At 38.1% G+C, this 72,089-nt stretch overlaps 2 protein-coding genes across 2 annotated transcripts; one reads left to right on the top strand and one right to left on the bottom strand.

Annotated features, from left to right (window-relative positions):
- The first annotated feature begins 31,773 nt into the window (after nt 1-31,773).
- On the top strand, nt 31,774-41,206 carry LOC139709503 (uncharacterized). The gene is made up of 6 exons (XM_071621465.1): nt 31,774-32,507; nt 35,141-35,210; nt 36,145-36,210; nt 36,702-36,782; nt 37,904-38,132; nt 39,291-41,206. The coding sequence occupies exons 1-6, from the start codon at nt 32,157-32,159 to the stop codon at nt 39,499-39,501; spliced, it is 1,008 nt and encodes a 335-aa protein (XP_071477566.1). The 5' UTR covers nt 31,774-32,156; the 3' UTR covers nt 39,502-41,206.
- Nucleotides 41,207-44,656: 3,450 nt separating this feature from the next.
- LOC139709509 (sodium/potassium/calcium exchanger 1-like) lies at nt 44,657-59,365 on the bottom strand. The gene is made up of 11 exons (XM_071621469.1): nt 59,131-59,365; nt 53,427-53,564; nt 52,098-52,339; nt 51,155-51,351; nt 50,292-50,469; nt 49,721-49,831; nt 48,348-48,902; nt 47,484-47,707; nt 46,058-46,211; nt 45,192-45,359; nt 44,657-44,866 (listed from the first exon to the last, which is right to left on the bottom strand). The coding sequence occupies exons 1-11, from the start codon at nt 59,363-59,365 to the stop codon at nt 44,657-44,659; spliced, it is 2,412 nt and encodes an 803-aa protein (XP_071477570.1).
- Between the last annotated feature and the right edge of the window lie 12,724 nt (nt 59,366-72,089).

The raw sequence follows: 72,089 nt of genomic DNA, 5'->3' as shown, positions 1-72,089 counted from the left end.
CATGCTATAATTGTCTGATCGTCTAATCGACTAACACTCATGATAACTTTTGGTTCTCCTTTTAACAACTTTTTTTTTCTAAACAATCACGGTACATATTTATTATTATTCTGTATGCATGTACTTATTCCTGTACATAAATCTTTGTTTATTTTTTTCATGATATGAATACAGTAAACAAGGATTTATACATATTTGCATAAGCACACGAGTATGATAATATTACTATCATACTCATGTGCTTATGCAAATATGCACCTTATGTATTCATATTCTAATGTAAATATGTTTTGTTGTTAATACATTCAAACTCAAACTCACCATACGTATATATTTGAATAAAGCTGATTTTTAAACAAGTTTACATTTTTTATATTGTTTATGGCGGTCCGGTAGAAAATTCGAGACGTCTGGCCCAGGCGGGTAGGAATCAATGTTGGAGATAGGAACAAAAATAAAAGATCATTTTACATTAAGGCAGTTGATTGACCGTGAAACTATGCATAAACATTGTCTTTTTAAAGGGGCCCTAAAATCCAAATGCATGTTGATTTGTGTTGATTTATGATACCCTGAACATCACTTTTGCGGTGAAACGAATATCTAGAAACATTCCATATATTTTTAATGATTTTTTCTTCTATTTTTCTTCAGATTACTTGGGAACGCCCACACAAAATCCTTCCAAACCAATCAATATTCATATTCTTGAGATGACATCATCTGTCAATCATTGCTAAAGTGCTGAAATGTTTAACAAAAGACATTGGAATGCACCTTCCTTTCGACTCGGCATAACTGTGACTAACAAAAGACATGGCGAGGGAACATGCAAGTTATGCAAAATAAGTTACAGTCTGATAAAAAAAGAGTAAAATCTTACGAGTTCAACGGTAAAAATTTGACTGAAATCGGATGAAAAGTCAGGAAGTTACGACATTTTGAAGTTTTGCTAATTTCTGCAAAACAATTCTTGTACAGTGGACATGAATGTGCAAATGAGTGAACTAATAATGTCATAACCTCACAATTTTCCATTGATCGTGTAAAAGAAAATACGAAAATTCATGTTTCTGTCACTGAAGTCTTAAACATGATGTTTGAGAGTCTTAAACATCCAGTTTTAGAGTTTTAAACATCCAGAAGTCTTAAACATCCAGTTTGAGAATAGTGATAGCGATCAGTTAGATATACTAGGATTTGAGCCTCGGGCATAATTGCGTTTGAATGGAAAACTGGAAATGTCAAAATCTTATGTACAAACTACTAGTATATGGCAAGTTGTGAAGGGATGATAATTAACATGCTCAATTTTCCATTTGAATATTCACATTGACTGTTCAAGAAATGTTTCCTGAAAAATTCTTCCTCCTTTTTCACCCAATTTCGATCAAAATTTTAACGTTGAACTCGTAATATTTTACTCTTTCTTATCGGACTAACTTATAGTTGGACTGGATTCCCCCTTTCATAATAAGCAAGTTTGTTATGTCTATCGTTTTAACTCCGTCACTATCCGTTTGAACTCCTTCAGGGATCCAGTATAGCCGTACATACATAATGTAAACGCAGATCTCCATAATGTAAACCTGGGGGCACTCTACATGTATAAAATACTGAATAAGACATTAAACTTTGAAACGGAGGTCCCAAGTTCAGTCCTGCCGAGTACTTATTGTCCTTGGAAGAGATTTTCTTTTTCTTTTTCAACCCGCGATGTCCCTCTCTAACCTGGGGCCCGTTGCGTAAAAGTTGCAATTATGGTAACTTTGCCATCCAATGGTAACTACCATGGTAACAATACTCGACAGCCAATCAAAATCAAGAATTCCATGGAAGTTACCATTGGATGGCAAAGTTACCATAATTGTCACTTTTATGCAACGGGCCCCTGGTGTATAAATGGGATCATCCCACGAGCCCGACATCCACAAATCATACGGCTAGATATTGAAAACTGATCCACGAGTCGTAGAGCCCACGAGTCATAGAGCCCATGAGCTCGACAGTAGGCAAAAAAGGCCAATGAATCCGACACTATGACAGATAGGCAAGCAAGGCCCACGAGTCCGACACTAGGCAAAAAGGCCCACAAGACCAACACTGAGTAGGCCTACATTAAGCCCCATGATGTACTTGTTTACCTAGTGTCGGACTCATGGACGTTTTTGGTCTAGTGTCGGACTCGGGGGCCTTAAATTGTTTCCCTAGTATCGGACTCATGGGCCTTATTTGCCTATAGTGTCTAGCTCTTGGGTTGGATGTCTCGTAGGCATGGTAGGTGTCGAACTCGTGACGTGCACCCATATGAGAGGATAGCTGGCAACGCCTAGGGTAGTAATAATGACAGGGCCCTCTAGTAGAGCGGTAGGGCTATAGTGAAGAGGTTTCCCGGAATATAATAAAAATGGAGACCATAATCAATGTTGTAACCTAAGTTTATGGTCAAGTATTCATAAATGGCCTCCCAAACCATACCTAGGTTTTGATGATGTGAGTGTAAAACACTCAAGGGGATACTTTGGGTAAATACAATCACAATATATATATATATATATATATATATATATATATATATATATATATTCATATTCATATATTGTAAATATGTTTGTACTCTCATACCCCGAGAGGGGGTCGATAGAGTCAATAAAATCTTACAAATCTTACATATACATACATATCATCATCGTCACAATCAATATTATATATTACACCTGAGTTTTCAAAATGTGACCGTGCACCTCAAAACGAACATAAAGTCGCACACACTGATTTTGCGTGAGGACTGAAAATAAGTGAAATGGGTCAACCTACTCTCTAAAAAAATCGAGTGAAAATATTCACTCTTAAAGGAGTGAATACAAAAAAAGAGTGAATTTAGAGTGAAATTGGAGTGAATTTTGAGTGAAAATGTTCATTTTCACTCGTTTTAGAGTGACGTCAAGGATCACTCCAAAATTTTGGAGTGATCCTTGAGGTCACTCCAAAATGAGTGAAAATGAACATTTTCACTCAAAATTCACTCCAATTTCACTCTAAATTCACTCTTTTTTGTATTCACTCCTTTAAGAGTGAATATTTTCATTCGATTTTTTTTAGAGAGTAGCCGAACTTGACTTTTTCATATTTTCTGAAAGAGCGGGTCTTCTTTTACATTATGCTAAAATTTGGTATCATTAAACGGGCAGAAAAGTGTGTTTTTTTAGCAGTTTATCTCGAACATTTTTGGTAGAATAGTGTGATTACGTGTGTCTTTAGAATCCCTTTTTCATTTCTGAAAAACCTTGTCCACACTCTTCATTTTCAACTCTAATAACTTTTGGAAGGATAGTGCTACTGCTTTGAAAGTTGGCATTAATTATGGACAGAATGTGTTAATGAGGCATGCTTAATTTCAGTTTAATCTGATAATCCCTTCATTGTTGTTACTCTGGTGGTTAACTTCCTGTTTTTTGTCCCATTCATCGCACAGCCGGCACGGTTTGGTAAAGATTAAGCGCTTGAATAGACACTGTACATGTACTTCAGAGCCTCTTTTCTCAGTTCACACTTTCCTGATGTGCTTTCTTTCCAATATTTAGATAGATTAGGAGAGTCCATTTGATTTGAGTTATACATCATTTTAAAGCTTAAAGTCTGCTCTTTCAGAATATGGTCTACACTAAAAATTCATGTCTGGCGACTTTTTGTTTGTTTTGAGGTGCAAGGTCACAAATATCTATTTTGATATGTACAGTGAACACTGCCACACAAAAACTATTGGCAATATCATGTAACAATCATCGCGATCACAACCTTTTCCATTGTTTACGATTAAGTGACGATTCCAAAATTGAAATATCACTGTTTTGTTTTGCTGTAGCTGTTTCTATTTACATTGATCAGTCTCGTGCACTAACAATGTTTGTTCGGAAGTTTATCAGCCGCTTTGAGAACTAACGCAGCATGTCGCGAATAGCAGCAGATTTTTTGGTGATTTACTCTCCACTGCTGAATATCGTCCTTCAAGGTCCGACAACTTTACTAAACGTTACACATGGCTGGACTCATCCTCAACAAAGTACATGTCGAATCTGTAGTCTTGCTTCAAAACACTGCCTCTCTATCAAGTGATGGGGTCCCAATCCCCATTACTAGTCCAGTCAAAATACGACAAAAAGTGGGTTAACCCACAACTAATTGCAACAGAAACGATTCCACTTGCATTTGACCCGGAAGAGCTATTAAAATAACGTATTAAAAGTTCCCTAAAATTCGAGTGGTGGATCAGTGTCTAATTTGCATAAGTTCAAAATGGCCGCCATACAACCTGTTTATGCCTATATCTCGGGATACGTAACCAATGGAAAGTAAATTCCGGTTTCTAAACCTATGTTTTTTAGGTCAAGGAATACAATTATGTTATCTGTAGCAACTTTCAAGCATCCCTTTATATAGTTTTTGCATATATTTGCATATAATTATATGCAAAATGGCCGCCATATTGCCTGTGCAAGCCCGTATCTTCGTATACCATTAATGAAGTACACTCAGGATTAAGTCGCTATATATCTGGACATAAAACCCACAAAAATATATATATATATATTCTGGTATCTAAACTTATGTTTTTTTTAGGTCAGGGAATACAATTATGATATTAGCAGTAACTTTCAAGCTTCCCCTTATACATTTTTTGCATATATTTGCATTTAATAAATGCAAAATTGCCGCCATAATTCCTCTACAGGCTTATATCTCTATCTGTAAAAGGTACCCAGTGGTGGTGTCTATAGTCTTAATTTTACTGCTGAAAGTCACTGTTGTAGAAAACGTTCCAATCAGGAATAATTACCTATATTTCACTAAAATTTTGCATATATTTTTACATAAATCTATTCAAATTAGGAGTAGCTTATATCCATAAGCTACTCTACAAAAGTTTCATGAGTTTGGACATTTGTTTAGAGAATGTTCTTGTCATATCAGGGTACCATGTCACTCACTCACTTTCTGAATAAAAGACCCAGGGGTCCAGCCCTCACTGAGTATCTCAAGTTCACCTTCCATCCATTCTTACAGACTATTACTTGGGAGAGAGGAAATTGGAAGACTTGGGGAACCTCTAGGGCCATATCTACAAGCCTTTAGGGACCTCCATGGTCCAGGGAGGCATGATGTTCATATATTCATGACACCAGCAATAAATGCACCTGTTGAAAATTTGACCATGTTTTCAAAAAGAGGATCAAAAATCAAAAGTGGCCCCCAATAATTTGGTCCCAGCCCCAAGGCGTCCGCACCTATAGGTAATATTTAAGGTGCCTTTGGGCATCCTGTGGCCTGGGATGGAGGGGGGGGGGGGGTGGGGTATATATATATATATATATATATATATATATATATATATATAATAGATGACGAAGTATGGTGGTAATGCATTTCAGTTCAACAGTGCTATTTATTCAGACCAAATTTTCGACGGATACATTCGTCTTCCTCAGGATCGACAATGACAATTGTGAAGAAAGACGAATGTTTTCGTCGAAAATTTGGTCTGACTAAATAGCACTGCTGGATTGAAATGCATTACCACCCTAATTCGTCATCTTTTCTGTACTGGTACCAACACATGGATTACAAGTATCATATATATACATACATATATATATATATATATATATATATATATATATATACAATGTGTAATATTTCGAAAACAAGTTAAACTGCGAAAGTAAACTTAAATCTATTTGCAATCTCCAAGATACTCAACTTTGTACATTATACCTAGCTCTGTTACACTTGGTTCTACTTTTGTGTGTGTGTGTGTGTGTGTGTGTGAGGGTGTATGTGTGTGAGGGGAGTTTTTTTTTTATAATAGATTCCTAATTTCGGGGTTCTGGGACCTTTTGGACATGGTGTCTATTTGAACACCTTGAAAGTCTATCATCCTTGGGATGCTACTTGCCTAGTTTGTTGAAAATCTGTCATTACATGGGTTTTTTGAAGAGAACCTGGAAATGGTTTTTGAAAATGTATGCATGACCGACGACCGGACAGTAGAATATAAATGATGGATATTTGCAATATTAGCTTGAACCTTTTTTGCTGTCTTGAACCTTTGGCTAAGATGAGTTTAAAATCTAATGGATCAAAGTCACTTGATTTCAAGAAAACTTTCTTTCGTTTCCTGTACATTATTTTCATTTTCTAGCTTGTGATAATACAGATACTAAGGTATGTAATGTGATCTCTCAAAATAGAGATCAATGATAAAAGTGAAAAACGAGTATAGCTTACACTCACAGTGTTTTATGTGTTTACCACAAATTCTGGACTAGGATGGTGTGAAATTGCAGTTGATTAATTTAAAGCAAACAGGATCTCGGCTCCATTTCATACTGAAGCGTGGTAAGTCTCACGTTTGTTGCAAACTGTGTCGATGTCTTTCGAGAATGCTTCTTATTCCTAGTCACCAATAGAACAGCATAATCTCACTCATCACATATTTTAGAAATACAACATTACAAGTGTCTGATATATAATGGCCCGCATCTGACACTGGTATGGGTTGTGTGCAGTCAAATCTGCTTGCCCTGCAACTATACACTCCAGTTGCTAACATCCTGTCTTGCAGTTGCATCAGACTTTCTTCAGGAGTTCCTTAATAGCTGCAGCTTTGTCTGTAGTGAGCATATTTGATTTTTTGATTAAACATCTTCCTCAAATCGTCCCAATTCCAATGATTGTATGTCATTTCCCTTCCACTGTTTAACTTGAAGAAAAGCTGCTACCGAGGTGGAGGGAAGGGACCTTTTGGAAGGGTTAGGAACAGAAAATGATGTTATGTATTTTCTTTTTTATCTGACTTAAGACTGCTTTTTCGCCAGCAAAATTGAATTCAGCCTTCATGCTGCTCGCATTTCTAAAAAACAACAACTGTGTGTTGGTGAAAATGTTATTAGTGCGAAGCCTCAATGCAATAGGAAACATTTCTTTTAATGAAGCTGCAGATACAACACGAAAAATGGTAAAAGTAAGACTTATAAGAATTTATATGTGTTGTATGAGCTTGAAGCCAATGAGAAGGATGCTGTTTGTATTGATCGACTGATGAATCCAGAGTACTAGTAATAGAAATGTTAAAGGGACATTCCAGATGATTTTCATAATTTCACATCATGTAGTACATAAATCGACAACTCCATGTATAGATTTGTGGAATTTATTGTGGTTCTTGATCAGAGAAACAATACTTTGAAAGACCTTAAATAAATTACACTGAACAAGGATGATGACATTGGAGGTTCACATATTTCAGAAATGTAGCAGTGTAATTCCATTACAATACCACTTGCTTGCGAGTTCACCTGTGTATAATCTATGCATGCCTTCTTCTTTTGTTCTGCTTCCTTGAGCCCCAATTAAAGCATTCTTATGGTTACTCTTCCATGTCATCATCCTTGTTCATTTCAATTTGTTCTAAATTTTGAAAATATTCTTATTCTTCAACCCAGTTATCATAAATTCTGAAACTCTGTCCTCTGTATAACTAATTTATAGTTGTTCAAATGTAAAAATCTGAAAGTCATCCGGAGGTCTCCTTTAAGGCATTTCCTTTTTTTTTTCTTTTTCTTTGTATCTTGCTGTAAATCACAATGTTTTACATTTTCAGTGAGTCACTGGGTGAAACCGTGCAAGAATATGACAAAATCCACTTCCATACAAATTATCACAGTCATGTGTTGCTCATTGATAAACATGCCTTTACCAAAAGTTTTGCAACAAAGGACACAAGTATCAACTAAACATGGATGTAAATCATCGCAGGTAAGAAAAAAGATGTTTGAAAAAAAAAAAAACCCTGCTAAATGATTTAAGACCAATCTTTGTGTACCGTAAGCACACTTTGAAAGCTATATGAGATATGTCCAAACTCATGAAACTTTTGTAGAGTAGCTTATGGATAATCATGAACTTGATGATATGCCCCCCCCCCCTTTGGCAAAAAATAAGAGAGAAGAAATAAAGAATTGCAACATAGACACAAGTAATAAGCAGTAAACATGAGGGCAAATTACAAAACATAATACATTAAATATCATGCAATCATGAAATATTTTAACGATTCCTACTACATAATTTCAGACTTTAATATTTGTGTACCTATTGAGCACACTTTGGAAGATAAGTTGAATTTACAGTTAAATAAAGATATGTTCTATTCGATGCTACTTACAGTTGTTTTCTGTTTTGAGGCTGTATCTCAAGAAAATGTGAGTACAATGTAATACAATACTTTTGATAAATGCAAGAATATACACACTAGGAGTAGGATAATCATCAAGGTTTTAAATGGTATTATAACAATTTTCCCTTGATATCTTGGATGAGACATTACAGTACAATTAACGTTCTGCAGCTTGTATTCGTATATCTGAAATCATATTCACGGTAGTGATTTGAATAGATTTATGTATAAATATATGCAAATTTTTAGTGAGATATAGGTAATTATTCCTGAGTGGAACGTATTCTACATCAGTGATTCTCAGCAGTAAAATTAAGACCACAGACACCATCACTAGGTACCTTTTACAGATAGAAATATAAGCCTGTAGTGGCACTACGGCGGTCATTTTGCATTTAATTGAATGCAAATATATGAGTATATGAATATAAGAACGACCCAAGTCCATGGAAGATCATTTCGAGTAAACTAAAAAAAACTTCATATCTTTTTTATTTGTCCAATAATATTCTATTTAACTGTGATGGGAAGGCAACATTGTAGATACAAATTAGAACATACATTATTATGACAATTAACATTTACATTAATTGTGTAGAGGCCATTTTGTGTGGTGGACTTTGGTCGTTCTTTGATTCATATGGACTTGGGTCGTTCTTTGATTCATATACATGATATTCTGCTATAGAGATGGGAGAAGGATGAGAGAGGGCGCTATTATATGAATGTAAGAATGACCCAAGTCCTTCATTCTTACATTAATATAAGATTTAACTCATTCATTTCAGGCACTTCCGGGGGTAATTAGGATTTATCATTTACACACAAGATGAGTGCATGCATAAGCTACAATTTCCCATGTCAAACTGAATTTGGCCAAAAATTGGGCTTGGGTCGTTCTTATATTCATATACTCATATGCAAAAACTGTATAAAGGGAAGTTTGAAAGTTACTGCTTATATCATAATTGTATTCCCTGACCTAAAAACAGCTATAGGTTTAGACACCAGAATCTATTTTCTGCGGGTTTTATGTCCAGATATATAGCGACTTATTCCTGAGTGTACTACATTAATGATATACGAAGATACGGGCTTGCGCAGGCAATATGGCGGCCATTTTGCATGTAATTATATGCAAATATATGCTAAAAATATATAAAAGGATGTTTGAAAGTTGCTATACATAACATAATTGTATTCCTTGACCTAAAAAACATAGGATTAGACACCGGAATTTACTTTTTGTGGGTTATATATCCCCAGATATAGGCATAAATAGGTTGTATGGCGGCCATTTTGAATTTATGCAAATTAGACACTGATCCACCACTCGAATTTTAGGGAACTTTTAATATGTTATTTTGATAGCTCTTCCGGGTAAAATGCAAGTGGAATCGTTTCTGTTGCAATTAGTTGTGGGTCATTTCATATTTTGACTGGACTATACCTACAAAGAGCTACTGAAGCATGCTGCACAATCAATTTTCATTGGCCGTCTCGAAAAAGTTGGGGCACCTCAAGCAAAATACCCGAGTACAGGCTACTATACACTTGTGCGATGTTGCCGCGTAAACTGTGTTCGAGTGATCCATGAGTCCCCAGGATTACTGAGTATGTATAATCTCTCATGTTGGCGGTGTGCGATACATGCGTGATCGAGTTGTACTGCGAAGTCTAGGCCCAACTGCACGTAGTAAACACAATGGTCATATTCCCTGGTAGAGCCAGGGTCGGCGCTGGTAGTACGCATGCGCAAAGTGGGGATTCCCAGCAACTGAAAATAGCTCGTCGGTGTTAGATGTCAGTCATTGCACTGGCGTTGATTTCTAGTGCAATAGATATGACGGTATTAGCAATGGTCAGGAATGTTTTTTTTTCTTTCTATTCAATGTATAATGTATGTGTGTCAAGGTGTAAACAATAATGAGAGTATTATCTCTTCGGGTATATCTTCTTCCGCAAAAGGATTCGCGCAATGTTTCAGGGACGTCCTATCCTGTCAACATGGAGTGTCTGCAAATAGGCCTATATCAAATTTTGTTGGACCGTGCAAACTTACGAGGAACATTATTTTGGTTGTGGCAATCACAAACAAAAGAGCGTTACAGTTAGCACGGACCGACAATTTATGAAGATGATATTCCCCAATCTACGGTAAGGGTGGTACATTAAGACAATTATTATTGACAACTCGATATTTCGTCCACAGTGATACCAGTAAATGATGGTGTAACAAATATTATTGACTACCCTGTTTTGTTGTTGTTGTTATCATACCCTATAGTAATGATTATCAGAACTATTGAATGTACTCTAATGTGCTGAGACTACTGAACCATAATATTATGTTTATGCAACTGAGAAAAGGAAAGACAGAGGGCTTGCATAAGCACACCATCACCTTTTACGTTTTACAAGTTCAGTGTGTAACATTATTTTGTAGGGGTTTTTTCGCTCACGTATCTACGCTTGGCGTGATCGGGTTCATACTTACAACGTTGTCATGGTATCACGCTTGCTTTAAGCAACGGGGCATTGGAATAGGGAAGGTCACTCGTGACTTGCAGCCGTTTTTTTTTTTTTTTGGGGGGGGGGGGGGAGAGGCCTTCGTGGAGCATGTGGTTTTCCCCAACAATGAGAAGAGAAAGAGAGTGGAAAAAAGACGTATGTTTACCGCTACAGCTTGGTATATCGCATGTCACAGGTAGTAAGTCTATAACAGGACGACATCCTCCCCCCCCCGCCCCCCCCCCCCCCCCCCCAACACACACACACGTACAAACACGCACGCGCGCACACAAACCCTCTCGGCCACAAAAGCTCTGAGAGTCTTTAGTATTGATAGGGATACCTCATTCGTGTTCATGGTGACATATGGTATGGACCTACATGAAATCAGTTGGCCTAAAATCAAACAAACGGCACACAGCGAGCTTCTATTGTCACTACTGGGTCACATCGGTTACAAAGACGTGTGCAAACTTGGAGTCTTTGCTTTTACAACTTTCCGATTGGGATGTGCTCTCAATGCTGTAAGAAGTATCCCTACAACCTACATGTATTTTCCATCAAGGGGAATTCCAGAAGATGTCACACTTTCACTTCATGTAGTACATAAATCGATAGTGCCATGTGTAGATTTGTGGAACCTATTGTGGTCCTTGAGCAGATAAGCCAATACTCTGAAAAACCCACAATAAATTTCACTGAGCAAAGATGATGACATAGGAGGCTCACATATCTCAGTGATGTTATGAAGTAATGTAATTCCATTACCATACCATGGACTTGCTTAACAACTTCACTTGTGTTAATGTAAGCTTTCTTCATCAAATTGGTCTGCTTCCTTTAGCATCCAATCGTGCATGTGAAACTGCTACGTAATCATCCTCGTCCATTGTGATTTTTTTTTTTAATTTTGAAAATATTAATTCTCATCGCAATCACTATAGATTCTGAAACTCTGTACCCAGTACAACCAATTTATGGATGTTCATATGCTTAAGTCTGAAATTCACCTGGACGTCTTCTCTCAAAGTCTTCATTATTTTGTTATCACAACTCATGTTCTACCCAATAATTTCAACGCCAAGGATAGGTGTCATTCAAAAGAATTCAAAAGTTATACACAAGTCAAAAGGGAAACGCTACAATGAGATGTAATCATTACCTACCCTAATTCAAAGGTATCATTATTTTCATTTCATTTCATTTCAATTATTTATTTTCCATATTATGGATATTATGGATAAAAAAACAAAATACAATACAATTACATTTACAACATATAAATGGCATATCAGTTATATATACGAGAGGCATCATTTTGCCAACATTGTAAAACATGATGGAACAAATATCATGTAACATATCTTACAAATCAACATCAATGTTCAACCATTCAACACATTAATGTATCTTTATATAATTAATATATACTGTGAATACAACAAAACTGATATGGGAGGTTTATTTCCGTCTCTTGAGGGTACAACATACGGAATCCTCGCAAATCATTCATTTTGTAATCACCGGATGAAATAGAATAAACCTATATATATTAAGTGTTCTTACTCTGATGAGATTCAATGTCTTCCACCTTCTTAACATATTACATTAATCATAAAATAAATATAAATATCATCACCTACAATAACCCAAACCTAGCTTCTCTATAGCCTCATCTTTACAACCTTCAAAACCTTCCTCAACCATATAATTTTCTTCTTATATCTCTTGGACTTTAAACGAAACTGTCTATGTTCTAGAAAATATTGGTGACTTATACGTCATCTATTACGTTTAAACTTTCAAAGATAATGCACAAAGATATATGTTACTTGTTCCTCATGAATGGCTATGCTTTGGCAAAGTTGTATTTAAAAGTGGCATATAATAGAAATATAATATCAGCGGCGAGAAAAACAAACGAAAGAAAAAGGGGAAAATGAGACTTTTTTCTTTCGATATTAGGGCTTCCGGTTGTAGGTTTTAGAGACACCTCATCCACCCCAACTTTGCTATGCAGTGGGCTCTTGTTGTTTCTTCTAAACTGTTATACCAGTTAAGAAACGAAAGAACTAATTGTGTAACAATCATGGAAAAAAAGATACCAATGCCTAATACAGGACAGTTTTTAGAACTGTGACCTTTATTCAAAAGACAGCCAGTGACAAGGGTCATCTCTGAAAAAAAAAAAACATTTCTGTAAGCGCATCTGTCATAATAATGTGCTCGCGTTTACAACATACCGCTCGTCACCAATGAACGAATTACACTTGAAAAAAAAGAGGACGCCATCTCTGACTGAATACAGAATTGATGACGTCATCCTATATGCACTAAACTACTGTCATCTATTATATATATATATCTTATATATATATATATATATATATATATATATATATATATATATGATTATATATCACTGTGAAAATTCATTAGCACTTTCATCCCTGACGAAGGGGGAGGCCCCCGAAAATTCAGATTTTGAATTAAAATCAAGGCAATTGGCATTTAGTGCATTCCTCTATATTGTGACATTATAATTTATATATATATATATATATATATATATATATATATATATATATATATATTTATATTCCGGTTAGACTTTCAGATGAATGCCACGTATTTGGTTTCCATGTACTGGCTGCTGCGAGAGTTTCATCTCGTTACAATTCCAAGACACATATTTCCTTTGAGGAAGTTTCTACGATTGATTTTCATTTTCTTCCCGTGACCCAGCAATCAACTTTTTTCCATCATAGTGCATTTCCTCTCAATGTTCAAATGACATTAGTGCTTAGAATGAAATTCTTAAAACAGACTGGTAAAGTTTCATGAAAATCAGACTTTAAAAGTAATGAGGATTTCAGAGTAACAGCTGCAACGATAGTGCAAACTAAAGGATGTTACGATATCAACGCCTATTTTGTCAAGTCTTCACTCAATTTCCTTTTCACAAAAATAAAACAAGCAAGGAGGTCTTAAGAATCTATCAAATCATTTTTGTCTTGTTGTCAACCGCGCCATAGCAGGTGTAAAGAACGTCTGGCAAAACAATTTAAAGTTATAATTGTTGAATGAATTATCAACCAAACACGTACCTTTTATTCCCTTTTGGCGGACAAATCATTGAGAGAACATTAATTGAGGTGATGACATCACCACATAGGCCTACCCCACATTAGTCTCCGTGGTTGCGACCATTGTCATCATTCCAGGAAAAAAATACAAATTTCCAATAAATATCCATATTATGAATACATGTATGTTCGATAAAGTTAACGTGAACATGGCATGACATATCAATCACAAGCACCGGCCAGAATTCCAGGAAAGGGGTGGGGCAATTACAAAAACATCAGGAAACTTTTCTTTTTCCGGTAACCCTAAACAATTGCTAAAGGGCAGTGAACCATTTTCATTATCGATATAATGGGTTATGGGAACTACAGAGACAAAGTCGTTCACCGGAAATTAGCACACCCCATGTCTAGCATATTCATGTTAAACTGATGATCGTAACCCTCCCCATAGCCTTCATGAAGACCTAGTTATCTGATTACAATATATATATATATATATATATATATATATATATATATATATATATATATATATGTATATATATATATATATATATATATATATATATATATATATATATATATATATCATATGTGCCTGCGTATGAAAACCTTGGAAAACCTTGGAAATTCACTTATCGCATTTCATTCTCCAAGCCACACAAAATGTTTCCGGAGAAATGTTTCAAAATGTTCACGTGCAACCATGATGGAGTTAGATTGTGCGTGAATTTTTTTTTCTTTCTGTGAAGCTACGAAGGTTTTCATCTCCTGTAAGAAAAAAAAAAGACTCCATTCTATACATTTCAGTCTGATATTTTTGGGAAAAGATTCTTAAAAATTCACTGAGCTGGCCGTTTAGAGCACCATGCGAACTGATTTTAGAAAACTTTGAATACTTATCTGTCTTGCAAGCAAGTGAGGGATAGAGGCAACTATTGGGTGAAATTCTTGTCCTTGTTTGCTATTTGCTGGTAGAATTTCACAAATCATGATATTTAGGCGTCTGTGTGCAAAGAAACATTTGTCGGCAGGTGCAGATGAGGATAGTGTGACAAAAAATAGAAATATTCCACAAATAATTAGAGGGACAGAGAGAGAAGGGGGGGGGGGGGGGTGGAGAGAATATACGACGACGACGGACTGACACCCATTCCAGAAACATCGCATTTTTAGTGTTACGCGGGTCTTAATTTGAGTCTTGATAATAGTCGCGACTATTATGTCCACAAAAAAAAAAAAAAAAAAAAAAACGGTTTCAAACCGTGACCTAAAAAAGCCCGAATACATGTATTGGTTGCTGTGTGGATCTACACAGGTGAGGAAAAAAAAAACTAAACTAACGTTCTAAGTCTGGTGCAGTTTGATGCCCTCCGTCCTCTATCGTAATTGTAAATTCACGTCAAGAAATTCAGTTTAGAATGACAAACTCAAATAATTTTTTTTTTCATTAACGGCAGCGCAAAGATCAATACATGAGCAACGATCATGTTGTGCAATTAGGTCAGATAGGTTTCTCTTTTCTTTTCTTTTTTTTAGATCTTGGAGAGGGGTGGGGAGATGGAGGTTTGATTTGATTTGATTTTGATTTTATTTCTGATTTTTTTTTCATACATAAATGAATTACTAAGAGCACAGAATAATTTGAATCTGACAGTTAATACAAATAAATGATCAATTCAAATATCCAACATTTTTTTTTCTGACAAAATGCAAAATGAAAATAAACAAATTATTTTATGCATACATTTATGCAAATAAGTTTGCATAAATGGTTAAAAGGGATTGTGTGGGGTGGTGACTTGTGGAAATTAAAGACGTGGAAGTCTTGACGGGCCTGGACGCACCATGCAGTCACAACTGTACGTTCCAGTCCCACTGGCAGTGGATGGCGTGAGAAAGGCCATAGGAATGTGGTGTAAAGTCATTAGAATCATGTCACGAATATTTGTACGAACAAAGTACGACGGTTTTCCCTTCAAGCTGAGTGCTTCTTTACACGGGGAGGGGGTGGAGACTGTCGTATAGTGGATAAGTCTCGCAAATGATTTGCAATCAAAATTTGAAAATAACGATGTTTTCATTTTCTGAGCGTCTTATTCTGTATCCTAGGTAATTCTTTTCCCCCATAGGCTTGTATACAGGACACACTATGATCTTTTGCAATTATCGAGGAGTCTACCTATGCATGCCAACATATTCTAAATGGACTGGATTTTCTTAACACCAACTATGTTTGTTTTTCACATTTGTTGCATCAGAGAAGATGGCTGGATAGCTCATGAGTCATATTCAGTTGCACTAATTGTCTTCCATGGGGCCCAGTTGGATGTGAGGAAGCACCGCTTCTTTATGCACCCTCCTCTTTGCGATGAATAAAACAATTAAGCGGGGTCTTTTACGTTCATGACACACGGGACCTCCCATTATGTCCTATCTGATGGACATTGCAGAGTGTTTTGCTTCTTACGAGGGGACGGTATGAGTACACACAACATTGCTCACTATTACTTGAGAATCAAACCCGGGTCCTTTGGGTCTCGAAACAGACGCGCTACCGACTGAGCCAAATTACTGCCCTATCAAAATGCTTTGATTCTTGAATATTGGGGAAGGTTGATGTGAGTAAGAGGGGAAAATACATTTTCATTCAGAAGAGAACAGGTAAGTCGTCAGTGATGCATACCTGTCCTCTCTTATTCTTCTTCAAAACTCGATTACAACCTGTTGGAAGAAATTTTTCGCGATGCCATTATGTCGCCCTCTCTGTTTGTTAAAAAAAAAAAGAAAAATAAGAGAGATAAAGTGTCGTACCCTCGTCGGCTACTGCTGGTAGTTCCTACCACGCCTTAATGATACAAATCACGAAATGACTCATAAACAAAGATAACACTTTTTATTTTCCAGGGCAGTGATTAAGGTTGGTTTTTTTCCTTCGTACGGGACACTGCACGGAAGAAGTTATCCGGGTTGAAATACAGACATTTCTTTTGCCCGAGTGTTGTGGTCGCTTTTGTTTCCGCTCTAATTAGCACAATCGGCATCTTCAATATCCCAAGCATCATTATCATCATCAATTGACATATAAATGCGAGAAGATCCTTGTGACATTGAAGGACGATGACATAAAAAAAAGAATGACAACAGAACATGAGCCTGAGCTGTGAATTGAAAATGAAAATGGGGTGCCAAAAGTGGTATAGCCCTTACCTCAAACTCACTGCCTTCATTGTTTTATAACTGGGTAAGTGCTAATATAGATAAACGAGTCCTGCTCTCCCCCTACCTTTGTCTATATACTTTACAGTTGATTAAAAATAAAAGAGGATAAAGTAAGGGAAAACCCCCTTCAGTTCCCTAACATCCATTATAGTTTTTGTCTTTTTATTGTTTTCATTTTTGTTTTTGCTTTTTGTTTCATGTGCGTCACAGTGATTACTTGTAACTTTTTCTTCTTTAAAATTTCGGGGCGAATGCCTTAATACCGGTATGAATAGCAGCAACCACGACCATCAGTATGTAATGAAATATAATGTTTCAGGGAAATTGGCCCTGAAAGCATACAAGTGAAACTTGACTTAGACGGATATCAGAAACTACCAATCGCAACCAGTGTTCTGACCAACAAGAGTTTCTAAAGTTACAAAGAGAGAAGCTGACAAAATTAATGAAGACATTGCAGAAAGAGAGAGAAAGTGTGCGTGTGAGTTATGTAATTATATCTCAAGTCATGGACACTGACTTCGACTTTTTCTTTCCGCGGATTAAGGAAAAAGAAAAGTTCTTTCAACAGAAACAGCCAGAACACTGTAAAAGATGTTAAAGCTAAAGATGAAAATAATGTCACGAACATTCCTACAGAACGTCATCCGGTCATGCAGCATCCTGTGGGTATTTCAGCGCGATGTTCTCTCGATGTCCCTCTGTGATTGTTCGCCACTTCCGGAAAACTCCTTTCCCCCTCTGAAACATATAAAGTATCGCAATATTCTGACGGGATTACTGCGCGTGTGTTGTGTGCGTGTATCAGTTTTTCTCACTAGTTGAATAGATGAAATGTCCCCTACTGGAAAGAACGCAGTGTCCCACAGTGTGTTCACAGTGTGGTCACATACTAGTATTAACAGTGTTGAGATGATTTCACAATGTGGTTTGGTTTTCACAGAGTGTTCACATGCTAATGATTTGTATCACACTATGAATTGATGTTTCGCAATGTGTTCACACTGTTAAAACACTCGAAATTAACATTGTGAAGAGATTTCACACTGTGCTCACACTTTCACACTGTGTTTCTCACACTGTGGGACACTGTGTTCTTTCCAGCAGGAACGCAAGCGTTTCAATCATTAACTTTTAGTTTTCACTTATACAGTAAAAAAAAATGATACACAGAAAAGGAAAAATAGTTTTATTTATTGTGATCAAAGTATTAGCATGCAATTTTGTGAATATCAGATTGAATTACTTGATTACACTCTTGAATATTATTTGAACAGAATCATGTTCGTATATATTCGGGGGGAAAGTACGGGTGTATGTGCGTGTGAGCGCACGAGCGCCTGTATGATTATAGAGCGAGGGAGAAGAGTGCGACTTTATCAAGGTGACGAATCGATGATGGTAATCAACGTCTAGTTTGATGTCCCTCTCAGTCGTGGTGTTGCTGGTTGGGTCAGGCTGACCGCGCCCTTCCGCACTCTCTCGCCACGGGCAAGTGACGGGCGCTCTCCGCTGTTGAACATCCTCCTTAAAGGGGATATCCGGGACAAATAAAAGTTACTCTACAGAGAAAAAAAAAAAGAAGTAAAATCTAAAAACAAAGTTTGATCAAAAGCAGATGAAAATTAAGGAAATTATGAAATTGCAAAGTTTCGCTAATCTTTAAAACAGTTCTGGAACAGTCAATATGAATATGCAAATAGTGACTTGGTGATGTTATCCCCTTACAATTTGCTGACAGTATGTGCATAAAATCATGAAATATCTAGTTTTTAATCAGTCAGTTACAATAGTTTTTACTCTCCAGTCTCAAATCCTGATATATTATATCTGGCTGATCAAATTCTAAAATTATTCAATCAAGAATGACATTATGGTTTATACGTTTTGACCAGAAAATGGATTGTGCACCATTTTTGGTATACGATCAATGGAAAATTGTGAAGTAATGACATTACCAGCTCACTAATTTACACATTCATATCAAGAGTTCAAGAACTAGTGACTAAAAATTAGCGAATCTTTGAAATTTCATAACTTCCTTACTTTTGATGTAACGATGACGATTTTGATCTCATTTTCATTTTAATGCTTGTCATATTTCACTCTCTCTTTCCAAACTAATATTAACTGGTGTGGAATTCCCCTTTGGAAGGAGAAACCCTGTTTCAATGCAGTCCAGTTTCAATATGTCTTATTTTTCCACTTATACAAATGAAATCATTATGATGAATTAACATCGTTCACAGCGAAATATAAAATTAATACCAACATAAAGAAAGAGTACTTGATTGATTGGATTGATTGATAATGTATATTTTAGGAAGGATTTGAAGGTTGTAAAGATTAGATTGTAGAGAAGGTCTGGATTATTGTAGTCGATGACATTTATTCATTTTATGATTAATGTAATAATATTGAAAAGTTGGAGGAGATTGAATCTCATCAGAATAAGTTATTTCATCTGGTGATTATAAATGAATGATTAATGTAGGATTTGGTATATTGTGCCCTCAAGACACGGAAATAAGCAACCCATCGACATTGTTGTTGTATTTACAGTTTATACTAATTATATATAGATACACCAATATATATGTTGAATGTTAGAAGACTGATGTTGATATAAGATATGTTATATGATCTTGTTTTGAACGTTTTATAATAGTGGCAAAATAATGCCTATCTTATGTCTTACATGACATTTAAATGTTGTTTGTGTAATTGAATTATGTTTTTCTTTATAAAAAAAAAGCATGTGAACAAAACAAATATCCATGATAATAGACAGACAATAATTATTATCATTATTATTATTATTATTATTATTATTATTATTATTATTACTATTACTATTACTATTACTAATACTATTACTACTACTACTACTACTACAACTAAAAGATATAAATGTAGTAACGTGGTACACGAATATACATTTTTATCGGAAGGTATACTAGTGGAGGAAACCGTTATTGATGAGCAGTTTCCTTGACTGGGATAACGGCCTCTTGGCGAGATAGTAATTCTCTCTTATTCTTAACTGAAGAACCAGAACTCAAAATAAACAACTTGAATGGCGAGTATTTTCAGTAAAGCATTTTGCCGAGGAGGACAACGCAATGGGAATGTAAGACAGAGACGGATATAAGGTATATATAAGGGGATATCTGTACGGGCTGCGAGTACTCTGTACAGTCAGTTTACAGTCACCCTGTTGCGTAAATTTGTCCCAATAAACGCCATTCAGTGAATTGATGTGCCAACACATTACGCATATAATTCAAAAGATTCTCAAAGCACAGCCGTAAGACAATAGGGGTCGGAACAAAGGTTTTCAAAAGAGAGAGTAGTCCGCGTTGCAATAGACCCTCAGTGTGGATTTTTTTTCTGTTCCTATACATGTTTCATTCGTTCTTTACTTCAGAAGAAATCCCATCGGCATTCGATTGTGATTGAACTTCAGGGGAAAGCGGAAGTGAATGCCTGCGTTTAACTGCCTTCTTATAAATGTACTCTGAATGGCCCTCGAAACTGCGAGACAAATCTCTTATCATGCTTATGATTAATATAGTATTCATTTGCAGGTTATTTATATTTAATCATTATATACGCTAACGTGAAACGTGATCGCCAAAGGGAAACTGAATGCATGCGGATCACTTTAAACCGATGATGTAACATTGGGGCTGTTATACCGACAACAGAACATCAGTTCTAATATATCATATATCACTTTCTATTCCTGGATCTCCACAGTATCTTCTGCTGTGTGCAATAAGCATCGAAGTGAAATAGTATTCAGTTGTCTCGTTGTTGCAATACTTGACATTTCTTTCCCTCCGGTTTGCCTGTAAATTCTCCAGTTCATTCACGTGCATGGGCAATTGACCATAAGAAATCTAAACTTAGCGCTGTTTATTATCCTCATCTGCATGCTCCTTTATTACCGTGAATCTCTCGAACAATACACAAGGATGTAATATTGGGTATATGTATTTAATTAGATTATGTAAAAGAGTAGAAAATATAACAAGTCACAGTCCTGCTCACATCTCGAATTCAGGGAACGTGCTACTTGAAAATCATATGAAATTCTTAATTTATATATATATATATATATATATATATATGTGAGTGTGTGTTTGTGTGTGTGTGTGTGTGTGTGTGTGTGTGTGTGTGTGTGTGAGAGAGTTATACAATGGTTTATTACAGGAAGTTGACCATACATAGGGAACATATATCGATTGTGACAGCTATAGAAAATGTAGATGGCCGCCATATCAAGCAAAGCTTGAATGAATGGCCGGCCTCATTTATGTTGCTTTCTAAATTTGACAGATGTTTTTTGTTAACATCTTCTTTTTGGGTGTGTACGGTTTGGAGAGTTGAGGACTTATGAGCACTTGACGGGATTCGAACTTGGGACCTCAGATTGAAAGGCAAGGGACTGATCCACTATGCCACAGTGTGTCATTCGCGTATTCCCAAGATATTCCATTGAAGCGCATGACATATTTCAGCATAAAAATATTGACGTTTTCACCATTTTTTGCGGGTTCTCCGCAATGATGCGTCGCTCAAGAATTGCGGAATTCAGTGTCTTCGAACGTATAAATAGACAGACAAATCGACCGATCAGACATCGCCAACAGAACAATGGTCAATGTATGAACAATTTGCCCAGACATTCGATAACTTATAAGTCTATGAATATCACAATACCCTAATCAAATGTTGTAGCACATTGCCAACATAATTATGTTTCTAAGCTCCCGGAAATAGGGCTGAAACACGGAGCGTTCTGAAGACAAACTACCTGAGACTTATTGACAGCATGGGGATTAACAAATGTTTAATGTTGAAACATGGAGGTTGAAACATTGTCAATTGCCATCATTAACGCGGGGTATAGTCCATGCCTTTCGCAATAACAAGCGACGTCACAAATATCTAAGATCCCGTTTACAGTACGAGGCTCGGCCACGGCTCGGCCGCGGCTCGGCCCAGCCCCGCACTGTAAACGGGGTCTAATAGACCAATCGAATGTTACGTGTCTGCCAGCAAAGCTATTTAATGTACAACATTGATCCTAGGCATTTATCTTATTGTCGCGTTGTTGTTGTTGTTGTTTTTCTCAGAACTTAAAGCAAACAGATGGAAAGCCTTGGTGCACATATAGGTATGTTTTATACACTGAGATAGTCTATAAAATCTGTAAGTAAAACTGGGTGAAATAATTATAAGTAACATGTTATACAGTCACACAAAAAGTGTTCTCTGTACTTCACGTTTCCCATTTATGCTGATTCAGTAATTGGATTTGTTCTCATGAAGGAACGACCTTCTTGTCAAATTTGACAAATCTTCGAAATATGTGATATTTGAGGGTAAAATGTTTGGTACATATGACAGAAAGAAATAGAAATAGGCCTATAATAGATTTTGCGAGGGAAATTCATGAATAAAATCTTGTTCATACACTTGCTTCAGGCTATACGCTTTGTTGACAGTTGTAAAATTGATTTGCATGCAACATTTACATAGAAATTAAATTTGCATTTACACTTACTATAAATTAAAATAGAATGTAGTCAGTTTTCTTTTTGGCTTTGACAAAACCAGATTTAATGCGTAGCTGGGCTTCATAACGGTTAATCCAAGACGAGTATGAACGACAATAAAGTCATAATGACCTATTTTTGTGATGACCACGAATTCCATAAAAAGAGTGCAGAAATGATGTGATGGAGTTACCTATCCGGTTTCTTTTCCTTCTTCTTCTGCTTCCTATTTTTTCTATGCAAGATTTAGGAGATCTAGGTTTTTTATCGGTAAGTTGAAATTATTATTCTGCGGAAGCATCATATATATATATATATATATATATATATATATAATATACAGATATTATATAATACATAATACAATATATAATATATAATTCATTATATGACTGTTCAGTCCAACACCAACAAAAAGTCGTAAATTCTCTGTAATGGAACAAAATGTGTTATTTTGGTTGACCGATTTATGTTTATCTTAATGTACTTACGAGAGTACCCTTTTCTTAATCTACAAGAAGATGTTAAAATTTAGATACACTTTGTATTAACAATTTTGCTGGATCATTGATGAATATATATATATATATATATATATATATATATATATATAATTATATATATATATATATTGTATAGAGTTATTTATTTATTTATTTATTCATGGGTTATTTATTTATTTATTTATCTATTTATTTGTTTATTTATTAATCTATTTATATAAGATATTTGAAAAGCACTGATTTCAGCGTGAAGTATAACATGCTTTTATTGATACTTCGGCACAGCACGCCTGAGTAAAATCGTATAACCTTTACCCTTTTCTCTCTTTTCTATGAAACTTCTCCTGACTCTCTCTTAATTCACTCACTTTTTTGAATGGGATGGTCCAATTTCAACAAGTTATAATTAAATTATTTAAAGGCTTAGCGCTTAATTGCTCTGTATGTAAAATTCGAGTTGTCCTACTTTTTGTGGTTTTGAGCTGCAAGGGCGGTCACATAAAAAGTTATGCACGAGAAAGAAAGCTATGTCTGGAAATCTGGAAGGATGACGTAGTCTAACACGGATTGGCGCTTCAGTATCGATGGACTGGCGTGCATTCATATAGGCGAGACTTACCACCACAATAGTCCATTATCTCTTGCAAAAGCAATAGAAATGAGAGTTTTAATGGCATGAGATAGGATAGTTAGGGCTTGGGCCTTTTGCGGTGAACCAAAGTCATTAAAAACACCCCTACTTTTGCTCTGCATAATGGTACCGCATGTTTAATGAGGTAAATTTAAATATTATAATATTTCACCAATCGTACGCTTATAAGGCGTATAGGTATGATGCTCTAGGGAGGTAAGGAATAGTGCAGTCTTTACTAAAATAAGACGTATTAATGCATATCACTGATCAAATTTTCCTCTATCTACAAGATAATCCCTCGGAGTAAGCCCTTATTTGCGGGTTTAAAAAAAAAGAAAAGAAAAGGGAATAAAATGAACCGGGGTTGTATCTTAACCAATAGAAAACACGTAGTGAATGCATCATCATTTTGATTTTGGTTTTTGCTTTTCGCTTTCTTTGTTTCTTTGTTTCTTTGTTTCTTTCTTTCTTTGTTGAGTTTATCATGCCAGGAGAAATTGTTGGGGAGTGGATGCGCGAGGCGTGGTTCCCCGGTTGTGGAGATTGGGGATTCCCCGCGCCTCGGGGTCTTCGCGCTCTTGGCTGGCGATCTATCGCGTCGTGCGCCTACCCAGGGAATCCCGATATACCAACACACTGCCCGTTCACCCGGCGTGTGCGAAGCGTGTGACGCAATTCTCGGGACGAACTGCTCCAACCTACAGCCGGTTTGTAAACTACGTTCTTGGGCTCTCCATACTCGGCAAGCACTTCACCTGTCACTCTCGAGCAGTGAAACCAATTTTAGAACGTGCACTTGATATTCCATTCAGACAGCTTTCAATTCGGGAGATTCTCGCTTCCTACGCTGTGGTAACGGTTCTATTTCTGGTAACATTAGTCATTCGCAATTCAGCGTAACGACATGGCGTATGAGCTCAGTTTTGAAAGAGATGTACTCATCGCAAACGAAAGATACAACGATGATCCCCGCTGCTACGCATATATAAACCCAAGGGTGTTCCTCTCAAACACTCTCCAACACAACCGAACTGAGAACTACTCGCACTTTGAAGGAACTCAGTCGTTTTATTTCAATTGAATCATCTTCCATACAACACGGTCTTCGTCAACTGGTCTTTAAAAAGGTAGGCGATGTTATACTCTGATATGCCCCTTCTGTATTCGAATAAGTTTGGGTAACTTTCTGCGAATGATAAAGTCAGCGTATTTTTTTTCTTCATTAAATGTGATCGTAAAAGTTTGATTTTCCCTCCTCTTTTTCTCTGTTACAATAAAACTTTTTTTTTTGCTACATTGAATTTATACGTGCTTTGGAAGTGATTTCTGCGTGATTATTCCAAATCTTTTGGGAGTTTTTTTTTCTTGTATTAGTTACTAAAAAACACCGACTAAATGTGGCTCAGACTGGAGGTACCGTAGTTTTGACCTTACAGTACTTCCTGACATGCAGGTCTTCATTAACTAAACATAATTTACTTTTCTCCCACTGTGTGTTAACGTATCATTTACGAAAATAGGTCCCTATTCCAGCGTGTGTATTATAGGTTTTCCCGGCCAATTTCGCACTTTTGTCAGTCCAATTCCTAATTGCTGCATTCAATTTAGCACAATAATTAGCCTAGATGGCATGTTCGGTATTTCAATTTTATAATCTTTTCATTCAAATTCATTTTGGAGCATTCAAATTATCTTTAACATCATTCGAATCAGCACTTTTTCAGTTCAAATTCGTAATACAAGCACCATTTCGCAAATCGTTCATTCAATTTAGCATGATATAGTCACGTGATCACGTATACGCTGCGCTCGTTCATTCGAATTCATTCTTGGGCATCCAATTTCGCATTTACCGCAGTCAATTTAGCAGACACGTTTATGCTGCTCTTATTCCTTTATTTATTTTCATTCATCATAGGTATTGTTTGCAAGAATCATAACTGTTCTTATTTTCGTATTCATTCTTTATTCTGATATCATCTTTGCAACAGTACTTTCAAAATAAGTGTAAGTGTTTATAATGTTCGATAGCATTATTTCATTCACAGACATATTAATCTTAAGTTTGTTTTGACATTAATAGGGAGAAGGAGGTTTCAATTTACATCTTGATTCCTTTCATGTGCATGTTTTATTATTTTCATTTGGTGGGTGCTATATTGCGTTAATCATCATTAGGAATAATGTTCTTGGATCAGCTCCTAGCAATCAATTTGTCAAGGTTATCACCCTCAAATGCTTCTATATGATTCCCTGTCTTCTTGAGAGATACACCTGAATCTAACTTGTGCTGCCATGACTGGACATGAGAAAGTGAACTGAATCTATGGTACTAGTGCATGTATAGTTCTGATATCATGTATGAAAGAAGAGGGGTGTTACAGAACAACAAACTTGAGTTATTTAGGATCAAAGATACCTTTACTATATACTTAACAGTGTATGGATGAAACAAAAAATTCAAATTTAAATACGTATGAATTACGGTTCTCATCTTTTCAAAATAGAAACAACATTACGCCAATTTGAGTGAACATGTTTGGAATTTGACTGCCCATACGCGAAAATGAATGACTGAAATACCATTTTCCGCCAGTGCTGGCGAATTTAAATAACTGAAGAGCACGTGCCAATTTGAATGCCCGTTTCACGAATTCGGCGAAAGACACATGTGCGAATTCAATTGATCGAAATGCTAAATTGAACGAACAAGTTGCAATTTTGAATGAACAAGTGGGATAATAACTTTACATGTACACGGTCTTTTTGCTTCTCTCTCGCCCGGCCTACCCCCCCCCCCCCCCCGGCCACTCTATTGTCTGTTTGTCTGTCTGTCTGTCTGTCGGTCGGTCGGTCGGTCTCTTTCTCTCACCCGTTCTATCTATACCTCTCCTATTTTCTACTCATTTGCTGCGTGGTTTATCCGCCACCTGACATAGCTTTAAAAGGGTGACTGCCCATCATGATAGCCGCATATTTTTATTCCACTCTTAATGATTATGATTTACTTTTGCGCAGGCACGCGAAGTCACTTCGACTTTTACAGCACTGAACGAGACAGCGGGGTGGGGTAGAGATAGAGAAGAGAGAGAGAGAGGGGGGGGGGGTGGGGGGAGAAACACATTAATCACCTTGGCTTGTTGTTCTGAGAGAACGTACAGTACATGCCAGGTACATTGTTGTCAGTCTGTCGTAATACGTCACAGTATTTAAAATACCCGCGTCGTTCCTCGTATCATGTTTACATTCATGTGGGCGTAACTGCAAAAACAATGCATATTCATGTTTCTCATGAATATTCATAGTCGAAAGGAAGGGACTCAAACGGGGCTGTCCCCGATTTTACATGCTTTTGTCAATAGAAAACACCATTGAGCTTACACGATCGGTACCTGGAACGGCTGGCTACCGCAATGGCTGCTTAGTAAATGTTAAAAATCATGCTCTTTGACCTTTAGGACGAAGCATCGAACCAAAGAGTTCTCCTTAATCAAACCATCTCCCTGACCGAACTATACTGGCAATAGCTAAACATATGTCCTTTGAAATGGACCAACGTGTTGTGTCAACTCGTTCGGGAACGTTTGTTCAGGTTATCATTGTCTTTGGGTTCAATAACATGTGCACATAATACAGAGTGTCGTGGCAGTAGATGGTAGAGGTTGCATCGTGCATAGTCAGCCAAGATCTACAGTGGCCACCGTTTAATTGAGACTCCAGCAATCGAGAACGCACTGCTTGAAAGGGACGATTATTCTATCCCGAAACAATGCTCCAAGGCACACTATTTTCCCCCACCTGATATACATTGTACGTCGATACGTCTACAAGAAGCTTTCCTTACAGGTCAATTACATGTAAAGGGCAAAAATGTCACGGGCATCGAAGAAGCAAGACAAAACATGAAGAAAGAAAAAAAAAAACACGATGTCCCTCTCAATCGAGGTGTAAAGACGGTTTTCCAGGCGATAAGAGCAGAGCATTTTGAGCAGTGCTTCAATTGAAGACTGTATCCTAAATGAATCTACATTATTATTGTTGTTATTATTATCATTATCATTATTAGTAGTAGTAGTAGCAGCGGTAGTATCATTCATCATCATCATCATCATCATTACTACTACTGCTACTACTATGGTACTACTACTACTTCTACTTCTTCTTACTATTGCTATTATCGTTATCAATCATAATCATGACTATCTTTAGTATCATTCCATCTAGCATATTAGCAAATAACCCATCAAGCAGTAAACCAGCACGCCAAGCCACGTTACGGTGTTTATATGCCAAAGCCAGTATAGCCTATAAGTGGATGTATTGTGGAACAATTTAGATCTTTAGATAGTGTATATAACAAGAGCACGTAATTGCAATAAAAGGGGTGTTTAGGTATACGCCCAATTTTATAAGGTTAAACTTCGAATCATTGACTCATCACGATATTTTAGAAATACGCAAATCGTTATCACAGTACTTTTTAGGATACATAAAATACAAGGATTTATGGTAAATCTCGTTGTATGTTTAGCGGGGTGGGTGGGGACAATAAGATGGCTTCTGGATAAAGTCAGTGTACATTTTTTTTTTCTTTTAAGAGCGAGGGGAAGTAGGCCTATTGTTAACACCCTCAGAAGAAATTGAGGCATTTCTCAGAACTTGGCCAATGAGACCTTGTTTAGCCGCTCCATTGCGTGATGGGGACCATGATTCTTATCCGATTAGTCATTTCTTTGTTGACTTAAAGAATGTATGATATTGTAGAAGCACGCACGCAAGACAGCTCTGGTTGCATACACCCACGACCGAAAAAAAAGATACTTCATCTGTGATCATTTTTACTAGGCAATCTACTCTACTTAGTCGGAGTATATTCACTGAACCCACATTCAGTGACTGCAAAAATATATACAGAACTTCGGACAATCCGTTCTAATGAAGAAGAAGATGCTTACAGAAGGCTTCAAGAGTTTATGACGTAAGGGTAGAGTGACATCACGATCTAATAGAGATGAACCTTAAAGTGAATTGCACATATTACATTTTGTATTTTCTGGCGCAGTGAAAGAGCACTTTGTTAATGAAGCAGAGGGATAGTATTAACATGCATCTGAATGAAGTTAATGGACTGCGCTCTTTTGATCGTCATTTTTATCTTATTTTCGACACGGGGATCAAGAACACAAGTGCTGCTCACAGAGGACTCGAACCAGGAGACCTCACAATTGAGAATCATCGGTCGTATCCTCTTAACCACAGCCGGCGATGAACCATAACATCAAACTCATTAAGTTATATGACTGATAAAAAGGGGACGACAGAAGAAAGTTGCAACATCCTCAGCGGGACTCTACCGTAACTAATTTCATTCAGTTGTATTTCATTCTTTATCCAGCGGAACAAGTACGATTGGCAATAACACTCTACAGCCAAGAAAATAGATAAAATCTCATACTCTCCTTGGGAGTGAATGCAAATTCAACTAATCATGTCGTTTGAAAAAAAAAAGAATCGAGCCCCCCCCCCCCCCCCCACATCTCCTTTCCACCACCTCCAAAAATGAATGCATAAAAACAAACAAACAAACAAACAAACAAACAAGCAAACAAACCATTATCGTCTATACACAAAGCTACATGAAAGTAAAAAATAGGCAGACATCGTATCAAGTCTAATCGATCAGGTTTTTAGATTTCACTGCTTGATAAGCCCCTCCAGACGGGGAGGTTTAAGGCGTCAATGCGTGGATTCACATGTAAAATAAGAGTTCAGTGGGGAGAAAACCAATATCACGTGATAATTTTGCGGTGAGTTCAGGAGCGTGTTGACACAACGCGTTCAGCTCCGGGGGTTAAATCATGGAGCTAATAGTTCAATGATTTTAAAATCATAATGCATTCATCATTGTCTTCTATTTTTTTCACGGGGGTGTGCATATCATAACTGTTCACCTCTGCGGGGAGAAGAGAACTGCATTGACATTCTGTTCATCTATCTTTGTTTAAAGGTATACATTACGCTACTTATAAACCTAATTCTTAAGTATTCTTCTTTATTCAAAGCAGACTACATTCTATCATGCAGGAGGATTTACAGGAAAAAAAGTAAGAAAAAACATTCTTGATCACAGACGGACATTGGGACCGACGAGACAAAATTAATTGAAGATGTAAATCATTTTAATGGCTTCAGGTTTTTCAACACCTACATGGCCACCTTTAATTCGTGACACTTTGTGTATTCACTCATTTACATAACTGCATACTACAGATTACTTGAAGGCAATATTTTCATGCTCATTAGTATGATCTTACGTAGCCGAGGTACTGTGACGTAAGAGGTAATAGAAGTAATTTCGTGAGAGGAAATGTGACGTAATGGAGGTTGCCATTTGAATTATGATTTTGGAAAAGAAGTGTTTTATTCTGTGATTGTAGTTCAATCACTTCACTCTTTCGGTTGAGGTTAAGTTCTGATCTGAAGGCAAGTGGGTGCGGCGAAATGCATGAACAAAACAAATGCTGCGTAAAGAATTATATACGCACAAACGGCGATAGCCGAGACGCTTCTTCGGGGTTTTTTTAATGCAAAAAGAGAGGCCTACGTCCAATCTTTCTGCTACCACCCACCCTCCCCCCATCTCTCTGTCTGTTAATCGCAGCATATAACGAAGACGAGCAAATGACACGTTGATCTTCCGCCAGTTTGCATCTGTTTGCTGCATGGCATGGGGATTTATGACCATGGGGAGTCTACGGGCTAAATCATTACTGACAGTATATAAACCAACACTACCTTGGCATAACATCGACATATCAGGGAAGCGTAACCATGGCAACGTCTACCAGTCACGCGTGGAACCGGCACCTCTTCGAGTGCATTGCGTACTCTAGTCCTAATTCCAGGAAACAAAGTAGATACATGTATTTCACTCATTGTGTTTCAAACCGGAAGGGCATCTGGTTGTTGTTGTTGGTTTTTTTTTTTTTTCATTTGCTCTCACCAAGCATGAATGATGTATCCGGAATATCCTGATGCATTATGAATTCTTCAAACCACTTTGATAAGTTCCGTTCTATAATCCTGCTTTTTTTTTTTGGACACTTTTTGTGCATTTTTTTTTCTGAATCTGAAGGGTTTTCTTTAAACATTTTGTGTGATATTCTGCATTGATTTCCGACGGAGCAACATAATCATATTCATTACAAAAATAATTGATATTAGAACTGAAACTACCAGAGATACTCCAAGAAACTGAAAATATAGAACAGTCTGTTAAACGCGGTGGATTATCAATGTTCCGGTTGATTTCATACGTCACCTAATTCTCTTCATGGAACTCTACAACACTTGTAATGTCACAGGGCAATTTCCCTTTAACCATTTCATCAAGGTTTGAGCTGTCCTAATGGACACACACATATATAGAAGGCAATGGTTTTTGGAATATTTTGTGTGAAAGAGACCACTGATGTAGAAACTTTGAGAGACCTCCCGCTTAGCTTGTTCACTATTTCTTTTTGCAAATATCGCGAAACAAGATAAGAGCTTCTGAGTTTTATTTCTCCGGAAGTTGTTTCTATTTGATTGATAATATATTGGCAGAGCAGATAATGGTGTAGCAGGCAGGCAAGATGAAATGGGTTGTGTATCATTTTGTGTCATCAACTTCGTGGTATCATGCACCATTTAACGAGCGGCAAATTCGCTCGTTGCACGCATAGACTTCTACCAGTTCAGTAACAATCTTTTCGTTCTGTTGACTGATGCGTGTGATTGCTCACTGCATTGGTGCAGAGTGTTCCAAACATGAGCGTGAAATCGTGTCAAAGTTCGCACGCTCAACGAGAGCGGAGACTGTGCGCGTTCAGGGGCCCTGGCTTAAAAAACAAAAAGAAACAAAACACGCCTACGATGATAGACATTAGACAGACGTAGTAAAGTTCTATTTGATTGCAGCTATGATCAAACATAGCTAAATTCTGCTCCTACGCTGGGACCATACAGGCTCTCACCATCAACCACGGCGGATCGCTGGCCAGAGATAGGCGTAAAACAGCGGCGCCGTCTTGTTTAGGATGCAGGAGTGGCTGTTGTTACAACTTAATCGGGATAGATGTGATTTTTTAAGGACACTGTCACTCACCTGTTTGCATGTTTGTTGAAATATTCGCCAGGTCTTTCTGATTTCCAGCCATTGTGTTGAGAAGCAGAACATCGAGGCTGAATTATTCCAAATTGTGCACTCAGAGTGAAGCAAGTTTTCAGCAGACGACACACTTTCCTCTCGTTACGAATATTACGTATAAAACAACAACAACAAAATCCTTTCTTTCCCGCGTCAATTTTCAGCTTATCCTGATCGTGAGAATAGACACTGAAGACGATAAATCCACTATGGAATCCAAGCAGGACACAGCGTCACTGATCCCGCCACAATGTTCAGCGATCGTGGATATTCCTTGCCACAAGTCCATCCAATTCCAGACGACTGCCTCAAACGGGCGACTGCCGCACTTCGTCGGAAGAAATCGTGGGAGCGGAGCGAGCGGGGCAGGACGTACTCTGGCCTACTTCATACTAGCGATAGCCGTCTGCGGGGGCTTCGCTCTCCTGTACGCCAAAATGGCCTGTATGCAGAATCAAATATACGACCTGCAATCGGAGCTGAGTGTGGTCGTTGCGGACGCCGGCCCAATGGACCCTTGGGACTCCAGTGAGGTAGCGTCGTACAGACCCGGAAACCAGGTGAGCCAATTGTCAAATGTTTTAACCAGGTAGCAACACAGATTACAATGTGCAACGATTCAGTTTAGGGGGGGAGGGGTTCGAAAAACGAAGCCATGTCCGGGTTAGGCCGAGGGGTGTGAGGGAGGAGGAGGAGGAGGAGGAGGACGGGGGGGGGGGGGGGGGGGGGGGTAATGGGATAAGGGAACTATTGCCTTTCCCTCTGTGAGTTTCAAGGTGGCAATGCAAATAGTACACTATTGTCACGTTCAAAGCGGAGGACAAAGGTACGGCAACTTGAGATCGTTGTATACGTGACATGGAGGCACATACCATGTTTGAACCCGTGTCTAGATGCGTGGGTATAGGTATGGGACTTGCCGCTCCAGAATTGGTCCAAGAAGTTAACACTGGCTCAAAATGTGAAACATTGACGTGAACATTATACACATGGCTGTAAGCAGCAAAGGAACAATTTCCAAGCCACCATAAGCCGTATAGTAATAGTTTGACTCGATTTAATTATTATACATTGAATCAGCGGTTCTCTGCAGCTTATTCTCACCCCGTCATGATTCTTTTATCTGCATACTTTTGGCTTGGGAAAACAATTTGGAGTTGAATATCAACTCGACGACGATAATTATGTGACGTGAAAGCAGAGGTACGAAAAGTTTTTTGTTGTTGTTTTTAAGGATGACGTACAAGGATTAAAGGGATTTATGAATTAATAAACATAAGGCTCTAAGCTGTGCACACAAAAGTTGATAAATCTCAGGCAGAAAAGAAAACGTCAGAACACGTTTTAATTGATTAGTTCAACTGCATACTGCAGTCCATAATGTCATTGCACCGTACTGTAACAAAATTTAAAGTGTTGCGTAGATATCGGCAAAATATTCATTCCGTGCAATACGTGCTTTAGAAAATATGTAGGAGCCTACATTATACTGATGTTGATGATGGCGGTTGGTGGCGGTTGTGGCATCTTGTTTAGGTATCCGCCTTTGAAGGGCGCTCGTGGTGCTTGATCTAGAATGTCTCACCGTCAAGTGTTCAGTCAATATTGATTATGATGTTTGACATCAATGTTTGATGTTCTATTGGATTTTGAGCTATGAAGATTTTGGATTTTTCAAGATGGTTATTCGGCATGGTGGGTGTTGACTAAACCGAGGAGTTTAAAGTGAAAAAAAAAAGTGCTCAAAAAATTTTGCAGATTGAATATGCTCTAATTTATGCACAAAGGACGGCATTTTGAAGAATATTGAAATAACTAGATAGTAAAGTACAGAGTAGGCCTTTAACACAGTTCATGTGTAGATAATTTCTTACAGTCTAACTTTGATAAGAAACTTCAATAATTTTATTTCTTCTGATTCAGTCTTCAGAATCTCGTGAAAGGTAGTTCGAACGTAGAGTGGGCATTCCATTTCCATGTAAAGGTTTTATCAAGTGTTACAAGCAATCTCATAAATTCACAAAAAGCATAATTTCAATCCCAGATCTCTCCAACTCGTACATGCATTTATTTTAGTATTTTGTTTCGCCGTGAAAACCAAGAACTGATACCGAGTAGCTGTCTTGAAAAGTGTCGGGTGTTGATTCACAAAAGTCCGTGGGCGCAATGTAGATCCACTCTCGACATTGCCATGTGAGGGCGCTATTGTGGATAACTTCTCACTAGATTCAGACTGGTGACTCCGTTCCTCGAGTAGGAAGGCTGAGTGTCTTAGAATTATGTATATTCCATTTCTGTATGAGGTGTTTATTGTACATTCATGAATCATGTCAAATGTGTACAATTTATGTATGTTTCATCTATACTACATTGCACACAACCTTTTGTTTTCCGTTAAACATTGTATTATAGTTATATTTTGTGTCATTACAATGTAACAATTTCATTTGATTTGTCTGAATAAAGGCTATAAAAAGCGCCCCCCCCCCCCTACAAAAAAAAAAAAAGATACGAGGCCTGATCATCCTTCAGTTCGCCAGATTGTTACAGGGAGTCAAATTTTCACCAATTTCCAATAAAAATTGTTTGTAGTGATAAGCTAACACAAAGTTGTTGTAAGTTGCCCCGGTGGCCCCGATGGAGACTCAGGGGTAGGCCCAAGGGCTAATAATAAAGATACTGGTATGGTGAATTTCACACATCAGTTTCTTATGGGTTTTAGAGGTAATAAAGCTACGTTGTCTTGTATATTTTTGACGTAAATGAGTCAATGTGAGCTCCCTAGGGTGCAGCATCTTTTATCTATATACAGTTGTATATATATATGAAAAAAAAAGACCTGCGAGATCAATGCTTAAAAGGGATCATCATGTATGTGTTGGGCAGCACAAACATATCGAAATCGTACTTGTGTCGTATGTTGTTGTTGTTTTAAAGAAAGGAAGAGAGAGAAAATAATGTTCCGCTATTTTGATAAAGAAACAGAGCAGCAACAGAGCTGCTAACAAAGAAATGCCACAGACTCCCAAGGCAAAAACGACATTTTCTTCAGATCAAGAAGGACACCCCTGTGGTATAGCGTAGAAAATATCTAGAGAGTTGGAAGAGATACACCTTTCGTGATGTTATTCTATTAAATCTCCCTCAACAGTACTGTCCCTCAATGTTGGATCTTTTTTATTCCTGCACACAGGACTACGACTACATGGAGACAGACCCTGACGAAGGAATTCATGATAACGAAGTGGATCACGGAAAAAGAGGTAGAATTAAAATTGAAATTATCTCTAGACAAAATTTTGTAACTACCCAAGAACATTTCTTTTCTTAATTTTGATTTTTTTTTTTTTGGTCAAAACAATTAAGCGCCATTTTAAACATCTTAAAGTAAGTTTTGTCATCTGGTAGAGCAAGATAAAATCTTTCCTTTGATATATCATTTGTAACAAAACAAATAAATATTTTTGAAGTCATGATTAAAATGATTCTGTATTTTCCTATTATTTTCGATGAGGGTTGCTGTTGTTGTTGTTGCTGTTAATGTTGTTATTTTTGTCCTCGTTTTTAGCAGCTTCAGTCGCAGCTATCCCAACTTAATCAGAATGGAGTTTGCTCTTTTTACAATGAATCATAATGATCATAAACATTATAAGGTGCTGTGCATCTAAATTTACTAAAGAAAATGTTCAGATTCTCTCTGTCGTATCTTTATTTCATGCCATTTCACGTAAATTTAACGTTACTTTGGGATTATGACCGGGTGGCTCAGGTTTGCAGTTCATTAAGTTATTTTGAAATTAAAAAAAAAGCTTCATGGAAGTATCACACTATAGTAAGTTAAACTAAAGACAACCCTTAGTTGGAGAGTCTCTAAACAATTATAAATTCGTAGTGAAACACTTACACAGTGAAATCAATATCATAATTACTACTACTACTACTACTACTACCACTGCTAGTAGTAGTAGTAGTATAGTAGTAGTAGTAGTAGTTGTTGTTGTTGTTGTAGTAGTAGCAGTAGTACTAGTAGTAGTAGTAGTAGTACTAGTAGTAGTAGTTATATAGTTATTGCAGTTGTCGGTGTTGTTGCTGCTGTTGTTCTTGTTGCTATTGTTGTTGCAAGCTGGAATGTTTCCGAAGTAGCGCTTATCTAAAATTTACTTTTGATCTCTTTTATCTATTTTTTTTTTAATACAGGGAGGAGATCTGCTGGCGGTCACATGTCCAGACACGGTGTTCGGCGCCACCAAATGCCTTCTAGAGGTAAAGTCTGCTTTTGTTTTTCCATTGGTGAAATCACCGTACCAATTGTGAAAGTATGACATTTTTTAAAACCCAATGCAGCATTCATGGGAAAAGACAAATCACCTTGAGACTATTCTATGGTTATTGTTATCTTTTAAAGAGAATTTTGGTGGTGATACATTACCGATAGTGATAATGGCAATACTATTTATGATAATTTTGATGATATAAATGACAATGATTATGATAAAAATAACAGCAATGATAATATTGTTAATGTGATAATTACTTAAGATAGAGATAATAGGGCCTACCCCTTCCAATAACAATATTGGTAATAATGATAATAGAAATTCAATAATAATCATACAAATATATAATATCTCTCTTTCCCAGTGTGTCTGTTCTTTTAACTCTCTTTCTCTCTTCTTTCATTAAGTCGATGCTGTTTGGTTTTTTTTTTTTTTGTTATGTAACTTAGGTTTTTATTTCTTTCTATTTTCCATCAGGACATGTCGAGCCTGGACACATAACGTCGCATTTGGTTCCAACTGCCGAGTCGGTTTCGGGCCCTTCAAACTACGGAGCAAGTAAGCTCATAATTCTACACATTCCACAAAATGGGTCATATGTTTTTATTGTGTGTGTGTGTGTGTTTGTTTTGTTTGATTAATCATTGTTGATTGAATATTGTTGCATACATTCAAGATGAATACTTTGTTATGTGAAATTATAGAAATTTAATAAAGGTTACAAAAAAGTATGTGTGTGTAGTTTTTTTCTGCGATTTACGCACAGTTTTCCTTTTTTATACATAGTTTGTTTGAATAAAAAGCATATATTGTATGTTCAAGCAAAGAATGTGATTCAGAATTGCCGAATAAATAATAGTGATAATAATAATAATAATAATAATAATAATAATAATGATAAGGAGAAGAAGCACAAGTAAGAAGAACAGCTGCTGATTTTTTGAATTAATATTATTGTGAAAAAGAACCTGATATTGAATGAAATTCAGACAAAGAATATCATTAATATAAAGTATTTGTCAAGTGTTGCGAACATCAACTTTATTTTCCTTTGATCCCATCGTGGTAATCTGGCAATGTAATCTCAATCACGGAGTCAAATCAGTATTATAGCATCATTATCTGTCTGTCAGGAATGAAGTGTCATGAACATGCATTTCTTAATCATTCCTTTTTGTCCCGACTGTATTTAGGCTTTGCTAATTTTCATAAAACACTTCTCGAACAGCCAATATGAATATCCAGAAAAGTTAGTTGATGATGTCATTCCCTCACAACTTGCTATACATATTATAGTTTGTACACATAATCTTGAAATTTCCCGGTTTTAGTTCAAACGTATGTATATCCCAGTCTCAAATCCTAATATGTAGATTAGTTATTTTTATGAAATTATTCCGTCAGGAGTGATATTTTATTTCATACGTTGATTGCAGAAATATTGAACTTTTACCGTTTATATTTTGTACACGATCAATGGAAATTATGAGGTCATATCATATTCAGTTCAATCATATTCATCATACCTGTTCCAGAACCGTTTTGCAAAAATTAGCACAATTTTATAACTTCCCTAATTTTATCCGATTTTTATAATATCTTGACTGATGCACTTGTAATTGTATACTCTTTCTTTTTGGAGTATAACTATATCCTGTGTTACATTTCTTTCGCTGCAGGCGAATGGTTCCGGTGGTCATCTGAGGAATATGGGGCACACAAGCGCGGAATGTATATGAGGCAAGACACGAAACTAATCGTACCAGTGTCGGGGTACTATTTCATCTATAGCCAGGTCACCGTAGGTGACAGCAACATTCCGCAACTTTATGTGGGCCACCGCATCGTGCGGAAAGGGGCGTGTGGGACGGGGACGGATGTTGAACTGATCAAGAGCGAGGCTACACAGTAAGTAAACTTCAGTGGTGACCTTTTCGGCAATAAGCCAGTTCACATGCAGTTACAATCTGAGCATGTGCAGATAAAGATCATTGCAGACCTTCTCTTGAGTGGAGTGTCACTGATTATATATATATATATATATATATATATATATATATATATACATACATACACAGGTATACAGTATATATACATATACATATACATATACATATACATATATATACAGTTTATGTAATCGGAGATATCGTGCAGTAAAGTATGATGAATTAGGTCAAACATTACAGTTCCAATAAATAGCTACTGGAACTGTAATGTTAACCGTACTTAATTGGCAAAAACATTGAAAGAACTCTGAACACTGCACAGAGGCTAAGAATGTCACGGCATCGCAGATAAGCACATGTTTTCACAAAGTTATGTTTTTTTAATTGTGCAGTGAAATCAAGATGGCCAAGTGATGGCATCACCATTTTATAGCACTTATAGCCTCTCACTGGCCAGTACAATCTTCGATTTTCCTTATCAAAAGAAGGAAAGAATAAAATAGACATCCTCTGCTCCAAATAACTATACAGCTGAATCGACATTGCAAAGGTCATATTTATTTTTGTCGGGGGTAGTTAATAATTACGTGTGACTGTCAAACTGTGCTTTCATAGTATACAATGTCCTCTAGATGCACAAAATACATGATTTGTCCGGTCATCAATAATCGATTGGTAATGCTCTGAGACTAGTACTAATACTAATACCTTCTTCATTGTTGCATAATTATTATGTGTGCATTTTAGAGCAAAAATCGACAGTTCTGCAAACCGTTCCATGACATATTTTTGTTCCTGCGTCAATTGTTTCCTTGAGTCTGTATGCTTATAAGCCAACATAAATTCATGACATAAATTCTACCCACAACCATAACCCCAACCCCTATCGTATTCCTCACATCAAACTAAACCTTAAACCCTACCACAACCCTTATCCTAACCCTAAGTCCTTGGAAAAAAAAATGCGACAGGATCAATTATCGCAGGAGCACAATATATACCTCTGCAGACCCAACGAGAACTACGTTTCACCCTTGAGTCAGTCTTCTAACCCTGTATGATCTCGTTTTTGCTCACAGTTTGTTTTGTTTGTTTGTTTTCTCTTGTAAATATATAGGAATGGCACTCATGCAAGAGACTCCAAACACATAGCGGGTGTGTTTTACTTGGAAAAGTTTGACGAACTGGGCGTTCGACCGTCCTTTTCAGCTGGAAGATTACATGCTTACTACAGCATTGACCGGCAAAACTCCTACTTTGGTTTGATTCTCATGTCGAGTTCAGATACACAAGCCCCTGTTCGATGCACACCAATTTCACTTTTTTAGGAATGATTAATGGAATAATTAAATACAGCCTTGTTTGTTGATAAGTTTTGCATAAGGTCCTAAAATCCACGTAAGCAAACCGTCCGATAGAATGAAAAATAGAATGGAAAGGATTTTGAAGAAGTTGGCTTCCTTTCCAATAGACACGAAATCACGAAAATGGTAATGTGTGTAACCAAAAGGCTAAAATAAAATACATTAATATCTCTATACATTCCTACTCTTCACACTGATAATACCAGCGTTTGTAGTCATATTCTAAAATTCTACCCGAATTCTTACTTTTTCGATTGTGTTTAGTGTAATTTGATAACTTGATACCAGTGTCGTCATCATTGCTCAAATTCTGATAATTCTGATAATAATAAGATGGTTCTTTATTTCACTGGTATCATGAATGTGCATTGCTTGAATTTTTGAAGTAATCATTAGCATGCATATTGATCACGTGGGGACAATGATGCGAAATTACGTAACCGTTCTCTATTCAATGCTCAGTACTGTATGTAGTGAGAGACTGATCTGCTATCTCTTACTAGATGCCTCAGACGGTACTAAATCCGGATCATTATTCCGCCACATGTTTGCGTTATGATAGGAAGAATGTATTTTTTGATGGCAGCAGCCCAGATCAAATCATTCTTTTATCTAGCTGTAATTTGTGCGAACAACAAGGACGGCTGTAAAGGAGAGAGGAAGAGTAACTTATTCTCGTAATGCGGTAATTTTTGCCCTGACCTTTTGCGGGTTTAACGTCAAATTAATGTTCCGGGCAGCTGACGTTATAATGACAGACATGTTTTGTTTATTTATTTATCAATTCATTTAGCAATTGTTTGATTAACACCTTGTTACTTAAGAACATTCACAATCTAACGAAGATCATAGTTCACAAAACAACAGTAGACATAACAAAACGTTATAAGATAGAAGAATACGTCAACCATCTGATCATGTCGGCGAAAAAAAAATGGTACAGTTTGTTGAAGTGCTTTACCGCCTCCTTGCGTCGTCTGCGTTACAACCATTGGGGCGAATCAATAGTGTATGCGACAAAGGAGACATAACTGTAAAGAAGGACTATAGTGGAATATGTCTATTAGGGTTGTTATACTGCTGAGTCAGAATTTAAGAAGATTTGAGACACCCTTGAAATGTATTCAGTGTATTCAAGGCAACCTCATCCCCAGGGTTTCTGTTTTGAGTATTTTGAAAGAAGAGCACTGTCATCTTTACATATTAAATCATGTGTTATATTCTCCGATATTAAATGACAGATGATTTTGGTATTATCAAGTGTTATTAAGCATCAAGGTATTGTCATGGCGTCTAATTTATTTGATTGCCCTCATACTGTGAACTGGAGAATTGAAAGTTGGACACGCTAAACTGGTTTCATAGTGCTGTATTCACAGCGTATGTAAGTTAGTTTCAACAAAAGCTTTGGGATTTTCATAGTAACCTTTATTACGGAAAATGCTAGTATGCGTGACATTATGAATGCGTCAGAAGTGGTTTGCTCAACTTGAACAGAGTTGTCCGCAGATTACCGTAGTCAGGGCGGTTTTCTAAATTTATCAAGCTGTGAAATATTGTAAACTGAACATTGGCCTTCGTCCCATTTTGAGGACGCGGGAAGACAGGTACAGCTTCTACAGTATATAGTACATTTTGTACCTTTTGTAAATATTGCACAGCGCTATCATAACTATAATTGCTTCCTTTTCTGCTTCCATTTCTTTATCATGTCACGCATATAATACATAGACCTCTGATATGTTTTGAAGACTTGCGTCAGAGCGTCGTGGTTGTATATACAAGTGCAGTTCTATTTGTATGTTGTAATTGTGATATTTTTCTAAAATATCGTCAGTATGTGTTGTATTTATTTGTAAAAAAAAAATGCTTATAGCCTATGTTATCGGTTTTGTGTGAAGAATTAAAGCTGGATTATATATTCATGTTTAGTACTGCATCTAAAAGGTGACCTTTGTCTGAGGAATTATTTATTATTTTCCAGAAAAAAAAAGATATATACTCGATCACTGGCGCCCTCTTTCCTTTCACCTCATTGTTACAAAATAATACAACTCTGGCAGAATAATAATCATTATATGCGTGTACATAACAGTAATAATTTGTATCCGTTTGTTGACACGATTTCGATAACTCGCTCCAGTGATGTACAGTTTCTCTTCTGTTATCGTTTTTGTTTTGTAATGTGGAAATAAATCAGACAAAGTCTGCCGAAGAACAGTGTGTCCAGTATTGAAACGATGGTTTATAACGTGTTGATTGCTTGCTGTGTGTGGTGTAATGTCCTACAGAGAAATACCATGACCATTTTCCCTTATACAAACCTGAGTGAAATATATGCATATTCAATTCTAGCAAAATATTGATACTCACACGTCAGGACATATGTATGTATAGTTATTATAATTATTATGATATTATATTATATTATCACATTTTTTATATTAATTATATATTAATATCATATATTATGTATTAATTATATTATTATACATTATTATTATTATATTATTATATTATATTACATAATTATTAGTTATTATTATCATTATAGTTATATATATGTGTGTGTGTGTGTGTGTGATAAAAACCTAAAATGGCATTAAAATAATATGTTTTTAAAACATGCGCTTTCCTCGCCAGGATAAAGCGTTTTAATGCCATTTTAGGTTTTTATCACAACATAATAAGATATATATATATTGAGTAAGTTGTCCACGTGTTGGCGTGATAATATAATCAAAAACAAAACTGATACAAAGTTCATGCTGTATTCACTAACATTGTTATTGTTCTCTCAGTTTCAACACTTGAGAAAGAGCGAATCGCTCGAAAATTTGTGTGCCGAAATAACTGCTGGTGAATACAGCATGAACTTTGTTTCAGTTTCGTTTTTAAAGAAAAAAAAAAAATGTGACAAGACTGTCTGCTTAAATGTCACATGACACGGATATAGACATGGCGGCACGACATTCCAGAAATCACGGAAGAAGATACGACTCTGTATATTTTAGCATCACATGTTTATTAGAAAATAAGTTACAAGGCTCCTCAAATACCGGTGCTCATAGCACTGTGTGTCTGCACATACCGAATAGAAGTAGGCAACGTTTGTGCGAAAATTGTAAGAAACCATAATATACAATCTTGAAAATAATTAATATGTATAACGGTCCAGTTCATTTTTGCCTGTACAAGATAAACTTCGTATGATACACGTCTCTCTACAAATAATAATTCACACACTTTTTTTCTTTCGTTGGAAATGCGGGAACGGAGCTTCTCTCGAAGAAACAATGCTACTCAGAAAAGCAAAGAAACCCACAAGGTTCTTTATTCCTCCATCTAGCTTTATGTGCGCCGAGAAACTCGCTTCCGAAAAAAAAAAAAATCTCCCACCGCTAAAATTCACAGCTGCATCGCTAACACAATTCTATGTACACTCGTGTCTCACACACAACAACATCCTCCCATGATAGTGTGCAATGCTAGCTGATAATGATATTGCTGTACTGCTCCATTATTCAAAACGAGAGGCAGTTATCCTTGACTCACGATAATGTCAAACGCGTATCACGTTCCTCACGTGAATACTTGAGGAAATATTTCACCACATCAACCTAAACAGACTGAGGAGAAAAAAAAATAATGATCAAAAGATGAAAAAAAAAAGACAGGGATATGAAATACTATACTGCAAGCCATTGGTTTTCGTTTTTCGTTGCTATTGTGTTTAAGGCACACTATAAATGGACTCGGCTCAACTTACTTTTTTTTTTCATTGCCATGACACATGCAACACATTTTCTGCGATTCAACAAATTTGTGACGATTGGGTGTGTGTGTGTGTGCATAAATGTATGCTGAAAACCCCCAATCTAATTGGTTACATACCCTCAAATACCACAGCCATCTCTAAGGCCGTAGGCGAAACAAACTAGCTACGGAGAAAAAGAAAATACTGGACGGTCTTTTTTTTTCGCTCTTATAAAAATTATGTTAAAATGGCAAGAAGTATCACAGAAAGTGGCCAACGTCTGAACCACTTTCCTCCTTTTGAAATTCTAAGTATTTACGCCCAGTGATAATACTGCCCGGGCTATGGAAAACAAAAAGAATAATGAAAACAAAGCCGCACTGCCATTGCATTGTTTAAGTTTTTTTTTTAAGTGTGTGAGAATCTACTCTCTCCAAAATTTGCAAACTTCCTTGATAGCGATCTGTGAAAATGAACTTTCTGCAATGAAGATTGACAGCCAAATATATCTACCAATTCTCTCATTCATCTCTTTCTCTCTCTCTCTCTCTCTCTCTCTCTCTCTCTCCCTGCTTTCAAACATATCTCTTACCTATCTAACTATTCATCTACTAATCTTCTCTCTCAGAATTCTCTCCTCATCTCATCTTTATCTCTCAAGCTCATATCTCTCAAGATTGCAAGCGCATGTGATTTACAACAAAAACTGGCGAATTTTACTTTATGTTCTGTAATTCATTGTTATCCCCAAGTTCTGTCCTTGTCTCTTCTCTTTTTTTTTTTGGCCTCTTTACATAACAAATATGGCTATTGATACCCTGATGACATTCTTTATTGCATCGTCTTTGCTTCATGTTTTTTTCTTTTTGCATTTCACAAATAGCAGACAAATATATCATAATGTAAATTTCCCATTAAGCAAACGAGTCCAACAGGAAACTGCTGGTAGCCAACTGCGACACATGAAGATTTGTTTTTGTTATTTTTGAGTGAGGAAATCGTTGAATACACGTTCATCGGGTTGATTAAAGTGCACGATAAAACATGTCATGATTACTATTGAACATTCCGTCGAAGGAAAATTCCATCTGTGCAGCACTGTAATGTATATGGCTTTGATGAAATTCTAACACATGTCTTCAGTTCTAGCAAACATCGGGTTAAATTCAGCAATTTTCGTTGATCATTATTGTTTTTTAGTCACATAAATTACGGCAGCTTCATAATTTTCTTTGCTGTGAAAGTCACTGTGCACTTCAGTTGTCGATTTCGCTAAGAAATATGTTTGGTGTGTTTAAGACATTGATTCAAATGGATAGATGTTGGCTGATTTACAATGATGTATCGTCGCTGAAGCGTCCGTCAGCAACTCCCCTCACACAAGAGCTCCTGGATGAAGGCGTAGACGAGGAAGAGGACGTACATGGCGGCGAAGGAGACACCGACGACGGCGTTGAGGCGAAATCGAACGGCCGTGAAGGTGACGATGGTGAGGAAGAGAACGAGGATGAGAATGAAGCCGAACTTGGCGTGTGGAGGCATCGGGCCATACCATCCATCCTCGTATCTTATCTGGTGGTATACGAAAAGAAGATACAAATAAAATTCTTACCGTAGAGTAATGACACCAACAACTGAACAATGTGGAGAGAAGAATATTTGAAAAAAAAAAATACACTGGAAAAAAAAATCACCAATCGGGAAAGGTTTTGCCAATTTTGTCACACGATAGGCTACAAAATAATGTATATGTACTGATCATTAAAATGAGAACAACATTTTTTTTTTTCAAAAGGTGAATGGAGTGAACGCCCTTATACAAGTGATCCACAGATTTTCGACAAACACCCGAACAAACAGACAAACAAACAGACACACAAAGGAACAAACAGCTCACCATATCCTCGGGGCCCAGAAGAGCCATGTTCTCGCCTTTGACGAGGACTCGGATGAGGAAAGGAAGGCCGAGTCCGAGGTTGATGTCGAAAACGTTGGATCCGATGGCGTTGGAGACGGCCATATCCCCGTAACCATCCCGAGCAACCAATATGGAACTCAGCGCATCCTGGAAGTCGACAACAACGGAATAAAGTTATGAATCACAAACGTCAACCATAGTAACAACAATACACAATCAATCTTGGTAATTATAACGATAATAATGAAAATAATGATATTGATCATCATTGTTATTATTATCCTTACCATTATCATCATCATAACATTGAAATAAAGCAAACATTGAGTTCATGGGGCATTCTATGATCCAGTTCGGAGCGCGAGCATAGAGTTGTAGTGAGCAGTGTCATTGACAGCGCCTGAGCGGTTTATATTATGTGGCAGAGAAAGAACGCTACTTTCGAAAAGATCCAGGGGAACTTATTTTACATAAAAAAAAAAACAAACAAGTTAGATTACGTAAGTAGGTGAATTTGCCCTCAGCCAATAAGATACAAGGATTTCAGTAGCTTGTCACATCTATGACAACTTGCCACTGATGACAAGTTTTATTAAACGGGCCCCAGGTCTATACCTCTGGAAGGATTCCCCTGCTCTGGTTATAGGAAAAGACGGGGTAGCTATATTATACTGTAACATTGTACCACATAAAACACTAGCTTCAGTTCATTTTAAGTTAGAAGGTCACCAAGGCGTTTTTCAAAATAAAAATAATGTAGATGGCAACACAGTGCAGCATCGGAGAAACGGGTTAAAATAGGAACCCTCACCGACATCGACTTGGTAGTGAAAAAAAAAACTCACCGGAACACTGGTGCCGATGGCGACGATGACCAGGCCCATTGTGAATTCGTTGACATTGAGGATGCAGCCCATTTTGATGACCAGAGTGACCATCCCGAAGCTGAGCGCGGCGATCCAGAAGATGGACAGGAGGAAGGACGCAATGTAATACTTCCTGAAGATGGATGGAAAAGAAAGGAAGAGGTCATAGGTCATGGAGAAATATTACTCAAGCATGATAATTTTTATTTTTCCCCAACTCTAAAAACACATAAAAAGACAGAAAAAAAAGAGGAGTCCATTGATAATCTTCTTTCTTGTGCGGACATAACTAGCCTTGACGCAGAAGACAGACAGACATTTAATGGTTCCAGGCTAGCACGCCTGTAAAGTGACGGGGCACACTGGCCATCCCCTTTAAGTCGTTGTACAAATTAGGCTACAAGACTACAAGAAGAAATGGAATAACACCATCATATTAATTATTTTGGAGCACTGTGACATAGTGGATGAGAATCTAGACTCCCAATCGGAGGACCCGAGTTCGAATCCAGTCCAGTGCTTACGTCCTTGGACAAGATAATAGAAAATTTTCACCAGCCATGTCTCTCTCGAACCTGGCAAGGTTAGAGAACCAATAATGGCAGAGACCTCTGGTAGAACAGTGTCAATAAAGACCTTAGCCATAATTATGGGTGCACGTCCCGAGACAGACACCCACGAGTCATACAACCCACGAGTCATAGAGCTCATGAGTCATACAGCCCACGAGTAATACAGCTCACAAGTCATACAGCCCATGAGTTCGACACTTAGCAGACAAGGCCCACGAGATCGACACGTTAAGCCCCGTGTTGTTTCTGTCGAACTCATGGGCTGCTTTTACCTCGTGTCGAACTCATGGGCTGTATGACTCGTGAGCTGTATGAGTCATGGACCTGTTTTCAATGTCGAACTCGTGGGCTGTATAACTCGTGAGCGTCGGTCTCGTGGGATGACCCCATGTAGCTGGAGGTGTCAAAAGGTCTTAAAGGGATGATTCAGTATTGGTGGAGATGAGAATTGGGCTTTTAACTTTTTGTGAGATACCAAGAAAACACTTATGATATAGTACAGAACATACCATTGTAAGAGGAATTTAAAGTTTATTTGATGAAAATCAGGTTCGGAATGACTGAAACATCCAAAAACAAAGTAAAACAAAGCGATCGTAATAAAGTGTGGGTCCCACATTTTATTAGAATCGCTCTGTTTTGGATAGTAGTATCTCATCCATTTCAAACTCAATTTTCATCAACTAAACGTTGAATTCCTCATGGAATTACACGCTCTTTCATATTTCATAAGAGGTTTCTCATCATCTCACAAAAAAAGTTAGAAACCTGAAATTAGGTCTCAATCAAAACTATATGATCCCTTTAAGAGCGGCGTCCGCTGACCCACGTACCTGAGATGCGGCAGGCTACAGTTGGGGATGGTCCACGTGAAGCAGCACATGAATGGGAAGCTGATGATGAAAAGGACCCACTTGAGGGCGTAGCGCAGGCAGCCGCAGGTGTCAGCCAGGATCTCCTTGTCGGGGTAGTACATGTTGATGGCGGGAAAACACGGGATGGGTCGGAGAGTGGGCTCCTCTTCCTCTTCCTCCTCCTCCTCCTTCTTCTCCCCGTCCTGATCATGAGCATGACAAAATAATGTGTAAATGTACGATAATACAAGCATGATAAAAGCATCATGTTGGAAGTCATCAAAATTCCTCAAAGTATGAATGAAAATGGATAGGATCGATTGATTGATTGATTTATAAGTGAATGAATACATGAACTAATGAATAAATAAGAATGAATATTTCATAAAATATCAGTTTTGTTTTCTTTTCTCTTCCTTTCTGCGTTGGTTGGATTTCGTTTATTTATCATTTCAATAAGTCATTATCTCAGTAAGAAAAGATTACTATAACTTTCAATCATTGTTAAGTAGGGAGTCGCAGCCTTAAGTGGAAAAAACCCCCGGCATGCCTGTGTGTGTGTATGTTGGATATAGATTGTGTGTGTACGCACACACACACATCGATTGCTGGGGAACTGTATTGTTTTCTCCTATTGTGTTTTTATCCGACAAGCATGACGGAATAAAGGGGATCATTGCACTCTTTTGTTCTCTGTACCCCACTACGCATGTAGACTTATGATGGTGTGCGTGAGTGTTTGTTGGTGAGTGTTTGTTGGTGAGTGTGTGCATTTTTTTCTTTCTTCTGTTTCGTTAATATTACTTAAGGTTAAAGTTAAAGAAAAGGGTGAGGGGTTCTTACCTGGGCGTGACCATTCTCTTCCGCCTTGCCATCCTCATGGTGGTGGTGATGGTGGTGGTGGTGTCCATCGATGAGTGACATCCGTCTCTTTGGGTCGTTAGGGTCAGAGGAAGGGTCAGAGGGTGGGTCAGTGGTGTCAGGAATGACAGGTGTGCGCTGCGCGCTGTGGATGCCCGAATCGGAGTCGCGCAGCCCGCCGTTGGGCACGCTGAGGAGCTGCGTTTGGCTCCCGTACTCGACCTGGCTCTCGCCGCCCAAACTCTCTACGTCGCCGACGATCAGGTCGTTCTTGATGTTCGCCCGCCCGTTGGCGTTGGGCGCCGCGTTCAAGTTCTGCTGGCTTACGCTCCCATTCGTCTTCGTCATGGGAATGCTGTTAGAGTTCACATCTCCATTATTGCTATTCCACACGGGCTTGCTGGTCCCGTTGACAAAGGAGGATTGGGAGGCAGGCCGCGAGCCCACGGGTGGCTTCGAGAGACTACTGTTTGGCCTGGAGCTCGCGCGGCTGTCGCTATCGCGCGCTAGCTTCCTTAGGTCATAGCTTGATGATGTCTGCACCAAGACATCATTGCGCAAGCGTAAGATATTGGCAAAGATGGGCGAGCGTGAGAATCCACAGCACACAACAGCAGGTGAAATAATGCATAAAGGTACAGGGAGTGCATTGAAGATGAACGAAATATGAATGTGTATGGTAGGAAACGAGAGTTACAAGCAAAGTGCATACGGCAGTGATTAGGGGCAAGGAAAATAGAAATGAATGTGCAAGGGTAAAGGATATCGACAGGTGAATGGAAAATGAGAAAAACAAAAATAACATTAATTTGGATAATTGAATTCTGAAAAAAAATGATATTACAGAATAACTCTCTGTTCCCTATGAGATTTACAAACTCCTACAAAATATTTTCTCGATGTCGAACGACATAACATAAAAACCACCAAGATAAAGTTGGTTCTCGTAGGACTGAAAACATTATCCTGGACATTTAAACACATACTATTTTATAGGGGCAACCACTAAAATAATGTCCCTGGTATCACACATTTATACTTCATCTAACTCTGGAAGGAATAGCCAATATCATTATCATCTTCTAGTCATGTCGCTTCAAAAAGAGTTTTTTTCCCCCTATATTTTGTCTTGCTCTTTTTTCTATCAATGCAAAATGTTTCACAGAGTATTTGCATTCACTTGTTTGCCGTTTATGGTACAAACACATCATTCAGTCTCGTGACACCTTTGAGCCATTGACGGAGAGAACGATAATGACTTCTGACTTCTATTGATTGTGTTTCTCGTTGGAGAAAGTTAATGAAAAATAAACATAGAACGCACTTGAAAGAGACTAAGTTTGCATGGGACTTACGAAGTTGGATGACAGCTCGCCATGTTTAACGTGGTGGAAAATGTGCTTGTTGTTGGCGTTGGGAACGGCGAGTGTGGTGGAGGCACTGGAAAGCACGGATATTTTCCTGTCCTGCACGGGGAAAAAAAGGTAATTGCAAACATTAGTATTACGACAGTGAGATTTAATCGTTGAAAACCAAATCACATGAGGCAAACTAGGCCACTGCATGCTTGCCTTAATCACACTTACATACTACTTCATCATATAGTTTAACATACTGTAGTCCAGAGGTAATCACTGTTCTGAATGAAATTCTCGTCATTCTCTTTAGAACAAAAGTAATGTCATTATGTTATGAATGGATTATTACGCAATGTAACCACGGTAAACCTTCGATATATTGCAACCCATGTAATGGAAATTAGAGGAAGACGAAAAAAGTGTATTTCCAATATTGCTGAGAGTGAAGTTAAATGCCATCAATTAAATCCTGTTGTTTTCTATCATTGCAATTATGCATTCTACGCAGTCTTAATTTAAGCACGGAGGTCTTGACGTGTGCAAGTGAATGGACTGATGAACGTACCACATCCGCGTTTGCTGTATGTTGTAGAGGTGGAAGCTTGCGGGGTAGGGCGTTTCCCTTCTGCTCCGCCGTTGTCTCGGCGGTGTTCCCCTCAGCTGGTTGTGCTGGGACTGCCTCCGGAGTCTGCTCCGCCGCTGCCTCCTCGTCCAAGGGGGCCACGTCATTCTGACAGAATCCTCCGCTGCCATGGAAACGGGAGAGGTAGAGTTCATTAATATGAATCAAACAAGGTCATAACTTTGTACAAGCCCCGTCCGATACGCTTTACACTTAACCTCAAACTCATAGGATATCAAAAGGCTTGACTTGACGAAATGGGGGTGGGTAACTACGTACCCCTTTTATTTTAATCTATGATTCGTCACCCTCATCTATATGCATTCAAGCGTTCATCCCGGAGATTTGACATACAATCAGTTTCTGGCGATTCAAATTTACTCAAAGCAGTTATATCACACAGTTAGGCTACATCTTGCCTTCTTCAGGTGGGAGATGGAATAAAGTGGACATGTTATGTAAACATCCATTTGATACAAGAGTTATTCGGGTTAAAATAGGAGAGAATCTTTTCAAAAATCTTCTGGACCAAACAAAAAAAGAAAGAGAGAGAGAGAGAGAGAGAGAGAGAGAGAGAAAAGAAAGACTATTTTTACTTTACTGCAACTGATTGACAAATTGCCCTTTTATCGACGTCAATAGACACCAATTATTCACTTGTTTAATGATTACAATTATGAGCATACAACGGCCCTCTGGTGCTAGACAATGAAAAACGAGCTCTTTAAATACGGCACTTAAAGAGTTGAGCGCCCTCTACGATTTCATGCCGCGGATGTGTACTGTACCGAGCTATGGTTTACACTCACCAGGTTATGTGATCTGTCGCTGCCATGATCTTAGGGTTGAACTTCATGAGGACGAGATAGATGATGTAGAGGATGAGGAGCAATAATGCCTCCCACCATGTGATGTAGACATCCCACGAAAAGATGATGTAACACGCAATGGAAAGCAGATAGAAAATGCTGTCCCTCGCTAGGGGGCGCCAGTCAAGATGCAAGACCTAGATGCGAGTGGTAGAAATGGCGGAAATGAATGAGCGAAAAAGACAGACAGCGTACAAATATTACTAATTCGTTACTCGTACATTTTCCTTCTCGCAGTGATGAGGAATAAGAATGCATGGGAATGAATGAACTGTTGTTCAAGCAAGAGACTGCAAAGTAAACAGACTAAGTGAAAACTTTTACTAACACAAGAATCACATTAATTGCTGTAACAACATGACAATAATTTATTCTACGTTAATGGTCTACGTTTCACGTAAGGATACGCAACGAAATGGAGGTGCTAACACGTCTAATGAGATTATTGATTATTGTTACATCAAGATATGAAATGGAATACAAGAGTGCATAGCAGTATATTGATTTTTCAGTATTCATGATATCAATAATATCATAATGTTGCTATTTCATTTTTAATCGCGCTATTATCTAATAAGGTTACATCGGATGCATGTTCAGTTGTTGTTGTAATTTGTTTTTCTTAATTACGTCACGAAACAAGATGCCTAAAGGCTCAAATAGTAAACGAATGGCAAATGAGGGCTGGCTATGAAGACCAGTGTGTACAGGGAGGTCATCACGTCTAGTCTCTAAGTAGGGTATGTACGACGAAGAGCGAGAAAAGTGAGCAACATGCATCGTTCGGAGAAACGAAACCTTCAACAACACCTCTCATTATTGCCTCCCTAGTGCTATCACGAAATCGACATTATTTACTCCAAGTTGAACATTCATTACTGACCTTTCCTGCCAAAGCAGCTGTGAGCGCGATGATGATCAGGATGTTGAACATGGCCGAGCCCACGATGGTCCCGACGCCGACATCGCTCTCGAAGGCGACCCCGACCACGGAGGTGAACAGCTCCGGGGCCGACGACCCGGCGGCCATGAAAGTGGCCCCGGCGACGTCCTCGGAGAGCTCCAGCTTCTCCGAAATCGCCTCCAGAGATGGCACGAAGAAGTCATCGCAGATGATGGCGATAGCTGGAGGAGAGAGAGAGGGTAATCCGTCACCATGACAACCAAGGTTAGATGGACCGAGGTGAGGGAGCTATAGTGAGAGACCCCGCTGTAATTCTATTCAATCAGAGGCGTAGTTGTAAATACCTACTTAAGATTATTTTCAAAGATTCCCGAAAGGCTACGCTGATAGTTGTTGTTTACACACGTCGTGTATATGTATCTGGATGCGATTGCGCGTAGTGAATAAAGGCATTTGTCATCTTTAATCTTTGTTGAAAAGATTGAAAAGATCAAGAAATGTCACCCTATTCAGACAAATGACGCAATGATGAATAGAAGTACAACTAAATGTGCCTCGAGGCCTCCTCAGAAAAAGCGCGGCTCTGATTATTCACTGTGAAGCGCTTGAAAGAAAGGAGGGGAATATAAACTGCTTACGAAATCTTAACGTGCCTATCCCAGGGAGTTAAAGGGACTGAAGGATGAATGAGAATTTAGTGTCTTTACTACAAAAGACTGGATGTGAGTCGAGTTGTCCTGGTTATAAAGAAAACAGCAATCTGGCAATATCCCCTTCTTTCTTACGTTGTCCATCGGCAATGCCGTTTAAAAAGCAAAGCAGCGAGACTGAAGTAACGCATTCGTGTAATGCAATAGAAATTGGCCGACTCCTGATTTAAACACAAAAGTGGTTACAAACCCCTTCTTTGTTTGTTTGTGCTTGGGTTGCCAAGATTCAAATTCCTATTATCGACATTCTTATATTGTCTGAACGTAATTATCTTTAATCAATGTCGTTCACTTTCTTCCGTTTGTTTCTCTCTTTTTTTTTTCTTAGCTTTCTGAATGCATACCCCTTTTTATTGGAATTTGTTAAATATTCTGATTGTAATCACTGCACTTGATATAGGCTTACCTACAACTGCGTACAATATCGATTGTATCACCCTCCATTTCTTTCGACATATTTTTATTTGGTATACAGGCAGTTGTGGGATGGAGGATTTCGTTTAAATACAGTGCAGTTGAACAGAAAATTGTATACCAATTAAAGACAACAAAATTATTTTTTGTTCTGTTTTGTTCTTTCTTTCTTTTTTTAACTTACCGATGAACAAGACGAGGACGGCAAAAGCGTAGAATGCCACCCACAGCCCGGGCAAGTTTGCCTTCTCATATTCGCACTGTTCCCAGGCAGGCTTGTTGTGAGAGGCGTTTGACAGCAAATGTCTGCCCGAGTGGGAGTCTGTGACATAACGATAAAGAAAAAGAATGCATTTTTGTTATAAAACACTACCGGCAGTGCTTCGCAGATCGAAGTCATGAAAGATGATATCCGCTCGCATAAACCTACAATATCAATCATCCAAAGACAGCAATATTTGCATCATCTGAAAAAAAAAAAATATACAGTAAACCTTGCCTAAGTTGAATCTATTTGGACTGCCGACTTATGCGAGGTCGACTTATAAGCAAGGCTGCCTGTAGGTGTCTATCAATCTTCTGTTCAAGGAAGAACACTGATTTTATATTTGTGCGAACTGTTGTCTAAGAAAGGGAAGAATAACAATAAAAACATATAATAGAGAAAACGCCATCAATACTTTACCTGGAAAAGGCTTGACAACAATAATGCACGCATGAAATTACATCAATATCAGCTAGACGATATTTATTGATTTTCTGGCTTTGTTATCTCCTCGCACAAAATCTATAATCACCAGTTTTCTACTGAACAAGCGCTGAAGGGAAAAAGCATGATATTCATGATCTTTCTTTTAATGTCAACACATGGTCCGACGCTATTTCTGGTCCGTCGTTTTCTAGTACTTTGTAGAGTGCACGGGTTTTTTTTTTTCTTGTGATTTCATGTCATAAAAACAGAATTTGGTGATGATTTGTGTATAAATGTGTCAACATGGTCAATGGGAGACTATCTCATAGTGACTGAGGTGATTATATCACAACATCCGATTACTCTGATGATATCATTACTGTTTGGTGGAGGCAGTGTGGAAGTGTAAATTTTCCTGGCGTTCTTAGGCAACACCCAATTTTTGATTAAACCTCTCAGGTTCCATCGATGTGCTTTTTATTCTATTTCCGTAAAGCTGTCTTGACACATGATGTGAGGCATGCACTCTGATACTGTCACTACCCCATGTCGTGGTTATGATTATGATGTGATCTGAAATCACTTTCCATTAATTGTGTTGCAAGCATTTTCTGCAGGCGCTGAATTTAAAAGAGGTCCAATTAATAATTATCAAAAACATACCATCAGTAAATTACATAGATAAAACAGTGTCATAGAGTGATAAAAAAATAATGCTTAAATCGAATCAAACACATCACAATGAATTACAAAGCTAGTTATGTCGCAGTAATGAATATTATTCAAAGATGATGCTATACTTGGAAAACGAATAGAGGAATCCTCCAACGGGCTAGTAGCTCCGATCTATTCGACAGTTTGAGGCCTTGCACAGAGGTGATATGTACTGAAACATAATGTGTGTAAAGTTGGATACTGTACATATACTTGTATAAAACATCACTGGATACTACCTCCGTAAAATCTGGACACCCCCCCCCCCCCCCATCTTCATTCCCTATTCTCTTCGTTATAGGGCAGTATCAAAATTCATCCCAACAAAATGCAAAAATAAATAATGCTGGTTCACATGAACTGTGCAGCGCCAGAATAACCCGATTTATTGTTGGAGCAAATATCTCAAGCTATCATATTGGCTACGGTTCTACCAAGGAGTTATCAATGTTCTGTGACAATTCCTTGGTTCTCCACTGCCCTTCTAAAGCTGAAATTCCTCTACTACGTTGATGTCTGATAGCTGAGGAATAAAAATTGCTGGTTCTTTTCGCATGCCCTACTTATCTACACAGAATTTGAAACATCTGTCACATTAATGCAGTTATTTCTGGTTTGCCACGGCTCGAGCGCGACCGACATTTTCCTCCGAACTGTCGTTCATACCCGTCATTCCTAACAGTTTATCGAGTATTGCTGCTTCTATTGGCGAAAACACAATCAATAAACGCATATCAAGAAACAACAAACGGAGGAGAAGGAAAACAAAAAAATAACTAAGATAATAAATCACATGTAGAGCTTACTTGTCATCATCATCATCGCTTCATTGTTCATTGCAGCCCACGTTGGGAGCTGGAGACCTTAATCAACTCTTTTGAGCATGCGTGACTCTTCATCACTCCGAGACGCCATAACATTATTATTTGACAACGCAGTCGACGTGTTTATACCACACGCTCTGCCCCAAGGGAAACCTGATTTCCCTCTCTTCTACATTTATATAAGTGATGCAATACGGGAAAAAATCTTTGAAAAGGGGGAAAACAAGAAAACAAGAAACAAGAAATGCACTGCTAACGAATCCTAAAGAGAAGGACAATCCGTACGTCTCAGACGTTCGATATATAATGTAAAGTTTACATGCCAAATTGATGAACGTTCGTGAAATATGACAACAGAGCAAGCTGAGTTGGGGTTGGACTCCTCTATAAATTGGCAAAAACGTTCTCAAACTTAGTTAATTTTCTTACAGAGCACTTCATCGCCAATCTGTTTGGATAAATCAGCCTTTGTGCGTGTTGATAGGTTTTTGTTTTGCTCCTCTGTTTTTAGAATAAAGGTCACCCGTAACGAAAACAAGGAGCGTTTATAGCATCTAAGCAAGATGGACTACACAGGGGAAGCCACATACCGAGATTCTCACCTCCGCATTAGAACGGCTTCCCGAGTGTTGATCACAACTGAGGTAACGGTCCACGGTTACATGCGAAGTCCGATCTATAAACAAGGCTTAGCGAGGATTAAAAGGAGGGTTGTTATCCTCTCAGCAGAAAGGAGGGAGAACCTCCCTACTGCTTACCCGAAATTCCCCAGTGAGGGCGAGCAATCGACAGTCGCCACACTATCAGACAAGTCCGTCCTCCCTGATCCATGAAGTGGCTTCTAGGACTTCGCAAGGTTAAGTCTCATTGTGGGGAACTCACACCCAGGCCTATTCGGCTCCCTCCGAGTTAGAACAGGGAACGGGGACGATCCTACTACAAGTCAATAGAGAGCGGAGTTGCCGAAACCCTTCATTACCTATTCGACTCCGTCGATCTATAACAAAGCCACAAGAAGAAGAATAGGTTCGAAACCTCTGGACCCATTCATCCGGATGGATTAGGAAAGGAGCAAAGCCCCAAAATCGAAGGACAAAGCTCCGTTGGATTCCTTTGTCTGTCTTCGCTCTGCAACTTTAACATGTTTTACACGGAGAAGAACCCTTCAGGCAGGCACGCATCACACAACAGGCCGAAACTACTCGCTGGACATAGGCCCAAGCTTTACATAATGGCACTCGCCGTCAGGCCAGTAGCCTCAGATTGCATTGAGGTAAAGGAGCGAAGAGGGTTGTCCATCTAATCCTAAATAATTGAGAAAAGTATTGATCGACGGGGGCGTAATGGAAGGTGGTCCTGTGTGTAAGATACAGCGGGAGAATTTTGCTTCCATTTTGTCCCTGTGCACATGTACGTATTGCTGCGAGCACAAATTCCTGCCCAAATATTTTATTCCTGTTCCGTTCCTCATCATGCACCTCGATTCAAATCAGATCTATTCATAAAAAAGTTTTCATTGTTGCATCCGTCATTTGGAGACACATAAATTATTCTTTAACTCATATTTTCGTGCAGTTGCATTAAGGTTCATAATGGCAACCTTGCGAAATATTTAGATCAGGCGTTGATGAAATGGGTCAGACGCGACATACGCACAAACATGGCGACGAAGGCCAATGGCTTCTGGCTTTTCTGTCGATGATTGGCCGTCAGCATCAGAGACAAATTTTATTATCTACACACTGGCAGTTATTGTTCATCACATTCTGCTTCTGCTTCTTTAGTTTGATGTGTATGTAACAGCTACAATCATTTCTGAAAGGCACTGTGAAGTTATAGAGCAGGCAAGATGGCGTAACGTAAAATAATTAAAGAATGACCAAAAGAACAATGGCGACATGCCGTCAGGTTAGCCAAAAACTTCACTGATCTGTTGATTGTAAATGAAAAGTTAGGGAAATTTCCAGAAAAGAAATCCGCTTTGCCGCTTAACTTCCAGCTCAAAAAACTCCCCTCCTGGCAGTGTGTATCTGAGCAAGATCTTCGAATAAGCATTTCCTAACTATCTCATCTCATCTCTATAGCTACTCAGATGTTAGTTAATGTTCTTCGTTCACTTGTCTTGCTAAAACTCGATTACGAAGCCTTGCTGAATATGCGTGAATTTAATTGCTTTCTCGCTCGCCAGCGAACAGACAATCCTCGAGGGACCCTTCGAAGATGAATTCACATTATTTATGCTGAAAATGTGGGACTTCATTCCTTACAATCCCTTATTCTCGTCTAATTGGCTCGCAGTTAATGTCTAGTTTCTTTCGAAGAGTCTCGGGGCGTATTACGCTTGTTCTGCAAAGTCAGAATGAATTTTGCCCCCAGAATCAATCATCGCTGCGAATGCTCTTTGGCATGACGTATACCGCGTGTACTTATCGTGATAGGTGTGTGAAGTGATCACGATACAAACAATCATAAGGGTGTGTGTGGGTCTTTTTTTTTTTTCAAGCTTGGAACGACTTTTTTGTTTTGGCAAGGTAGAGTAAAACAGTTACATCATCAACGTGATGTTGGCTTGCCCTAGTTTGCAAACCAATGCAGTTATGATTTGTTACCACTCAGATGGTGATGTTTCAAGATGTTGAGAGCTGGCGTTAACACCACATTATTTTCTCCCGTATCATTTTGTTCCCGCGCCCTGCATTTTCTGGTGCGACATATAATGTGATTATGGAGCAGCCTTCAGTTTGCATGGTGCGGCTGTTGCGGCGTCTGCAAGCAGGTGACGTGAGGAGAGGACCGGATGAATTTATCAATTATATTCCCCACCTCCATTACGGTTTGTACTGTTAATTCTAGGTTGTTTTGTGCTGCTTCTCAGCAGACGTGAATCCAACCATCGAGTGCGTCACATTGAGGAGGCATAATGCTCAAGGTGTATCAGGTATCAAAGATGCTGAGGAGGGGGGGGGGGGAGGAGGAGGAGGAGGAAAGGGGGGACACACTCCCATGGAGCTATAGGAATTGACAGCTACAGACGAAGGGTTAGGACGTAATGACATCAGCATCAAGAAAAGTTCGTGTCACTGTCGCTACCTTTTTTTTTTTCACAGATGAAGTAAGAGAGAAGGAAGATAACCTCCTTCATTTCCTATCCATCTAGACGCGAGTGACGACATGCACTCATCAGTAGGCGTTGTGAATGTCATGATCACAACATAGCGAGTACGTGGACTGTCTTCATCCCAATCCCAGTTATCAGCTCTCTTTTTTCATCACTCATCTCTCTTTCCTCTCCCCCAAGTTCCATTTATTGTACCCTTGTCTCAATTCGCCGGTGAAGTCTCCTTCTCGCTCTTCCTCGTCTTCCTTCAAGTGTCAAATTCGCCTCCCCTCCCCCTCCCCAGCCTTCATTCTAATTTCCGTTTCTCGTCTTTCCTTTGCTTAGTTCACTCCTCTTCTCAGGATCTTCTCGTTAACTCTACCAGGTACCATCCTTCGTCTTTTTTTTTCCTCCCTTCATTAAATTTCTGGAATACGTTTCTCTGTCACCCCTCGTCCATTTTCACTACATAGCATCCCTCACCTACCGCCTCAACCCCAAACTCTTACAATACCACGTAACATACTTATCCCCCCCCCCCTCCCCTTGTTAAGGGCCTCACCTGTTTCATATGTGTTAGAGATTCCTGTCTCCCCGCTAGATGTGATGTACAGGAGGGTTGAGATGAGGAAAACGGCCAGCAGCACCGCCGTCCTGGTCAACCACGGCCGGTCGAACGAGCCCCTCGCGCTCCTGTCTCGCCCCCCTAGTCCAACCCGATGCCGCCATGGATGTCTTCGTCTGGCCCCGCCCCATCGGCTCGGTGCTGGTTTGATGACTATGTTACTTGATTGCATTGTCCTGTAAATACAAATGGGAAAAGGGTCACGAGTAAAGGTATCCGTAACATTTTGTCTCTACACGAAAAAAAAAAAAAAATCATCAAATTCCTTTGGTCGGTGCTTGCGTCTCTTGTCGTGTTGTATACCAAGGAGGTACCTCGTTGATTGCAGACGTTGTCATGGAGATACGGCATCATCTCTTTTTTGTTAGGTTGGTTGCTGGTAAATAATTCTTTAGCTCGATGATATAAAATCATCTGACTACGTTGCTCGGTGCTTGTGTCTCGTTCCGCATTGTACATGATAAGATACAGCATCGTCTCCATTACTTTGTTGGCTTGGTTGCTAGTAAATAATGCATCTCGACGATACTTATGGGTTCTGGTAATAGCAGCATAACGTTTTCATTCTATCCATTCGAGGTTACTGTAACTCCGTCCCCGACTTGTTCTCAAGCGACGTCCTAATAACGATTGTAATAACTATAATAAATGACTTCATGAATAAATACGACAAAAAATTAAAGCAAGTTCAGCAGCTTGTAATCTAAAAAAAAAAATATGCAGGCGTCATTATCACGGCCACACTTTTCATGTGATAACATTGACAACTTTCAAACGGAAAACATTACACTATGAAATATAAATGAAATGATATGACATAAATTGTCATAAGACTTTCACAAAGCATGCATGTACAGTGTTTGCCACATTCTTGAAGCATGTACGCAAGCATCATCGTATCCTATTGCTACTTGCACTAACATTTCAATGACCCATGGAATTTCGATAAAACGATAGCATGACATACATAACATTCACATCTTATACAGACGAACTCAAATTACAAGTTTTTGTTTTTGTTTTCTTTCTACTTCACGAGCTATTCCGCGGAAAATATACAAGGAACGATAAATAACATGATTGTGTGAGCCAGTTGTTCCATATCATTCACAATAAAATGGATACTGTCATACCACAGTATTTCTTCTTTCTTCTTCTATATAGCCATATCCTCTCGCTGCAAAAAAAAAAACAACAACAACAACCAACCAACCAAACAAACATACAGACAAACATCCCCCCACACACAAAAAAAAAGAAGAAAAAAGATATGAATATTTCGATTGAGTAGATTCATTTCAGGAACACTTATCCTTAAACTTAAGAGTTGAGAGAATTTTGACGGATAGGCCTACTGTACATGGCAGTATATGTTGAACGATAGATCGCGAACAGACCGAAAATATTTCGATACACACGCTGTGGTCACGATTGTGTGTCGTTTGATACCACCAATAAAAAGAAAAAAAAAACAAGAATTGGGTAATGTATATAATGTATATGGGTGTGTTTGCTGATAGCATAATACCCATATAATCATAACAGTCAACAGTCTCTCTCTCTCTCCCTCTCAAAAAAAAAGCAAAAAAAAAAAAGAATAACACACGGATGCATTTAATCTATTTCGAAGTTACACCTTCGGGGTATATGTTGACGTACTATGATTATATCATTATTGGATTATTACAAAGATTGTTGTTTATTGCTTTTGAACATATAGTATTACAATGTAACGCGCTCACAATCATGTGTGGGTTGACATTACACTGTTGCCATGTAGAATGTATTTATAACGCACGCACAAATTGGGTCACGCGTTGAACTTCTATCCTTCACAATGCTATCAGTAAGCTCAGATTCCACACACTGTCTCATGGTTCTTCACAAATAACGATGTGTTTTGTTGTTGTTGTTTTTTTTTGTAATTACCCTGTTCAGCTAGAGATCTTTCATTTGTTGTTAAACGAACGAAGTCTGATATGAGAATGAGGATAGACAACTGATTACGGCAGTGTGAATGATATGATATTCACATCGACCGAAAAGCGAAACATAGAAAACGTCTACCTCTTGCAAACAAACAAAAGCATTAATCATGATACCGATGGATCGACAGTGTAAAAATCACACAACTATGGAAATCAGTATTAGGAATACTGCAAACTCCATCACCATCATCATCATCCCAGTCACAATGCTGCGACTGTCACCATCATCTAGAACAGCTTCTACTCCGGGCGACGTCCCGTAACTCCATCACAAACATGCATCGTTACTTGTCAATCTCTAACGAGAAAAAGGCTCAAGATGCCAAGCAAATGAGAAGAGACAAGATTAGAAGCATCATCAAATCCAATGTTACCTTGTTATACGTCCATTTCTTTAGTTGACTTTACAGCGTAAATTCCTTCAAAATGTTGGGTTTTGTACGGTTCCCAGTAATGTCCGTTCTCGTTATTTGAGGAGCTGTGCGGATGTGTGGGAAGGCTGGTTTTGCGTACAGTGGCATGAGACTAGACTTACACTTCACGCCCGAGTGTTGGTGCTGCATGTCTTCACGCGTGCGCGGGCGCGCTCTTCCCTTTGAACTCATGTATTGATAGCGCGCACTTTGTGAGAGGCGACTGTTGCCCCTGGCAACCGCTGAGATCGCTCTGTGCTTGCTAGATAGATAACGGGCCTGGCTTCTTCTCGATCAATTTCTTCAAGAAGTTACGTCACAATGGAAGCTCCCGGGAGAGAAAAGAGCGTCACAATAGACTCCCGAGTGGAATAATTCAATCGGTGGAGACTCATTATTAATTAACGGCTCCAGCGCAGAGTGTTTATATCCAGGCACACAAAACACGGTGATCATCTCCAAGTCGGCAAACAGCGACGGCGAAAATAGATATCGCAAATTCATTTATTCATAGCACCCGACTATCGCAATGAGATGTTTGTTTTGAGGCTAGGTTACTTGGTTCCAGAACAGAATATCATCAGGGCAGCCACCATTGGCTAATCTAGGCCTATACCTACTAACATTTTCTGTAAATTCCTATAACACTGACAAACTCGCATTAAAAAAAAACAAAGAGAGAAAACCCCTTTCTCCCAGGAAAAAAAAATGAAAAGAAACCGGACACACCGTTCTGTTGGTTTATAAATGAAGGGGAAAAAGTAACTGCTCTTTACTATAATGTCTGCATTGAATTTGCCTTCATTTTTTTTCTGTTAATTTCAGCATCATTACAAGGATCTAAAAGCGGATATAACTGTGCTACTGACGTGTAGCTGTAGCTAATATCAAATAACGGTGTCAGAACGAGACATTCTTTTTTTTTTCGGTCAACATAGGACGTCATCCAAGTCCAACTGTCGGTATTCTATTTCCCCCAGCAGACCACGTGATAGCATTAATACTCGTTAAATGCGGATTTATCCTGCGGTTTTGACAAAGACCATACTATATAACAGACAAGGAGCAAAGCGTGAAGTTACAACGTGCGTGCCCGGATGTATAGGACTTGGCGAGCTTTGAAACACGTTCAACGCACAATGCGCTCCCCAAGCACCAAACTCCCAAGTGACACTAACGATTTATGTGCAGATTATTGACGTCTCGAGTGGAGGTCTTTGGGTAAAAACCAACAAGATTATGAAGGTTTTAACATGGGTAATGAGGAGACGAAGAAGTCAAAACATTTGTATCCTTTGTATTCAAACAAGACGCATTTTAATTGATCGTTTCCATTCCACTTTGGGGCAACCGCAAGATGTACCGTGCAGTCAAAGCAAAGAAACAAGTTGACAAGTGCTCAAAACGCTTTAAAAATCTTCTCTTTTTTATTCAAAAAATATAAAAAAACAAAGAAAAAAAAGGAGGTCGTAATAAAAGGTGGGAACCACCCTCACTTTCATCAGGACCATTTATTTTTATTTTGCATTTCTTTCAGGCACTGAAAACCGATTTTCATCAAATAATTGATCAACTTTTTAATTCCTTTTAGAATCGTATACTCCCTAACGATTATTCCATGTAAATAGTTTCTGATTATCTTGCAAAAAAGATAAAACCTCAACCCCCATCTCAGCCAGAACTATATACTATCCCTTTTAAGTTTCCCAAATATATATTCACCAACAGCGGTACTAGATAGCAGAGGATCACATGCAAACTTTGAAGAAACTGATGTCATCACCATTAAGAAGCCCCTATCTAACTGTACAAAGATCTTCAATTAATTTCTCCTTTTCACATGAACGTATAGAAAATCTGTGTCATCAGAATCAAAATAATTTTTGGTCTCTAGTAACAACTTTGAAGCGATAATATAACTTTCAGAGTGACAGATTATCCTACAGCAACAGCATGACTAAAATATTTTTATGAATACACGCAAAAAATGAGAGATTTGTAGAATAATGATCTATCACCTTTTTTTGTTAATTCGCTTGTAATAAAAAAAAAATTATACTGAGCTTTGATGTATTCAAGAAATGATGTGAGCGACTAAAGCCATGTCATGATTTTCCATGAGTAACTTTCTAAAGTGCAGAATTAAAAAAGTACAATACGATTAAGTGTCGATGTGTTTCTTTATTATGAAAAACGTTTCGAGCTATGGATTTTTTTTAATTTGTTATAAAACATGATTCTATTATTCAAAAACAAACGAATACAAAAAATACGTGTCTCACATTGAAGTCACACTCTTGAATGTACTGGGATTTGTTTTCTCGCTCTATGAAAAAACAAAACAAAACCAAAAAACCCTTGTATTGTCCCAATAATACCTTGAGTTTCCTTTTATTAGAATTCCTGTATTTCCGCCTTTGAATGTCTTATTTTTCATTTTTTTTTTTCAGTCACCATCTTGCTCATCGCCTTCAATCCGGCCTTCTTGCCCGACAGTACAGGGTTTCGCTTTCTCACCCCCCCCCCCCCTCATTCTTCTTGGTTCATTTAATAACGCTGTCCCTGTATGCTAACTCAAGTCATTTCCTGTCAAAAACAAATTTAATGACAAATCGACCCTTCAGAAACCAGCACACGTCTAGGGGCAAAATGATTAGGCAATGAATTAGATCAGCATCGATTTCTACGTAAATGCCGTCAGAAACATAAAGGTTAAGACTCGACTGTGGGACATTTTGCGCTCCGCCAGGCGGGTCATTACTACAACTTTGGAGGAGCGTGCCATTTTCCTCCTACGCGAATCATGATTGAGACCTATTCCCATTTATTTCTCGTGTTTATTCCGCAATCTTCCGGTCCTTTTCCAGCTACGGAGGACGAAATGTCATGATAATGGGGTCAAGTTGGAATGGGGGAGGGGGTGAAATGAATACAGGTGGCACGGGAATAACGCGTTCCCTGGACTGATGTGGGGAAGACGGCATAACAGCGGTGAGAATTGCTCCGGCGCGCTTTGAAAATTTGATTAGACAAAACAAGGTTCTTGGCAATCCTTCATTTACCATCAATGCTGATGTCCATATAAGGGTCAAGCAAGTAACGTGGTTTCTGGGGCTTGATAAGCTAATAATATGGCGTCGTATTGTTTAAACTGCCAGTGGCTATTGTACGTACTCACTCGATGTTTGACGGTCAATCTTACTTTTAAAAAATAATGACGTGCCACCTCATCTTTAGTAGGTTTTCTTTTTCCCTATGGGAAATCAATATCATGCTACCGCACCGAAAAGACTTGGCAATGAAATTTTTAAAAAGGCGAGAACACCCCATTTCATTAAAAACAAACAAAAACAAACAAACAAACAAACAAACAAACGAACGAACAAACAAACGAAACGGCGATATTTAATGGGGGCATGGTTTCATCGTTTCCCGAATCTCTCGTCTACGTGAGTTTATTTTTTATTTGACTTGTTTTATTTTGATTGACTTATTCTTTGTATGGTACTTTCTTTACAAGTATATATAATAGGATACATCAAATCTCTGCAATTTCATTAACATTGTACAAAAAGGCCTTACACATTAATATGACTATTTTCAACAAAATTTCGTCATAAAAGGTATATACACACGTAATTACATAATGCAATCAAATTCGTTACATGTTCATTTCCATACAGATATTTTCATGCACGCTATTACAATGAAAAGAAAATGTAGCCAAAAAAAAAAAATCCCACCCTCCCCCCCCCCACAAAAAACAGGCACAACAACCACTGAAATATAAAAAAAGAAGTCGGCTTTTTATGATATAAATAACTAATCATCTAATCATCCCTTAGAGCTATTATCACATTGTCGTGATTGTAAGAAGAATTTCTAAAATGATTCAACGTCACTCTCATAATTTATTCTTTTTCGTTATTTTTTTTTCATTTCAAAGAGGGAGAGACTTATTGAAAACATTTGTGTGCAAGTGCATAGAGATCTTAAGGATGACATCATCACTTCACCTATAGAGAATTATCGTGAATACATACAATCTGAAATCAATTTAACTTTGTTTGAATATCCTAATAAAACTTCCTACGTTCTGTATATCATTATCATGCTTTTTACTAATTTCACTGAAATATTCAATTACGTTCCACGCAAAATGAATACAAAACTAAAAAAAAAGAAAGGGTGAGTTCGATTAATAATACACAGAGCATCTGTGAAATGTACACTTGTACCTGGTTGAAGGGAGCGGCCTTCCCCATATAGGAGGGAGCGGATTTGCCATTCGTTACGGCTATGTGGAATTCTCTAATATCGTGGAGAAAAAGGATTGAGATTTGAATACAAATTCTGACTTTAAAGGGGATGACTAGTAACTGATCAGTGGGAATCAGTGGGAATGCTGGAGGATGATTGTTCCAATCCTTGTGGGATTCAATGTGTGAAAATTATTTGCTTCAGAATGGTCTCATACTCAAGTAATGTGCAGTTTAATGTTTTCAGGTTGGCGTACATTGCCTGGTCAGTGACGGGGCATTAATCTGCACATTACTTGAATATGAGACCGTTCTGAAGCAAATAATTTTCACACAACAGTAGATATATAATGTACTCTTAAATGAATCCCACAAGGATTGGAACAATCATCCCTCAGCATTCCCACTGATTCCCACTGATCGGTTACTAGCCATCCCCTTTAAAGACATTCATTGTAACTATAATTCAGTTTTGCATCCTTTCATACAAACCAAAAGACTGTTACCTTTTGTGTTCTAATTGAATATCATTTTGGTTTCCAATTGTTAAAACTGGTTATAATGTGGCTTGATACGTTATAGGATGGTCAGCTTTTGGTATGGGAAATAAGAGTCAAACGAAATCCATTAAAGTAATTCAAATAGTGCTCATGAAACTCAGTTGATCTTCTTTCATGTCAAATTATTTCGCACCACCACTGCCAAGGACAGCCGAAAATGACATTTTATATACGAAGCATATAGATGGCATATAGATAGCATGGGTTTATTATGTTTTGATAAGAGTTAAAGGAAATGAAAAGGCAACTTCGTCAAAAAAAAATAGAATAAAAAAGAAAAAAACATGTTGCATTATATTTTGTAAAATCTTTTGATACTGGACACCAATCCCCGCGCATCCCTTTTACAGCTCCGCTAATCAAGGCTAAATGACTTGATATCATAACAACATGTTTACGGAAACACGAGATCCGACCAGCGCAGTGTTTCATTTAGTTAAACAACAAAATTATTCCATATGACACACACCCTAACATGTGCATATACACACACACTCACACACACGCACACACACACTTTTTTTTGGTAATATTCTTTTATTTGAGTTTCATTCAATGTGAAATCCATATTAACAATAAGATTAATACGTCCATCAACAAAAAAAAAAAGAAAGCAGCTGTATTCTTCTTTCTTGTGCTGCTAAATCATTTTTCAAACATACAGTACAATATATTTGATTCTTTTTACCAAATCATACCCTGTTTTTATAAAAGAAATGACATAAAAATCTGCATAATTCACACACACACACACACACACACACACACACACACACACACACACACGAACACACAATGCAATACAACTCTTGCTGAATACAAAATGCAGCTAAAAAGGAGTTCCCCTCATGAGTAATCTACATCAGTGAATCTTAAAATGTTAAACAAGGTCTTACTGGAATAGCATAATAAATACGTGTGTTACTTTGCTCGCGGACGACTTGAGGGCAAAGAGGGACAAATTTAGAAAAAAATGGTCTCCTTGGCACAGAAATGACGTCACGATTTTGCCCTCCTTCATCTTAGCAAGTGTCGAGGGTAATATCCGACGAAGGAAATGTTAGTTTGAATGTACCACTCCATTTACGGCGTTGGCAAGCAGACACAGACAGAGCGAATTCCAACAAAAAGAGAACGGCAAGACGTCCAGCAAAATCTCAAAATTGGGCTTAACTCGACAGTGCAGCTATAGAATATAAGGCCTCGCTTGCATTCATGAAAAAAAGTGATATCAGATAAAGACACGCAATCAGTTGAGTTAGCCACAATATACCAGCACAGCTTTTTACTAGACCCCTCAATTTCTTTTTTTTTCAATTTAAGTTTCATTTTTCTAAATTCTCGGAGCATATAGACATGCAATTCAGTAAGTTTGATTTGAGACCATACATGCTTTTAACTTATTAATTACCATTTATATTCACCTTGCAGTTAACGAATTTGCACTCAAGATGACTTGTAATCGTCTTTATTTTATTCTTTTCTTGTGGAAGAAAAACAGATCAACGTAGAATTTAATCACGCGTGCGAAGTTGTTGATTTTCTAATCTGATCGCCTCAGAGGGCTCAATTACGTCCTCAAAAGTTCTCTGCAAATTCTATTGGTGCTACTTGAATAAGAATTGATAATGAATGACATTTTTCCTACGCAATCATTTTTCAGTTGTAATGACTTTGATATGTCAGGAATTGGTAATAGTGACTGAGTTATCTACCAAAATGGATTTTCTTAATATTCGTTTTCAAGCAAGCTGATCAGAAATTTGTTTATCTGCATAACATACATAAGTGCATGGTCTATGCATAGTTGCCCCTGATAACACTCAATGTTTAAGAAACTGTCATGTAAGATGTTAGGATTTTTAATCATAGTTGACTTAATCAGTTTATTCAATATTACTTATTCAATTAACATTCTCATTTATATCTGAATTTGATTATCATTATTCCTAATAGGTTTAATTCTCCATTCTTTTTATAACAAAGCCATCTTTAATATGAATTTACATTCCACTCAAGATTTCGGAAGAGTCAATCCCAGAGATTGTGGCAACATTCATTCATTCGTTCGTTCATTTTTGTTCGTCTTCTTCTTGTTGTTACAACGACGTGGTACATATTCTTTTGTTTTAATGATACTTAAAAGGGGAACCCCACGTCATATTCAAATTGACTTCACAATACAAGAGCAAAGTTTGTCGCTGCCATGACATATAAATGCCGGTACCGGAAATACGTTCCCGTCCCTTCAATCTCTATCGTGAAACCATGGATACCGCACGAGAAATGAGGTAAATAATATGATACTGATGAAGAGTGCGGGCAGCGAGGTCATTGACCTTATTAGGGAGAAATATATGTAGGTTATACTAGATAGAGAGAGAGAGAAAGAGATGGTGAGGGATATGAAATCCGTAATACGAAATCCGCCAGTATAACGACAGCACTGACATTGGAAATGCTAACCTGAATAGCTTGAAGAGGGAAGTTATTACGGAGAGGTAATTCGTGCGCGCTTGTGTGTGCATGTGTCTACATGTTTCTGGACCATATTAATACTCGTTATCCAACTAACGTTTATATGCACACCAGACGCACACCACATCCTTCCTACTTGAAGTATTATGTTACATGTATTGTAAAGTCCACTCTGCCGCCTCATCAGCAAACTGACTGCTTGTTTTTACGCCACAGGGCAAGGCACAAGGTCATGGTGTTGGCAAGTTTTGATGGACGTTTATGTGGTGTTGGTGATGATGATGATGATGATGATGATGATTTTTATAAATTATAAAGAATTGAACAGTTTTATACTATAAATATTCGCTATCGTGATTTTCATCATTTATAATCAAGAGGAGTCAAATGGCAAAATCATAATGATGTCGTTTGCCTTTTGCCATAGACACCGTGGCACTTGCCTTGATTACAATTCGTTATTCCGAAGGTTCGTTATTCCAAAGGTTCGTTATTCCCAAGATTCATGCTTCCGAAGGTCTGTAATTCCGAAGGTTCGTTATAATCCGTAACAAACGCTAAACTACAACGCTACGGGCTTTTCTGTGCCAATCGAGACTCAAAACACACAAAAAGTTCAGTGCGTCGGCCTGCGATACCGTTATTCGCCACTCGACGAATCCCCGAGGGGGGTTTGTAAATGACACCTGTTTCAAGCACGTGTCTCGCGACGACCACTTTACTTGGCTTTCACCTTGCCCACTTTTCTCTCCGATCTCTTCGTGCTTAGACTTTAATTTTGCTAGCAGTACACCGTCGGAGTTCCAGCTAACCATCTCCTCCTGGGAGATGGGAGATGGAGATGGGAACCAACTCATACCCCCCCCCCCCTCTGCGCTCTTTCTAAGGATGAGGGTGCACTCGCCAAATCACTTTTTTTTTTATCCCTGTGGGAATTTTACATGTGAAACATTCGTGATCACGTACACGAACCCATAGTAAGCCACCAAACCAAGTCATGTCGCATGTGAAAAATCTCTGAAGCTCAGAATATTTCGGGTTTAAATCCAAGTCCTGTAGTCCTTACGATATCCGGAAACAAACAACATAGAATCTATTTCGCTGTGGAGATTTTGTTGCCGTTTTGTTTATTCTTGAAATGACGATCAAAACAAACTTACATGTATTTAAAGCTACCAATGGAATGTCGTCGCGAACAAAATAAACACCCATGACCTCCTTGCCATTCCTTAAAATATCTGATTTAGTTTCTCAGAGAATATAATAGCATTTCCCCCATCAAATGAGTACGAAATCACAAAAGTTCATAGGCGCTTCAATGCGAATGGGTAATGGACGAAATTAATACTGTGACATGAATGCAGAAATTGTATGTTCTTTCATAAGCATGCGCGGAAACAGTTTACCAGCAAGCCTGTGTTTACGGACCAACCCTCGACCTTTTGCAGTATGAAGTAACTGCTCTTCTAAAAACATATTTTGTTAACGTCATATAAGTGAGTGTATCAACTAAAGAAACTTTCTCATGAATCTCTCAGAGTAGAATTACATAAACTGATATTAGGCACATATTAGGGAGGACAAATCCTTACAAAGCTAGCCCATATTTACCGGGATGCACTTTTCTTCATTCATGTCATTCCGACACGAATGAATTGTGTCGTCTTCTTCTGCTTCTTACTTTTTTTTTATGCTGATTCTGTCATAATCCAACCTCACGAAAGCTGGGTTAGAGATGGTCCTGAATCCCGAACATGACCTTTATCCCCCATAGGATTTTGGCAGCGCATCATCGTGAGTAAAAGGCCGTGTTTGCAATCACAAGTCGCGAAGCCTCAAGACCACACGAAGTACGACAGGTGAAAACCTCTGGGAAAATTTCCCCCGAGAGGTTTGTTTTTCCTGGGATTATGACGCGAACCCTGTGGAATTCCTCGACAGGGAAAACTAGGAATACCATGGGAATGCGTCGATGGGAAGAGACATATACACAGCGATGTATTCTTGAAAGGAGACCCAGAGTATGAAATATAATCACGAAAATAATTATCAAAACTTTATACCATAAATCATACATCTACATCAAATCGTAGCAAATGCTTCGTGTTTCATGCGCAGATGTAGAAATTTATGGAAGAATTTCATTTAGATGGTCATTATACTTGAATACCATTTTCAAAAGCACGTCCAAAAGAGATTTTTTTTAAAAAAAATATCAATTTAAATCTTGTCTTGAAATTACACAATTTCTTACTTGAGATGACGTCCCTCATGTTGTGCTTTCAATAACACCAATTTCTGCAATTCATTACACGTTGGTCTGTATCCCCCATATTTTCTGCAGTATTTCCATTTTACCAGTCGCAATGCCCCTTGCAACAGTTAAAGGGACAGTATAGTATTGGTTGAGGTGAGGATTCAGCTATTAACTTTTTGTGAGATACTTAGAAACCACTTTACGAAATGTTAAAGAGCATGATTATTCTATAAGAGGAATTCAAGGTTTATTTGATGTAAATCGATTTTGAAATGGCTGAGATATTCAAAAACAAAGTAAAACAAAGCGATCCTGATCAAAGGTTGGTCCTACCTTTTATTAGGATCGCTTAGTTTTGGATATGTCAGCCATTTCAAAACTAATTTTCATCAAATGAGCTTTGAAATCCTCTTGAAATTACATCCTCTTTTATTTTACCTAAGAGGTTTCTCATTATCTCAAAAAATCAGCAGCAAAAAACGTTGGAAACCTGATGCCCCATCTCAACCAAAACTATACCATCCCTTTAACTATCTCCTCTAATTTTTCCCTGTCTCTGTCTCTGTCTCTCCAATCTTCTCGCGTCTCCTCGGTGATGTTGCTTCCCTCATCAATAAACCATCGACATTTCGTGCATCCGCTCGTCGAGGATTCAATACAACTTCAAGAATAAAGAGTTCCTGTTCAGGTTCGTATTTCTCCCGTCACGAATGTTCGACGTTCCCTGAATTTCGCGTTCAACTCCTCAGCCCCCCATCAATCAAATCCGGTATGCTTCTGCTTGTCGCTGACAAGAAAAGAGGTATGGATGACAATGACATTGGATCTTTATCCAGCTACCAGAACGAAGGTGGCACCCAAGAAAGGTATTGGTCTCGAAGAAGACGGAGTGTGACGCAGGCAGTGTTCTAAATCGAAATCCGCCAGAATCTGAACAATGT

Source organism: Diadema antillarum, unplaced genomic scaffold, assembly GCF_040938485.1.
Source record: "Diadema antillarum isolate AM-2024a unplaced genomic scaffold, OU_Dant_1.0 seq00001440_RagTag, whole genome shotgun sequence".
In the NCBI taxonomy this organism is placed as follows: domain Eukaryota; kingdom Metazoa; phylum Echinodermata; class Echinoidea; order Diadematoida; family Diadematidae; genus Diadema; species Diadema antillarum.
The sequence above is the reverse complement of the archived record's forward strand: the minus strand, read 5'-3'. Positions and strand labels throughout refer to the sequence as shown.

Coding starts and splice junctions, on each gene's coding strand:
- LOC139709503 (XM_071621465.1), top strand. CDS start 32,157: ATGGAATCCAAGCAGGACACAGCGTCACTGATCCCGCCACAATGTTCA. Junction 35,211..36,144: donor AGTGGATCACGGAAAAAGAG/GTAGAATTAAAA, acceptor TTTTTAATACAG/GGAGGAGATCTGCTGGCGGT. Junction 36,783..37,903: donor CCCTTCAAACTACGGAGCAA/GTAAGCTCATAA, acceptor CTTTCGCTGCAG/GCGAATGGTTCCGGTGGTCA.
- LOC139709509 (XM_071621469.1), bottom strand. CDS start 59,365: ATGCAATCAAGTAACATAGTCATCAAACCAGCACCGAGCCGATGGGGC. Junction 52,340..53,426: donor CGTCCTCGTCTTGTTCATCG/GTAAGTTAAAAA, acceptor TCTCTCCTCCAG/CTATCGCCATCATCTGCGAT. Junction 51,352..52,097: donor CAGCTGCTTTGGCAGGAAAG/GTCAGTAATGAA, acceptor ACTCGCATCTAG/GTCTTGCATCTTGACTGGCG.